This window comes from Chenopodium album, chromosome 5 (assembly GCF_948465745.1).
Source record: "Chenopodium album chromosome 5, dcCheAlbu1.1, whole genome shotgun sequence".
NCBI lineage: Eukaryota > Viridiplantae > Streptophyta > Magnoliopsida > Caryophyllales > Amaranthaceae > Chenopodium > Chenopodium album.
Genome location: NC_137838.1, coordinates 23,184,194 through 23,256,282, shown reverse-complemented (window position 1 = coordinate 23,256,282; position 72,089 = coordinate 23,184,194). Strand labels below are relative to the sequence as shown.

General features: G+C 35.2%; 2 protein-coding genes, 1 long non-coding RNA gene and 1 other non-coding gene across 9 annotated transcripts; 1 reads left to right on the top strand and 3 right to left on the bottom strand.

The window, feature by feature from the left end:
* Positions 1-1,120: 1,120 nt before the first annotated feature.
* Positions 1,121-4,647, bottom strand: LOC145632749 (uncharacterized). Its single transcript, XM_081685087.1, has 5 exons — positions 4,341-4,647; positions 3,317-4,157; positions 1,883-2,540; positions 1,493-1,522; positions 1,121-1,444 (listed from the first exon to the last, which is right to left on the bottom strand). The coding sequence occupies exons 1-5, from the start codon at positions 4,645-4,647 to the stop codon at positions 1,121-1,123; spliced, it is 2,160 nt and encodes a 719-aa protein (XP_081541213.1).
* A 12,668-nt stretch (positions 4,648-17,315) lies between these two features.
* LOC145630597 (uncharacterized) lies at positions 17,316-31,371 on the bottom strand. Of its 5 annotated transcripts, XR_014112114.1 has the most exons (6): positions 31,222-31,371; positions 30,855-30,946; positions 19,744-19,849; positions 19,310-19,547; positions 18,226-18,308; positions 17,316-17,931 (listed from the first exon to the last, which is right to left on the bottom strand). It is a non-coding gene; the product is annotated as an uncharacterized LOC145630597 (long non-coding RNA). The 5 variants fall into 5 exon arrangements; XR_014112113.1 differs by lacking the exon at positions 31,222-31,371 and having other exon boundaries at positions 17,322-17,931; positions 30,855-31,129; XR_014112111.1 differs by lacking the exon at positions 30,855-30,946 and having other exon boundaries at positions 17,323-17,953; positions 31,222-31,368.
* Positions 22,669-22,775, bottom strand: LOC145633432 (small nucleolar RNA R71). Its single transcript, XR_014112757.1, has one exon. It is a non-coding gene; the product is annotated as a small nucleolar RNA R71 (small nucleolar RNA).
* Positions 31,372-38,758: 7,387 nt separating the features above from the next.
* Positions 38,759-67,467, top strand: LOC145630595 (uncharacterized). Of its 2 annotated transcripts, XM_081682831.1 has the most exons (9): positions 38,759-39,091; positions 49,194-49,288; positions 49,985-50,049; positions 51,258-51,301; positions 52,356-52,433; positions 53,232-53,385; positions 54,842-55,015; positions 67,010-67,069; positions 67,161-67,466. In XM_081682831.1, exons 1-9 carry the CDS (start codon positions 38,967-38,969, stop codon positions 67,272-67,274), a joined length of 909 nt encoding a protein of 302 aa, XP_081538957.1. In that variant the 5' UTR covers positions 38,759-38,966; the 3' UTR covers positions 67,275-67,466. The 2 variants fall into 2 exon arrangements, with proteins under 2 accessions (XP_081538957.1, XP_081538958.1); XM_081682832.1 differs by lacking the exon at positions 67,010-67,069 and having other exon boundaries at positions 67,161-67,467.
* Positions 67,468-72,089: the final 4,622 nt, after the last annotated feature.

Below are 72,089 nucleotides of genomic sequence, written 5' to 3'. Positions count from 1 at the left end.
AACCCCAAGAAACTAAGCATGGTCCAAGAAATTGAGTCATAACTGATGTGCTTTTTCTATTCACTAAATCACCTGCATAGTCAACATCTGTGTATCCAACTAAATCGATTGATTCATTTCTTTGATAGTAGAGACATAAATCATCAATTCCTTTGAGGTACCTAAGTATCCTCTAGACTGCCTTAAGATGAGATTCCTTTGGATTGGCTTGGAACCTCGCACATAAGCCTACACTGAATGATATGTCAGGTCTACTAGCAGTTAGATATAATATGGAACCTATAATACCTCTATACATCTTCTGATCTATACAAGTTCCAGCTGTGTCTTCATTCAGTCTGATGTTAGTTTCCATAGGTGTTCTTATAGTTTTGGAACTTTCCATCTTGTATTTCTTTATGAGTTCCTTCACATAATTTTGCTGGTGAATCATTATTCCTTTCTCAGTTTGCTTAATTTGCAATCCAAGAAAGAAGTTTAGCTCACCCATCATGCTCATTTCGAACTCACTACTCATAAGGTCAGCAAAATACTTCACTAAAGATTCGTTAGTTACACCAAAAATAATATCATCTACATATATTTGTACAACTAAAATGTCAGTTCCTTTAGATTTCAAAAACAATGTTTTGTCTATTTTTCCTCTTTTAAAATCATTATCTAATAGGAACTTGGACAATCTCTCATACCATGCCCTTGGTGCTTGTTTCAACCCATAGAGAGCTTTATCAAGTTTATAGACATGATTTGAGAATTCTGGATCTTCAAATCCAGGAGGTTGTTCCACATAGACGTCCTCTTTTAATAAACCATTTAAGAAGGCACATTTGACGTCCATTTGGAACAACTTAATATCCATAAAAGCTGCAAAAGCAATAAAAATGCGTATAACTTCTAACCTGGCAACTGGTGCAAATGTCTCATCAAAGTCTATGCCTTCTTGTTGATTGTACCCCTTGACAACCAGCCTAGCCTTATTTCTCACAATGATTCCATGTTCATCAAGCTTGTTTCTGTACACCCACTTTAGTCCAATAACTTTCTAGTGTCCCGGTCTAGGAACTAGGTGCCAGACTTTGTTTCTTTCAAACTCACTTAATTTAGCTTGCATTTCTATAATCTAGTCTGCATCTTGTAAGGCTTCATCACAGTTCTTTGGTTCCATGGTAGATAGGAATGAGTAAAATGCACAGAAGTTCCTTAGTTGGGACCGAGTCTGAGTTCCTTTGGTTATGTCACTCATAATCATGTCCACTGGGTGAGACTTTTGATGTTTCCAACGTTTAGGGGTAAAGTCTTTGATTGGATACAATCTTTCTGGTTCAGCACCATTGTCTTCTGTCTCTTGATTCAGTGGTTCTGGATTCTCAGGCTCTAGGTGTTCCTCTTGAGGAACTTCTGTTTCAGTTGATGTTTGATTTTCAGCTATAGTATTCTTGTCTTGCTACTTCATGGATACAGTTGATTCCTCATCAGGGTCATGTCTTCTTACCAACCTTATTTCGAAATCATCATCATCATCCTGTACATCAATCACATAGTCAGTTTCATCAAAAATTATATGTACAGACTCTTCAACACACGTTGTTCTTTTATTGTAAACTCTATAAGCTTTACTATTTGAGGCATATCCTAAGAATACAGCCTCATCACTCCTTTCATAAAATTTTCCCAAGTTTCTCTTTCCATTATTGTGTACAAAGCACCTGCAACCAAACGATCTAAAATAAGAGATATTTGGTTTTCTTCCTTTCATTAGCTCATAAGGTGTTTTGTTGGTTATTGCTTGAATGGAAACTCTATTTAATATGTAACATGCTGTATTTACTGCTTCTGCCCAGAAGTTCCTAGGCAGTCCACTGGAAATCAGCATTGTTCTTGCCATGTCTTCTAAGCTTCTATTTTTCCGTTCAACAACTCCATTTTGTTGTGGAGTCCTGGGGGCTGAGAAGTTGTGGTTCATTCCATGTTCATCACAAAACTCATCAAATTTTGAGTTTTCGAACTCAGTTCCATGATCTGACCTCAGGTGGACTAATTGGCAACCTGTTCTTCTCTGTTCTTTCCTAACAAAAGCAACAAACTGATCAAATGTATCATCCTTGCTTACAAGAAAGAAAACCCAGGTATATCTGGAAAAATCATCTACATTAACCATTACATACCTTTTGCCACTTCTGCTTTGTATCCTCATAGGACCACACAAATCCATATGGATAAGTTCCAATGGTTTTGTGGTGCTTACCATATTCTTAGATTTAAAAGATATTCGCGTCTGCTTACCTTTAACACATGCACTGCAGAGTTTATCTTTTAGGAACTTGATGGATGGAAGTCCTTCCACAAGTTCTTTTGACCTAAGTTTATCAAGCAAAGAGAAACTAGCATGGCCAAATTGTTTGTGCCATAATAGGGGATCATTCTTAATGACACTAAGACAAGTCAAACTACTACTTGGAACTTCATTGAGATCCACAATATATGTGTTCCCTTTTCTGGTTCCTTCAAGAATAATATTGTTAGTGTCATTTTTAATGATTCTACAAAGATTAGAGGTAAAGCTAACTGAGTTACCTTTATCATAAAATTGAGAAATACTTAACAAGTTGTGTTTAAGACCCTCGACTAAAAAAACATTTTCTATAGCATGGGAACTTGACCTTCCTACTTTACCAATAGCAATAATTTCACCTTTTTTATTATCACCAAAGGTCACAGTTCCTCCATAGTAGGCATCCGGTGAGAGAAATTTAGATTTGTCTCCAGTCATGTGCTTAGAACAACCACTGTCGAGGTACCAAGTGTTGTTCCCCCTCACTGGAACCTGCATGAAAACTAAGCGTTAGTTTCTGGAACCCAGGTTTCCTTGGGTTCCACTGTTTTGGAAGAAGAGTCAGATTTCTTCATCCAGACCTGTTCAGCATGCTCAGTATTCTTAAGAGTATCTTTAATTCTTTTAGGACATGCAGCTTGAAGATGTCCTGTACCACCACAGTAATAACATAATTTTTGACTGGGTAGATCTACGTACTTTTTATTTCTCCTAGACTTCTTCTTATATCCTAGTCCTTCTTTATGTTTGTTTTGAACATTAGCTATCCAAGAAGGAATTCCATTATTAATCACTTCTTTGCCTTTCCTGGCTCTGGCAAGTTCCTCCTCCAAGGTTTGATTTTTTATTTTAACTTCTTCCAAATCTGATTTTAATTTTTCAAAATTTGGAAGTTGGCTTGTAATAGGAACTTCTGAGTCAGAAAAGTAAATTCCAAGTTTTAGATGAGCTAGCTCTACATTTAACAAAATATTATCATGTTACAGTTTTTCAACTTGTTCTTTTAGAAGGACATTTTTATCATATAGATCAAAGAATTTAGTCTGAACATCAGTTTTCATATTATCAACCCATTCACTATGTTCTTTGTGGATTTTTAGAGCTTGATCAGTTTGGAACTTCAACCTGTTTAGTTCTTTACAGTCATCTTGAAGTTCCAGAATAATGTCCATAAGATTTTCTTTGTTTAAATGTTTGAGTTGTCGATAGTCATACCATACCTCGGATTCAAGTTCTTTCAGACGAGCTTCTTCATCAGTTTTGGCCATCAAACACAAGTTTGCTGTTTCTTCTACGGACTCTCCTTCTCTTTTATCTTTTGAATCAGAGTTTCCCCATGCAGCCATCATGGCTTTTCCGAAATCTTCCTTGGAGAATGATGATTTGTAATACTTGTTCTGCTCCTTGCCTTCGTACTTGGATTTCTCATCCTCCTTAGGATTAAGGCAATCTCTGAGAAGATGATCCTTGGAACCGCATCCGTAGCACTTGAACTCTTTGGAACTCACCTGTCCTCGTTTGTTCTTTTCTCCTCTTTTTCCCAACATTCTCCTGAACCTCCGTACAAGCATGGCTGTCTCCATATCATCATCTTCAGAGTCGCTTGATTCATAAGCCTTTAGAGCAAGGATTTTATTCTTGGAACTTTCAGAGTTTTCTCCAAGATGAAGTTCATGAGTAAGCAAGGAACCATTGAGCAGTTCAAGGTTGAACTTGGTGAAGTCCTTGGATTCCTGTAAAGTAGTGACCTTGGATCTCCACCTCTCGTCTTGAGGAAGACTTCTAAGAACTTTTCTTACCTGTTCATCAATGGGTATAAACCTGCCTAAAGATTCTAACTCATTTACAATGTTAGTAAATCTAGTGAACATATCCTGAATGGATTCTTTGTGTAGCATTTCAAATCTTTCATATTTTGACATCAGTAAGTCAATTTTGGAACGTTTAACTTCATTTGTTCCCTCATGTGTTATTTGCAATAAATCCCAAATCTTCTTTGCGGACTTACAACCCATGATTCTATTGTGCTCATGAGGTCCTAGTCCACAATGCAAGATTTTCACTGCTTGAGCATTTAACTCGTATTTTTCATAATCTTCTTTATCAAATTCAACTTTTGGTTTAGGGATTACCTCTTTGTTTGCATTGGTTTTTGTTACCTCAAAGTCACCGCTTTCAATGACTCTCCATACTTGATAATTTTCAGGTTTGATGAATATCTCCATTCTATTCTTCCAGTATGAATAAAACTTGCCATTGAACATCGGTGGTCGTTGGGTAGAATACCCTTCTTCAAGTTTCTCGTGCGCATTCATCTCTTCACGAACTTTGCTCTACAAGGTTGCTTGTAAATTCGTGAGAACCTGCTCTGATACCAATTGTTAGTTTAGATGAACTACTACAAGAGGGGGGGTGAATGGTTGTAGAGTCCAATCGCGGAACTTATGCGGAATATTAAAAACAAAATGTAAAGGAATTTAAAGCACACAGCAAGTTTTACGAGGAAACCATCCAGTGCCTAGCTGGAAGTAAAACCTCGGTCCTATTGGGACTTATAAACAAATTCCACTATCATAGGCAACTCTCCTAGTACAACCTATTACACCGACCTTTGCTTCGCAAGTTCCTCCTCGGACACTTGCTAATTGATAAGAACTTATTCTATCAGACCCAAGACACACTCAGGCACCTTTTTCGACCCAAGACACACTCAGGTTCCTTTTTCGACCTAAGACACACTCATGTTCCTTTTTCTCACTGTGCAAACCAAGACACACTCGGGGTGACTAACTACCACTCGAATTTTAGAGAATTCAAACTCATACACTTAAACATGAATTTAAGAGAATTCACAATCTCACCCCAAAATCAATTACAACACAAAGACACACTCTAACACACAAATGGAAAGCTACACATGAAACCCGAAATCAAAATGATAAAGCTTAAACCTTTGGCAAACTTACTTTTCACGCTTAAAACTCTCATTTTGCTTTGCTGAATTGCTTCTATATTTATAGAGGTTCCTTAGCTCACAAAATAAGATTTTCATAAATAAGATAAGTTAAACAGAATTCTAATCTTATCTTTTTAAAACTGAAACCAAAACAAATTTAATTTCGTTTTATTTTAAAACCAAATTTTATCAAATTCGTTTAGTTAAAGATAGAATTTTATGAAAAAGATAAAACCGAGTTAAATCAGATTTTTAGGATTAAATCAAATAAATACTTTTTAACAATTATATTTTACGAATTGATTAGTTTGCCAAGCCTTATCTGATTTCTAATAAGTTCCATGCATAACAGCCATTAATGAGTTTACATCAACCTACAAAACAAACTTATCTTTTATACAACTATAAGTTATGAAGTCCATCTTTTTCGGTTGATATCTCGATCTTTGCACTGATCCTTGGTTGTTGAGGCTTGCCCCAGCATTACACCGGAACCAGGTCGTTACAACCCGTTTTGAAGTTCCTGTTAAGAAACTTCGGGAAGTTTCATTGCTGGAACTCTTCTTTTGTCTTTACTTGCCCTCATGGATCTTCTAAAGTTCCTTTGTCTCAGTTCCTACTTCAGCTCCCAACGCTTACTGAACTTGCAAACATCACAACACTAGAAAATCTTGATTAAAAGGAAGTTTGCTCAATTCTTAACATCATCATCAAAACCTCATAAGGGTCAACAAATATCATGTATGTTTCTATGATGCTTCCTATTCTTTCCTTCTATCATGTTAGTATCATGCTAGTGTTAAACCTTTGATCTTTATTATTTAGTGACATGCTAGGATTTTTTATTAATCTTGTTAGTATCATACCCAGGACTTGCTATCATTATTATGCTTTGAGATTGAGAATACTATTATTTTGATGATGATTGTTGCTTGATATTTATTATTATTATTATTGCTTGATCACGCCTTTTATATATGTTTAAAGGGAATTTGTACTTGCAATCACGCTTAATAAGATAATTAATAATCTTGTTTAGGCTAATATCATTATAATTCAAGTGATCGCCAATAATAGATTAGTTGTGCATTAATATTCAACCAGCATAGATTAAACAGGTTTAGGGTTAATCTATTGATTGTATGTTAGTCAGAAAGCGCACATGAATACGAGAAGAATAAAGTAGAGGTCTATTATTAGGGAAGGTTCAATCTCTTTTAGGTTGGATTTGTACCTTAATCCCTGAATATCCAGTCATGGTACCAGACCTATGGAGTTAGCGATCTCATGGATCTATAAGGGGTGTAAACTTCACCCTGTGAACGGTTACAAGTTCCTAAAACTTGTTGGCGACTCTTTTACTCTAGCTTCCTTCCCTTTGGACGCCACCATGCTTAAGTGTATGATCATAGTGGGGCTCAAGTGTGGGATGCTTGAAATATTCCCTACATTAGGGTCTGACACACTTTTCTAGGATCCTATAAATAAGGATATTTCCCCATTTATTGGAGCACTTCTTACTCATTACATCATTTATTGCTCTCGAAAACAGAGAACACCTAATCTTGGAATCCGAGAAGATATTTACTTTTCGCACGTTTTACTCCGAATCGTACTAACTTAACCTTCGGAGGCGGACCTCCGAACATCCGGAGCTTCGTTGTTTTATAGGTACAGGTGGCTTCGTTGGATCCAGTCTTCGAGTCGTAATATAACTCTCCCAAGGGACACAAAACACCCGAAATAGCTAATACTACTACTACTGCAACTGCTACTACTACTGCTACTATTGCTACTACTATTGCTGCTACTATTGCTACTACTACTGCTACTGTTACTGCTACTACTGCTACTGCTACTAATACTACTGCTGCTACTACTGCTCCGAATCCAGTCTTCGTGGCCGTTTTGGGGAAGGAGGGTTTTTGGGGGCGAAACTGTAATACTCCGTATTTTTATGTATTTTATAAAGTATTTAAGTATTTATAAAATATATTTTTAAGGGATCAAGTATTTTAATTAAATATTGTAAAGGGTTAAATAATATTTTGGGTCAAATTCTTATCAATTATTTGGGCTCATTTAAAATATCGTATGTAAACTGGTCCTACATACTCTTATTAGAATAACTCATTTCATTTAAATAAGTTCAACCTTTTATTTGAACCCCAGTGGGTAAAATATTACATAACTTAAGCCCAGTTATTTATTGAGCCCAAACTTAAACCCTATTCTCTACTCTATAAATATCCCACAAAACCCCAAAAATTTTCCCACACAAAGAGGTTTGAAAATAAGATTTTTGGGGTAAGTGTTATTTTCTTTCTTTCTCTTAACTTTTTTTATATTTCTCTTTCTTTTCTTTTCTTTGTTCTTTTCTTATACTTTCTTTTTCTTTTTTCTTTTTCCCACTAATGATGTTCATGTGTGAACATCATTCACCCAAAACAAGCGGCCACCTCATGCCACCCTCGCTGCCACTTTACGCCCAGCCACCACCGGTCGGCGACCTCACTTGCCGGCCAGTCACGGCCAACACTGTGAGCCACCATCTCCTCTCTCTTATATATATATATATATATATATATATATATATATATATATATATATATATATATATATATATATATACACGTTAAGATTTAGGGTCAAATGAGAAGTTCCTTAAAATAAGAAGAATGAGAAGGATTTTTTGTGCATAATTTTTGTACTAAATGTGAATATTTTTTGAACTAAATGTGCAAAAAAAAAATTCGACTCAAATTTGATGTGCATATTTTTTGAACAACTGTACATAATTTTCGTTTTTCCAAAAAAATAAAAAATTTTATCAGTTTGAAACACAATTATGCACATTCAATATAAAAAAAATGCACATTTAGTAAAAAATATATGCACATTTGATCTTTCTCATCCTTCTCATTTTAAGGTCTTTCTCATTTTAAGGTCTTTCTCATTGGATCTCAACCCATAACTAGAAAAGGTTTTCTTTGATTTTAATATAATTTTCAGATTTATTTGAGGGGTTTAGACCTTAAAAAGTATGCTAGAATTTTTATATAACTATAATTATATTTTTACTTTGGGGTTTTAATTGCCCACTTAAAGAAAGAGTTTTAAAGGTTTTAACCCAAAATTTAAGCTTGTTAGAGAGGTTTTAAAGTGTTTAAAAGTTGCTGGAAATTTGTATAATCAAGGGATTAATTGAATTATATTTGGTATTGTAGGAGATTTTAAGTTGAGTAATTTCTAGCATTTTGGCTAGTTGGAAAGACGAATTGAGGTACGTACGTGTACTCGGAAATTTATTAAGCGTGTAGAAACATGCTAGGATTTACTTAATTGATTCCAAGTTGGTGTCATGCTAGGAATTGATTGGAATGGTTTAATTGAAATGAGATTGGTTATTTGAATTGGATTGATCGAATTGAGAATGGTTTAGGTGAATTATTTGTGAAGCATGATTGGTTGAATTAAATTATTTATTGGAATTGGTGATATTGGAATATTGTCATTGAACCATATTTATATTATTGGCATGTTGGAAGGTTTGTTTAACTAAACTAAATGTTTAATTTGGTTTGGAATATTGAAAAGGAATTTTATTATGGTTCATATAATTTTTATTGCTGCTATAAGCATGAGGAATGAGCTATTTAAGTGTCTTTGTACACAAGGAATAAATTATATTTTGGTGTCTTAATGCACTTATGGCCTGTTTGGTATTGTGGATTTCATTTTAAATGATGGAATTGGGCCAAATATGTTGTTTGGCTATATTAAGAATTTGGATTTATAATTGGGCCAAATCCAAGGTATGCAAGAAATATGGCCACTTTTAGGAATTTGAAATCCATTATCAATTCATGTCATTTCAAATCCAATTTCACTCTTTCTCTCTCCACGATATTTTCTAAGAAATTTTTTCCCTAAATCCTTGCTCTCTCTCCTACCTCTCTCTCTCTCTCTCTCTCTCCTGTGCCGCCATTAGAGAAGCTGAGGTCAAGCTTTTTCTCTATCTCCAATCTCTGTCCTCAGGTATGCTCTATCTCTCTTTGCCATTTGTAATTGTTGTTCATTAGCTAGTTGCAATTCTTAACCCTAATTTCTGTAATTTGATGAGATTTGTCAATTTAATCAACCCTAATTTTTGCAATTTGATGATAAATAGCACTGATGGCTGCGATTGTATTATTTTTATTATCTTTGATTGTGGCTTTTTGCTAACGATTTTACAGCAGCTTGGTATGAATTGATTTGCATGAATTTTTTTTCGTGATTTGTGTTGATAGTTTGATTAAATAGGAGCTGTCTTTCAGTTTGATTTTTTTCGCTCTTTTTTTTGTTCATTTTTACTATAAATTTAATTGATTTGTGTAGTAAAACGCTAGTATTTCAACGCACTCTAGGTGTTCGATGAAATGTTAAAGTGAGAAATTGTTTACAAAATAGTATCTTTGCTCTCTGAATGTTGGAAATTTGAGTGTTCTTATTTGAAATGCTATGATCAATTGATTTTCATGTTGTTCTATTGGAGAGCTTGAGTAGAGTAACTTGGCCAAGGATTACTGCCTGAGGGGTATAATAATGGAGTGTATGGCTTAGGCGGTAGTAGCTTGGCCAAGATTACTTATTTCATGAAACTCATTTCTTGTACAGTCACTTTCATGTTCTGCTTCTTGCTTGTTTAGGCTTCCATTCCCTAGGATTTTTGTGCATTTCTGAGTAGTTATATTTAAATCAGGGACCATTCTTACCAACTGAAAGGAACTCTCAAACATTTGTCAAAAAGTCAGTTTTTCTGATCTTCTTAAGAGTTGTTGTGATGCTGATTATACAAAATACAGAGTTGTTGTTCAAAAAATAGAACTTCCTAAGCCGCTGCATATCAGAACAAATTATTGCTGACTATATGTTAAATTATTGTTGTTTTTCTAATTATAGTTTGCCTTACATTGATGTTGATTATTGCTAATGTAGGAAACTACCCAAGCCGCTGCACATCAGAATAAATTCATTGAGAATTGGGATGATATTTGTACTTTGTTTGCTTCGGATAGAGCAACTGGAGAGGGAGCTGAGCATCATGATGAGGCTGCTGATGCAATGGACACCGAAATTGAAGGGGTCAGTACCTCCGAGACTCCTTCTGGAGGATCAAACAAGAGGCTCAAGAGAGATTGTCTAGCAGATGCAGTGAGTTATTTTGCAGAGTCATTCAAGGACTATGTGAGCAGAACGCAAGGGCCACCGAAGCCAAGTTCACAAGAGATCTACGAGGTAGTCTTGAGTGTACTTGGGATCTCGCGTCACCAAGTCCTACAAGCTGTGAAAAGGTTCATGAATGTGACAGATGAGAATGTTAAATAATCTATCGGAGGGGGAAAAATTGGATTGGGTTTTATTATGTATTAATGATTAGTATCTTTATTTAGATGTTTGTGAACTAAAACTACTAGCTCGATCTTGATATGTTGTCTTTTTGTTTACAGTTTGTTACAAAATGTACCTTGGTTTAAAATTCAGAATTTGAAATTCCTTGTATTTCCAAAAAGCTAATTAGAATTTGATATTCAGGATTTGAAATTCATTGTATTGCCAAACAACTTTTAGAATTTGAAATTCAAAAGTGTAAATTCTTAACTTTCCCAAACATAGGACTTGGAATTGAAATTTTAGAATTGAATTCAACTATTTAAAATGAAATAAGTGTATCCAAACGCAGCCTTAAGGTGTTTCCAATACCGAGGGATTGGAATTGTAGCGCATTATGCGTTTAAGGTGTTTTTGACATCGAGGTAGATTAAAAAGGGTTCAATATTAAATATTATGTGGTCACTAATTATCAAGAGGAATGTTTAATTGTTCGAATAATTATTGTGATTGTTTGATTATGGTTTGAGAGTCATCACCAAATTAAATAATATGTAAATAACGTAAAGTGAAAGAGATTACGCACCAAACTCTTGGAACGTATATACCTTGAGTATGAACATATGGGGGGAGTTATGGGGTTTTATATTTAACCATAACTTCTACTGGGGGTCTAGGATGTTGTACTTTCCATTTTATTATGCGCAGGAATTTCGCCACTTACGAGTGGTTCTTTTATACTGGCATGGTTAGCTCCCGTGTTAGTACCCCTTTATTGGGGCAGGTTAGGGGGGAAACCTGTTCAATGCGTAATCAAGTTAAATATATAAATTAGTTATTTATTGGATGGTCATGTTGTATGTTTGTAAACAGGTGCAACAAGGTAATTTGTGTGATGATAGGGTGAACGCATGTTGTAGGAAATAATTTCAAGCCTTAATCCCACTAGCTTGAACCCCACTGTGGTCATACACTAAAGTACGGTGGCGTCCAAAAGGGAAGAAGATAGAGCAAAAGAGTCGCCAACAAGTTTTTTTTTAGGAACCTGTAAACCGTTCATAGGATGAAGGTTACACCCCTTAACGATCCAAGAGATCGTCAACTCCATAAGGTCATGAACCAAATAAGGGTTCGGGGATGATGGTACAAATTCAACCTAAAAGAGATTGAACCTGCCCTAATAATAGGCCTCTACTTTATTCTGATCGTATTCATTTGCGCTTTTTAATTAACATGCAATCAATAGGATTAACCCTAAACCTGTTTATCTATGTTGGTTGAATATTAATGCACAAATAAACTATTATTGGCGATCACTTGAATTATAATCACAATTAACCCTAACAAGATTATTAATTATCTTATTAAGCATGATTACAAGTACAAATTCCCTTTAAACTTGCATATAAAGGCGTGATCAAGCAATAAAAATAAATATCAAGCAACAATAATAAATAATCAATATCATGAATAATAATCATAATAATAACCATAATCATCATTGTAAAATTATAATCATCATCAAAATAATAATAATCATAAATAAAATAATCATCATCAAAATAATAATAATAATATTCATGTTAATATTAAAGCATAATAAAAGCAAGATCCTAGGCATGATACTAACAAGATTAATAACAAACCCTAGCATGTCACTAAGCAATAAAAATCAAATCTTTAACCCTAACACGATACTAACAATCATAAATATAAGGAAGAGAATAAAAGGCATCATAGCAATCATATTTAATATTAAAATTACCCTAGACATGATACTAGGAATCAAAATCAATCTAAGCATGATTTCTATATCATAATATCAATTAAAACCATTAAAGCACTTACTTTGATGCCTCGTACCTCTTTCTAATAACAAAATACACACGTTAGTAACTTCAAGGAAAATAATAAACAAAACAATCAAATTAAATAATTGAAATAGAGATTTGGGACCAAACCCTCAGAAATTAAACCTTTCACGTCTATAGCGAAGGCAACTTCGAATATGGCTAGGTGTTTCTAGGTCTTGCGAATACGGAATTTTGTATGAAAACACAAAGTAAGAAGAACGATGAATGAAGAATGCTAATTAAAACTAATTGTAGAACTTGTGAATGATGAGAATTGGATGATTAGAGAGAATGGGTGATGAATGAATGAATGTAGATGAGAATTGATGATGAATGGTGAATGAAAACAGAGTTTTTAATACGATATTTATAGAGAAAATCAGCCAAAAAGATAAATTAAACAAAACAGAGTCTGACGCTCAGAAAACAGAGCTGGCGCCAACCTTGGCTAGCTGGCGCCAGGCACCAACACTAGCGCCAGGCCTGGGGTCAGACGCCAAGCTTAAATTTAACGCGTTTTCGAAAATCCGATAAGTTTACCGTACTAGAGGATAAAATCATATAATTTCTTCGAAAATGCTACTTGATTTTAATTAAAACTCTGAAAAGTCAACAAAAGTCAATTTATCAATGCTAATTGAATTAGGAATGAAAAGAACCTTCTAGAAGATTCTAGAAGACTAAAACCATTCCTAATTGCATTAGGAATGATAAATCATATTAGGCCCTCCCCTAGATCATTGGGCCGCATATAAAGCTCAAACCGGGCCCAGTTTAGTAAATTGGCCATAACTTCCTCCATATTCATCGGAATTGGGCTTATAATATATCGTTGGAAAGCTCTTGTCAAGCCCCATCCAAATACACTACTATTGGACCCATATCATGGACCAACCAAACTGGATTGGCTGTTTTCTTAAAATAAGTTTTCAAAAACATGGAGAAGAGAAAAGAATTAAAACTATCCGCAACGCTAGACTTTCCACACTTTCACTTCATTCGATTTTGATTCGACGCGAAAGGTACTCATCACCGGGTTTGGTTTTGGGGAGACACAAACGGGTGTCTATACATGTTAGTGTGTTTTAGTTACGCTTATGTACTCAGCATTGATGATTGTGTGTTTTTATGTTTATTTGGCCTTGTCTTTGCTTTGGCCCTACGACGACCCATTTCTAATGGCGAGTAGTGGGGACAAGTAGAGAGGAGCTTTTCAGGTGATGAAGCATATTCATGATGGGCATGAGTGAAGAGCGAAGCATGCTTAGTTTCCATAAGACTATGATGTGATTCATTGTTTTATTTATTATGTTATATTATGCTTGTGAGATTAACGCAAAAGTTTTAAGTTTGTTTGGTTTTAATAAGGGCCTACAATGGTTCCAAGTTGTAAGTTGACTTCGTTTGACTTTACTTTCGTTTTGGTTGACTTTATAGTTGACTTGTTTTGAATGTTTTTAAAGATAGTCTTTCGATGTGTGCCTTTGATAATTGCCTTAGCTGTTTTCACAGTGGCGGTTATGTCTTAAATTTTCCTATTTTTAGTTTTAGAAGAGCAAAACAGGTATTTTAAAGAAAAGGAATTTCTAAGGTGTTACAAAATGGTTGCGGGAAAGGGAGGGAGAGGGTTCAGGTGGGTTGGGGTGCAGATGCATCGCCGATCGTGGGTTCGGGGAGGGTAGTGGTGGGATGTGGTGGGGCGGTGGTGACGCTGGGGTGGCTGCTGGGGTGGATTTATGGCCCACTAAACGGATTCCTAAATGGAATCAGTTAAGTGGTGGCAAAATTCATTTTCTTAAAATTTGTCTGGTGTTAAAATATTTTTATTTATGAGGGTTTTAAAAACCAATTTCTTTTTTTTTTTTTTTTTTTTTTTTTTTTTGTTAAAATCTAAAACTGATAAGGGCTCCTTTTTTTTTTTTTTTTTGCCAATTAAGACTTAAAATTGAATATCTGAACTTAGCAACTTTATGGGCTTGTTTGGTTGCACAAAGAAAATGGGGAAAGTGGAAAATCATGGGAATTTGCAAATGAGTAAGTTATTTGGTTGACAATAAAGTGTAAATGGGGGGATTGCAAATTCAAGGGAATTGTGACTTCCCACAAAACATGGAAGATAATTACGTACCTAACCCCCTAGGTAAATCAAATTGCCATGATTTGCAACTTATTTCATCCTAACCAAACAAGTTTAGACAATTCCTAGGAATTAGATATAAGTATTTAATTCCCATGAAATACATATTCCTATGAGAATTAAATTCCGAGATGCTACACATAAACCAAGTTTATGTGGGGTAGACATAAACTCCCAATAAAAGAAACGCTATGTCACTGCAAGCCAATAAAGAGGGGGAAAATTGCCCTGATACATTTTCGGTGCCATGGAGCTAGACCAGTGAGCTATTCCGCTTTCTTCAAAGGATGGCTGCTTCCAAGCCCACCTCCTGGTTGTCATCGCTCGATCACTTCCTTTTCCACTAAGTGATTGCTTAGGGACCTTAGCGTACGATCTGGGCTGTTTCCCTCTCGACTTTGGAAATTGGAGGGGGGGAAACATTTGGCTTTAGGCGCCTTAAGTCATTGTTGGGCGGGAGAAAATGCTTAGCACCAAACCCCATTTATTGCTCACAATCCCACCAACTTTTATATATAACTAGTCGTTGGAGCACGCGCGATGCGCGTGCTCCCCCGACGGTAAGATAAGTAGAATTCGTGGTTGTCTTCATTTTTGTGATATTATCGTGGTTGTTATTCGGGTTTTGTAATAGCAAGGATGAATGAATTAAGTACTAACAAGGAGTAGTGATAAAGTTTTTATTGCGAAATAGCTATGGGAAAACAATTGTTATAAGTGAAGTTATCTAGAATTTGTTATAAGTGAAAGATTTAAAAAAAAATTATACTATTGTTTTAGATATTATTTTAGAACACACTCGTTCTCTTATTGAGTACCTAATTAATTTTAAAATAGATTCATTTTAAAATGATTTTGATAATAAGAAGTAATAATAAGGAAATGCAAAGTTATGTAAAATGGATTAAATGTAAAATATATGATAGAATTGTATATTAGTTTATTACACTTTTTGAAGTAGATTATTTTCAAGTGGTTCTTCTACTGAAAAATACAGTAGTTAGAATTTGTAATCAATACGGAAAGTATAAAATTAATGAGAAATATTATTTGTGTATGCCTTAAAGTTTATTTGCCGGTCATTTAAAAATTATTATATGTTGAGAGGGAATAGCTTTACACTTTTTATATTTAAGATTATAGTCGTTGGAGCACACACGTAGACACTACGTGTGTGCCTCCCCAATGTTATGATATGTAAGATTCGTGGTTAAGATCGCATTTCATAGTTTGGGGTGTTATCACTACAAAAAAAAAAATGAGAATATGCAACACTTAAGATTGCAACACTTACATAAATAATACTCTTAATAATCTAACGCAACAATACTTATTTGTTACCTTGAACTAAAGTAACAGAAAAAAAAAAAGTGTTGCTCTAGACTATATAAGGCAATAGTCACTTAAAGTGTTACCTTTTTCTTGTCTAATACAACAAATATAATAATTGTTGCATGAAAAGATAACAATAACAAAAATATTGTTTGAAAAATGTAACATTAATATCTATGTTGCCATCTATAGCAACATTTATATTAAAATGACACCACATATATATATATATATATATATATATATATATATATATATATATATATATATATATATATATATATGTGTGTGTGTGTGTGTGTGTGTGTGTGTGTGTGTGTGTGTGTGTGTGTGTGTGTGTGAGCAAGTTTGGTAGAGTTGGTGGGGAACTCACCTTGTGACTCTGAGGTCACAAGTTCAAGCCCTACCAACTACTAAATGCTTGGGAGTGACAACATTTTTTAATTATCTTCTTATATGGCAACATTTTTCATTTGTTGTCTTTGTTAAAGTGTTGCCTTATGTATCATTTTACCTAAGCTTTCAAAATTGTTGCCTTTGAATAACAATGTGTTGCCTTATGAATAGACAACGGGGGCATAAATTACGCCTCATATGTGTTGTCTTAGCTACAAGACAACACTTTTTTTATATTAGGCAATGATTTTGCATTGTTACCTTTGCTTTATTTTGTTGTAGTGTATTAACATGATAAATTGATGTTTACGGGATCTTATTTGTGTGGTAGTCACTAACTTGATTTTAAGTTCTTCCTATCTTTTCTTCCTTCATATATACCATCTCTTATATTTCTTCCTCGTCTTATCTCATTTTCCTTTTCTATTCATCCTTGCTTTCTTTTGACCTTCTTGTTCCTTTTTTTCTCCAACCTATCCCCTCTCTTGTGTAGTTGGAATTGTTTAGTAAGCCTCTCTCTCTCTCTCTCTTATTCTCACCTGACCCTTCTCACTTTCCCGACTCATCTCTCTCTTTATCACTCTATCTCATTTCTCTTTTCTATTTATCCTTGTATTCTTTCACTTTCTTGTTCCTTTTTTCTCCAACCTATCCACTCTTCTAGTATAGCTCAAACGGTTTACTAAGCCTCCCTCTCTCTCTTATTCTCTCCCGATCCTTCTCTTTTTCCCGACTCATTCCCCTCTTTATCACTTTATCTCTCTCTCCCTGCCCCTCAGTCTCTTATTTGCTCTATTTCTTTCTCTTCTAACCCTTATCTCTCTCTTTTTCTCCCAGACACTCTCTTTCTCTCCCTCCTCCTGGCTCATCTCTCTTTCTTTCACCTTTAAAAGCTTAATGTACAGCTATTGAAAAAAAAAAACCCAGAGCATAATGTACAACCAATTAACAAGTTAACATGCAACTTCCACTCCAAATTATCCAAAACAAAACAAATTGATTATATTCATAGATTATACATGTATCCAAAAGAACATATTAACACAACGAGTTGGACAAGAATCAAACCAAGCTATATAGAGCACATGATAAGAAGATAATTTACAAAGAATATAGAATTCCGGGCCTAGAAAATTCTCGACATAAAAAATGAATCTCAAAATGTGTAAAAGAACAAGCCAAAAAGCTACGAAGCTCAATATTATTACTCTGTACTACATATCAGTGAACTCTTTTGAAGCACACATTTTGTTTTGCCTGGACGACAAGATAAAGAAAAGCAACCTGTTGCATTTGAAGTCATAATTGTCATCGTTATATGCTTGATGCAATGAGCTGCAGTTGCTACTTTAGAGTATTAACCTGAAAGAGTCAGACCAGAACTCCAATTAACCAAAACCAAATATTTTAGTTGAAAAGGAATTCTTGATATCACACTTGTAGTGTCATCATATAACTTCTTCCACAAAGTTAATACGGAATAGTATGTTACAAGCTTAGATCAATGCTGAGATAGTTTTCTTGTTTTTCCAAGCATACCTCATTGTTTTATCTGTAAACACACTTATTAATCCCTAATCAAAAGCATAAAGTGTAATAATAGTATAATACAGGATTTCAAGTTAACAATTACATAAACTACAGAAGAAATTATACGGATCGTTGAGCACTCTGCTAATAATTTATAATAAAGTAATACATGGCTGTCCATTTTGGATCAAGAGTGTGTTATAAACGTTTAATCATTGAAGATAATTCAAAACAATTAGTTCAATTTTGAAATCATACAATCTTTTAATTAAAAAAAAATATTAGAGTCATCTTTTTTTTTTAAATGAAAATTTACCGAAAAGCAACAGTTCCAAGATGGTTACGCGAGGGTTCTTGAGTCTTGACTCCTCTGCTTGTTAGAGCAAATTATCTAGCAACCTTCATTAAGAAAATAATCACTTAGAAATTTAACGATCTTAATCAAAAAAATAAATAAGGCCCTAACTTTAGAATGCTGAGAAATCAAATCTCTATTTTTTACATATACATTAATCCTCATCATTTTGGCAAATTATCAATTAGTCATTATCCAAATAGTCATTAATCAAAATTGGCCACATGTTAACTTTATAACTAATGTGTAAATAAATGGAAGAAGGGAAGATAAAATAAATAAGAGAAGCCCAAGCATTCATTTTAGCACCCCAACCAACTCAACACAACAACACCACATAGGCATCAAATGAGCAATAACAACCCGCTGCGATAGAACTAGGGTTGCAGACCGCAGTAAATTCTAGAAGGCATAGCTCCTAGCACACAACTCCAAATCGAGAAATTCTTAAGCCTAGATTGAATAACTTTTCAAGATCTAAAACATTGATGAAGAGACTATGAGCTAAAAACAACTTCAGGTCGATGATTTTTGGATGAACAGAACAGCAGTAACAGGGCAGCACCAAAACCACAGCGGCAACAGCGTGAAATAACAGCTACCCTCTGTAGTCACCCACAACAACAATATCTAACTTGAAAACATAAATTTTGGCAGCAAAGACCATATGCATATAAGCAAATTAAAGAGAGAAAGTATTGGGAGAAAATGGAAAGATAGGGAAAAAATCACAAGTAAGCTATTCATATTAAAGGTTAGATGAAAATTGAACCAATTAGGACAAGAAAGAGAAAGGGGCGATAGAATAATTGTACCTGTAGATCAACAATTCTATTACATATCAGACAATAATGCTACTAACAATATAAAAAAATCAACCCAAAAAAACGATACATCACTCAAATTCAACCAAAAAAAACTGCCACACCTCTTAACTGAAGCAAGCAACACTGCCCAATTGCAAGCTCGTTTTTTGAAACCACCCCCAACCCAACATGTGATCCAGAGACCAAATTATTAGCGTCCACATTTAACATGATTATACCTTTAGGGGGGATCCAACCTGATGCAGAAGGGTAGTCATGAGCTGCAGTTCTAACGAAAACTTTGTGTGAACTATGTTCAGTGTTATGTTTTCAAAGATGAATTTGTTCCTGCAGAACCAAATAGCACACATCATAAAAAGTATAGTTGCGAGTCAAGAAGTATTATCACAGCAAGGATAAGAGGAGTTTTCCCTGAAGCAGTAGCACGGTTTGGAGCCACATCCTTCCTTTTATCCCCTGCCATAAGAAAATTTCGGAAGATTTCAAGCCTTCAAGGCATAGAGCATATAAGTCTTATGATCTAGTACTTTGAAAGTGTAAGAATCAACACGTGACAGCAATCATCATGATACTTGCACAGAAGCTAAACAGATAATACAAGAATATGTTTCAAACTGATAATACAAAAATAAATGCATAACAAAAGACATACCATCATTGTGAACACAATGCAAAATTTTGGCATTCTCACAACTTCGCCAGTGATGCCTTTATTGTGAACTCAAATTTCAATGTCACCCTTAACATAAATTGAAGAGCTGCAACAATCCCAACAACATATACAATGGAGTAAATTATACACCTAAAGTTACACAAACATACTTTTCCACAAGTTGCTAAACAGCATAGGCACCAAGCATTTCATTATGGACAACGACACGATGCCATTGGGCTGGCATTGTGTGAGACTATGATCAATGTATGACCATCACTATGTGAATTTACGTACAATTAATCCAAATATTCCTATTAAATTTACTCAAATATCCAAAATACGTCCAAACCCTTATTAAATGCCAGAATCTTAGTATACATAAAAATACTCCTATAAAACTGTAGGAATTTTCTTAATTATACAAAATACATCAAATATATGCATATTCAAGTATCAAATCTCAGTCATTCGACCAATATACTATGTTCAGTAACTTAATTAACAAACAGCATTAAGCACCTGTTTAGCGATTGTTAGCTCGTGATATGTCTATTTTATATAGTGTTTTACCCCCGTCCCTTGGTCATAATTAGTAGTGTTTTTGGCCCTTTAGGGCCACTTTTATTACTAATATGTGTTTTCTAGTGTTTTCGTAGTTTTGGTTGAGTTTTGCAGGGAATTGCACCTTTGGAGCATTTTCTCGGGATTTTTATGAAGCGACTACGAGCATTGGAAGAACACGACCACTTATGGAGCCCAAGGCCGGTTAGAGCCATCGAGCCGGTGATTAAGGGCTCGGTTATTTGGATCGCGAGGCAATTGGACCATGTATTCGAGACCCGAGAGGAAATATGGATTGGGCCGAGAAATCTAGCCCAATCAAAGTCCAAAGCCTTGAAGATAAAGACCGGGCCCGATCGGGCGGATGCGTGGGATTGCCATCAAGGGAAGGCGCGCCCGATCGGGTGAGCTGCTAGCTTGATCGAGCGCGGCAACTTAGAAGGAGCACTGGCAAAAAGGCGCGCCCGATCGGGCGGCCTCTAGCCCGATCGGGCGCGTGTTTCTGGAGAAGTGTTTTTTTGACGAGCAATTAGTTTCTAATTAGGAGTTGTTTTTAGTTTAGTTTAAATACGTTTTTGTACGGATTAATTAGATCCTTCTTGAACTACTTCTTCTTCTCTTAATCCTTTCTCTTAGTTTTTCTCTCTCTACTTAGACTTCTTTCTCTAAAACTCTCTCTCTAAACCTTTGTTATTATTTCTTTGATTAATTTCAGATTTATTTTGGTAACGATTTCTTTTCCCTTAATCTTAGTTATTTATTTTATTCCTTTGATCATGATTTATTTTATTTCTTTGCTTAGTTTATATTTAATAATGTGTGAGTAGTTTAGTTTCTAGGGTTCTTGTGGATCTAATAAATAATATGAAGGGGTAAATTATTGTTGATGATTATCAATGCTAGATTAATTTCCTATTGATTGATTTAATGCTCTGTGACTAGATTAGGCCTATCTTTTATGCATGAGTTTGACAATATTGATTCAAGAATCGAGAGATGAGAATTAATGTTTAGGTCTAGTTTCAATAGGCGAGTTAATTTATAAATGGTTAAGTCAAGAATCGAGAGATGAGATTTAATACCGATAAATTAATTGTGTGATTGTAATAAGTAGCGAGAGCCCTTTACAATTAGGTTAATTGATGCATTGATGATTGACTATTATTGATTGTTGGTATTGCATGATGATTTCTTATTGGATTGTTTTAATGTTTTACAATTGCGGCTTGTAAAAGTATAGCAATATTAAATTGATGAATCGAGCAGATGTTAATTTGATATTAAAGGCTATTTTCAATAAGAACTTAGATCTAGTAAATTGCGAGAGCCTGTTAGATCTATGTTGATTAATAAGTTGCGAGAGCCTGTTAATCATGTTATCTATGCCATGTCAATGATTGATTACCCTATTTTACCCCGGAATATTATTTATTGGTGAACCTAAGCCCTAGATCCTTTATATATTATTTTCTCCCTTTTTCTACTCTTTTTAGTTTAGTTTCCTATTCAACTTTAATATTGGTTACTTAAATAATTTAGATTATAATATTTAATTAGGAGTAAAAAGACTTGTTTCCCTGTGGAGATCGACCCTACTTCCCTATCTACTTTAGTTAGAGAATTTAGGAATTATTTTTGATTAGGGGATACGACTTTACCCTGTCAAAATTTGGCGCCGTTGCCGGGGAAACGGTTTTATTTTTACTTCTGATTGTTTTTGTAGTCTAGATTATTTCTCTTTTGTCTCAGAGAGCGTTAGTTCTCTGAGACAAATCTCATATTTGCTTCTAGTTTTTGTTTATGCCCAGGTGTTCTAGATCAGGTTATATCCCATTCGATCCTGAGATCGAACGTTCCTTCCATAGACAGAAAAATTTCTACAAGCAAATCCTGGCGGATTCTGGTGATACTAATAATAATCACCGCAATCCGCCAACTGATTCTAGCGATTTAGAGGTATCATCAGACACAGAATCAGAGATGGCGGCTCCGAAGAAGCTTAGTGATTATTCACAACCAAAGCTTGCGGATTTTCCACATCTCACCCTTATTCCGGCTCTTGATGGGGTTCAATTTGAAATTAAACCTCAATTTATAACGATGATAGAGAGGAAGCAATTCAGTGGAGCCAAGGGTGAAGACCCGAATCTTCACATTGCCGACTATTGTCAATATTGCAACACCATCAGGCAAGCCGGGGTCACTCAAGACCAAATCAGGGAGATTCTTTTTCCCTTCTCTTTAACTGGAAAAGCTAAATTGTGGTTTAATGGCTTGAATAGAATTACACTTGGTATAACTGACTGGGAAACTCTTGTTTTGAATTTCTATATCAAGTATTATCCTGCAGAGAGAACAGCAGTACTACGAAGTGCGATTCAGAACTTTGCCCAAGAAGCCGATGAGTCTTTATATGAGGCTTGGAAGAGGTTTAAGGACTTACAAAGAGAATGCCCTCACCATAATTTAGCACAATGGCAGTTAACCAAGCCTTCTATAACGGCATTGGAAATTCTTCTAGAATAATTTTAGACTCTGCAGCTAGTGGGAGATTTATGAATCTTAATGTTGATGATGCAGGTCAGGTTATTGAAGATATGGCGATACACAATTCCCAATATGGGAATCCCAGAGGATTTGCTAACAAGGGGAAACATAGTGTCGACTCTGTATCCTTTTTGCAAGCTCAACTGACCTCTATTTGTCAAAAATTAGATAATCTGAGCACTGCTAGGGTAGCTAATGTTTCTGCAATTAATAACAATTCTAATGAGGCTTTCTGTGAAAATTATGGTATTGTAGGTCATTGGGAACAGGATTGCAGGAGTTCCGTGGAGCAAGTTAATGCCTTCCAAGCTTATAGGCAGAATAACCCATACTCCAACACTTACAATCCTAGGTATCGGAATCATCCATACCTTTCCTACCGGAGCACTAATGTTCAAAATCCACCACCACAAGAACCACAGGCGCCACAGCAACAGCAGCAGAAATATTATCATCCCAATGCTAGTCAGAAGAATCAACCACAACAACTCCCCTCATCTTCCGACCCTTCTTTAGGGGAAATTAGAGCAATGTTGGTCAATATGCAAAAGCACATGGAGAGCAGAGATGCGACAATTGATCAAATTTTAGTGCGTAACAAAATTGTAGATAATCAAATTGTGCAACTCTCCGCTACTCTACAAGCACGCCAACAGGGAGCCCTGCCGGCACAGCCGACTAGGCCTACGGATCAAGCATTTGCAATTACTCTAAGGAGTGGTTCAAACTATGAAGGGCCCTCTATGCCCAGAGTTGATGAACCTATTTTATTAAATAATGCTAATCTTGATTCCATTAAACCAAACAATGTAGTTGCTAGCCCTGCAGGGCTAGAGGATAATACTAACACATCTAATTCTACATTGCAGGGTAAAACTCCGGAGAAGGTGGCTACCCCAGACAAAGAGAAGAATTCTCAAAAGCCAATTATCAAACTCCCTTTCCCCAATCGTCAATTGAAGACAAACTTGGATAAGCAGTTTGGTAAGTTCCTAGAGGTGGTTAAAGATTTGAAGGTAACAGTTCCCTTTACTGAATTGATCACGCAAATCCCCTCATATGCAAAATTTATGAAGAAAATTTTGACGAGAAAAAGGTCTATTAGTGAGGTAGAGACAGTAGCTTTCACTGCAGAGTGTAGTACCGTACTTCAAAATAAGTCTCCACCTAAATTAAAAGATCCGGGTAGTTTTTCTATCCCTTGTCATATTGGTAATATTCTGATTGATAATGCATTATGTGATTTGGGTGCTAGTGTTAGCGTCATGCCATTATCTGTGTGTTCTAAGTTGAATATGGGTAAACTAAAAGCTACCAATATAACTCTGCAAATGGCCGACCGTTCTTTCAAATACCCCCTAGGTGTTTTAGAGGATGTTCCCGTTAGAGTAGGTAAATTTTATATACCTGTAGATTTTGTTGTTCTTGATATGGCTGAGGATATGCAAACCCCAATTATTCTGGGTAGACCATTCCTTAACACTGCAGGAGCAATCATAGATGTTAGAAGTGGTAAGTTAACACTATCAGTAGGGGACGATAAAGTGGTTTTTAATCTGAATAATACCCCCAAAAGCTCCATGACTGAGGAGAAATGTTTCAGTGTTAACGTGGTTATCAATTATTCTAACAAGCCCCAAGCTCTTGAAAAAGATCCCTTGGAGGCGGTATCTTGTATTGCATCCTTTTCAGATGAGATAGACAAATGACAGAAGGAAGTCGATGCAATAGAAAGAGCACTCTACAATGTTGGTCTTGGTTTCGAGGATGAACAAGTGGAACCGATCGAGCATGTTGTGCGAGTCGAGCCTTCGGTAAGTGTTCCGCCAAATCGAGTTGCAAGTGTTGAACGCAATGACAAGTTGAAGCAACATTCGATCGAAGAAGGGTTTTTAGTGCGTAGCATTGAAGATCCCCCATCCCAAGTCAAGGAGGATCCACCAGATAAGGCAACTTGGCGTCCCACAGGTTATGTCAGGAAGCCGCATCGCAGCCTAAACATCGCTAGACCGGGTGAGAAACCACCCGATAAAGCGTTAGGTAAAGGGTCCTAGGAATTATACTTGGTAAGACGGTCGTGCGGGACCTATATAAACCAGCGCTTTGCGGGAGGCAACCCGTATTTTATGCTTTCTAGATTAGTTTTCCTTTTCTCTTATTTTATTTTTATTTTAGAAAGGTGAGGAGAGTGATATTTTACTATTTTTAAGTGTTGTTATACAGGTATGAATTTAACAGGTATAAAGACTTAGACAAATCTTGAAGAAGAAACGAAATCGGAGAAACTCCAGTACTTGGTACGTGCCCGATCGGGCTAGGCTCGCCCGATCGGGCGCGCAAGTGAGGCAAAAATCGGAGCAAAATTCGCCCGATCGGGCGAATATGCCCGATCGGGCGCGCAAGCAACCCAGAATTCAGCTTTTTATTCGCCCGATCGGGCGCGGCTGCCCGATCGGGCGCGAGAAGAGACCTGGAAACAAGGTCTATTTTCGCCCGATCGGGCGAGGTCGCCCGATCGGGCGCTCATCGAGTAAGAAGAAAAGAAATATCGGGCGAGCAAAGGGCGAAAATTATGTTCGCGTTCGCGCCCGATCGGGCTGAGCTCGCCCGATCGGGCGCGCCTTCAGGTCGTACCCCTTTATTTTCTTTTCTCCTCTTTCTTTCCTCATTTTCTCCTTACTTCATCTTCTTCATTCACTTTCTCTCTCTAAAAACCTCCATTTTCAAACCCTCAACTCACACTTCAATCCAAGATCTCTTCCAATTCTTCCATCCAAACTTAAAAATTCTTACATTCTCCAACTCCTCTCATCTTCCTCTACAATCTACACTAAATTTTCAACACTTTCTCTCAATTTCTTCTCAAACCCTAAGAGAGAGAAAGCTTCAATTCCTATTTTCTTTTACACAAAAATGGCTTTCAAGAGATCTAGGACTGTTAGGGGTGAAGGATCGAGGCAACAAGCACCTACAATCGACCCGGAGTTGCAAATTCCGGGGTGGGAGAGGGTGGTCATCACCACCCAAGAGCAAAGGCAGAGGATGCTCAACCTCGTCACGCGGCAGGTAATTCCTACCCGTTTTATTCATCATCCTACGCTTTCTAGACTAGGAATTGATAAATATGTTGAAAAACTGTTCAAGGGAATTGGCATGAGTGGTTTGTTCCAATTACATTATGATACATATGATTATTTGACTTTAGAATTCATTTCTAGCTTTAACGTCATAAAATCAAATGCTCTAATCTCTCATGTTCAATTTTGTTTGTTTAATAAAGATATTAGATTGTCTTTGAAGGACTTTGGTAAATTGTTTGAATTGAAAGCCGATAGACCAATTGAACCACCCCAAGACAACATTACTTTTGTCTACCGTGCTTTAACAGGGAATCCAAACTTAAACCTCCAGCATGCCAAGGGCACGTGGATTCAACATCCCGTGCCAAAACTTTGGCAACGGTTTGTTGGCCTCACCATCTTTGGGAGGCACGAACCGGCTAATGTGAGGAGAGATGAACTAGAATTATTAGGATCATACATGATTCCTAAGAGTGACAAGCTTAACATAGTTCATAGGATGGCCCAACACTTTCAGAGGGTGGCCAATGCAGCCGAATCGGGTAGGTCTAGGGTCCCAATTTACTTTGGTGGGTTAGTAACCCACATTGCGGTCAAATACCTTAGTTGGACCCCTAATGATGAGGGTAAGGTAGCCGGACCAACCCTAATGGACGCACCCTACTTAGGAGGCCTTAACTGGATAAATGTGATAGGGGGTGAGACTTGGTGGGTAATTCATAGGGAGTCGGGTAGGAAAGATAACGCCTTCGCCTTGCCTAACCCGGCCTTGACCAAATTCGAGAAGGGTCTTCCCTCCTATACCTTTGATTTAGGAGACCAAGGGGAGGCCCAAGCACACCACCAAGCATCTCTCTTACCACAACAACATTTCCACCAACCATCACCCCAACACTACACACATAACATCCCCACTTCCTCAACCAACTACAACATCGACCCTAACGCTCCATATGACTTTTCGGCTTTTAGAAGCCAATTAGATCGGATAGAGAGTGGGCAAGGGAGGATGGAGGGTATGGTTAGGAATTTGGACTCTAGGGTAGGAGCCCTAGATGCTAGGGTTGGGGTTGTGGAGAGGAACCTAGGGCGGGGTTTATACCCCATGTATGATGATTATGCCCGTCGGGGGGCTATTCCCCCCGATTCACTTGCCCCCGATTGGTTCCAATACCCCCAAGGGGGTTACACGGACCCAAGTGCCTTCGGTACTTATGTGGACTATTCATCGGTCCATGGATATGGGACCGATGCTCCTTTTGGTGGGTTTGGGGGGAATGTAGACCCTAACTACTATGCTGGTGGTTCGGGGTATGGTGGTGGTGGCTCTAGCCATGGAGGAGCTGGCTCTAGCCGCGGTGAGGGGTACTCTAGGATGGATGAGGATGAGGAGTAGGCTACTCTCCCAAGTCAATGAGGGCATTGCTTGATTTGGCTTAGGGGGGTGTTCTTTCACTTGGAAATTCTCTTCCTTCTCTATTTGCTTTCTAGCATAGTTTTTATTTGCTTTCCTAGTGTAGTTTTTATTGCTTTCTTTATATATAAAAATACAAAAAAAATTTAAAAAAATAAAAATCAAAAATACGTTCCAATGAATTGTAAATCATGCTTCCCTGTGCCCCATACTTAAGAAGATTTGTTTTGATTCTTGGTATTTGATGATGAATATTGTGGATTTGTTGGTCATGATTTGAAGTCTAATTGTTTAGATTCCTTAACATGCGTCAATTTTGCCTAACTACTTGTGAATATAGTGCTTGACTAGTTGATTTGGTTAGGAAATGTGTGATAGTTCCATAATTCCTGGTATGTCAATGAATTTGAGTATTGATTAATAACTATGAGTAGTGTTTCATGACTTTTTATTATGCACATGAGGAGGACGAAGGCGTTCATTCTTTTAGGTAGCCTTCAGAGTATTAGATACATTTGTTCCCTTCTTGTCACCCATGTTGTTGCTTGTGCCCTTTTATTGTTTATAGCCACATTACAAGCCTAAATTGCCCCATTGGTTACTAGTCCCAAGCTTGGCTTGGGGGAGCTATTAGTGAGTGAGGTGAAGGAGTTTGTAGTGTGCTTATTATTTGCACAATTTGGGTGGGGTTTGAGAAGTTGTTTTGTTGTTATTCATGTTTATTTTTGATGAGTATGAGAGTTAAATTTTCTTGAAAAAAAATAAAGCATGATATTATGAAAAAAAAGAAGTTCAAAAAAAAAAAAAAACAAATGTGAAAAAAATAAGTGAGCTTCAAAAGAAAAAAAATGTTCAAATGTTCTAGTTGGAGGTTTGTAAAGAATAATTTTGAGCCTCGATGAAAAAAAATACAAGTTTGGAAAATAAAGTTTGTTTATTCACTCCACTTCATTATTATATTCTTATGAGTGAAATTGTAAGTGTTGGGTTTATTTATTATGATTGGAGTATATTTGGTTGATGTTAGAGTTGGTTATGTAGGAGAGATGTTGATCATTATTTATTTTTGATCATGGGTTTTATTAGGGTTGGCTCCTTTAAGCATAGCTTTTTTCTCATTTATTTCCAAATTTATCCTACCCTTTACCCTAGCCTTACATTACAAGCTTAAAAGACCTTCCGACCTTGTGCATAGAATTGTATGAATGTGAAAGTGTTGTTTATCAATGCAAGTTATGATTTGACATATTTCGAGTCGACTAGTAGGTTGAGCGTTCATTGTTTTATACACACGAGAGTGTGAGTTGGGAGGGCATTGTTCACATAAAGGGGTTGGATGGAGAGCGATCGAGTACATCTTTTACTCGCCACAAAAATGAGAGTCGAGTGTGTGAGCACTAGTCTTGAATTCTATATGCTCTTGTGGTTTGCTCTATTTGACAATTGTTAGGGAAGAAAGGTAATTGGATGGATTTGATTGGTTGACTTTGAAGCATGTTTATTAGATTTACCTTGGATCGTTTGTGCTTGATATTTACTTATTGGGGTGAAGCATATTTATTAATTCATTGATGAGATCTTTGCTTAGGGACAAGCAAAGGTTTGGCTTGGGGGAGTTTGATATGTCTATTTTATATAGTGTTTTACCCTCGTCCCTTGGTCATAACTAGTAGTGTTTTTGGCCCTTTAGGGCCACTTTTATTACTAATATGTGTTTTCTAGTGTTTTCGTAGTTTTGGTTGAGTTTTGCAGGGAATTGCACCTTTGGAGCATTTTCCCGGGATTTTTATGAAGCGACTACGAGCATTGGAAGAACACGACCACTTATGGAGCCCAAGGCCGGTTAGAGCCATCGAGCCAGTGATTAAGGGCTCGGTTATTTGGATCGCGAGGCAATTGGACCATGTATTCGAGACCCGAGAGGAAATATGGATTGGGCCGAGAAATCTAGCCCAATCAAAGTCCAAAGCCTTGAAGATAAAGACCGGGCCCGATTGGGCAAGCAATCGCCCGATCGGGCGGATGCGTGGGAGTGCCATCAAGGGAAGGCGCGCCCGATCGGGTGAGCTGCTAGCTCGATCGGGCGCGGCAACTTAGAAGGAGCACTGGCAAACAGGCGCGCCCGATCGGGCGGCCTCTAGCCCGATCGGGCGCGTGTTTCTGGAGAAGTGTTTTTTTGACGAGCAATTAGTTTCTAATTAGGAGTTGTTTTTAGTTTAGTTTAAATACGTTTTTGTACGGATTAATTAGATCCTTCTTGAACTACTTCTTCTTCTCTTAATCCTTTCTCTTAGTTTTTCTCTCTCTACTTAGACTTCTTTCTCTAAAACTCTCTCTCTAAACCTTTGTTATTATTTCTTTGATTAATTTCAGATTTATTTTGGTAACGATTTCTTTTCCCTTAATCTTAGTTATTTATTTTATTCCTTTGATCATGATTTATTTTATTTCTTTGCTTAGTTTATATTTAATAATGTGTGAGTAGTTTAATTTCTAGGGTTCTTGTGGATCTAATAAATAATATGAAGGGGTAAATTATTGTTGATGATTATCAATGCTAGATTAATTTCCTATTGATTGATTTAATGCTCTGTGACTAGATTAGGCCTATCTTTTATGCATGAGTTTGACAATATTGATTCAAGAATCGAGAGATGAGAATTAATGTTTAGGTCTAGTTTCAATAGGCGAGTTAATTTATAAATGGTTAAGTCAAGAATCGAGAGATGAGATTTAATACCGATAAATTAATTGTGTGATTGTAATAAGTAGCGAGAGCCCTTTACAATTAGGTTAATTGATGCATTGATGATTGACTATTATTGATTGTTGGTATTGCATGATGATTTCTTATTGGATTGTTTTAATGTTTTACAATTGCGGCTTGTAAAAGTATAGCAATATTAAATTGATGAATCGAGCAGATGTTAATTTGATATTAAAGGCTATTTTCAATAAGAACTTAGATCTAGTAAATTGCGAGAGCCTGTTAGATCTATGTTGATTAATAAGTTGCGAGAGCCTGTTAATCATGTTATCTATGCCATGTCAATGATTGATTACCCTATTTTACCCCGGAATATTATTTATTGGTGAACCTAAGCCCTAGATCCTTTATATATTATTTTCTCCCTTTTTCTACTCTTTTTAGTTTAGTTTCCTATTCAACTTTAATATTGGTTACTTAAATAATTTAGATTATAATATTTAATTAGGAGTAAAAAGACTTGTTTCCCTGTGGAGATCGACCCTACTTCCCTATCTACTTTAGTTAGAGAATTTAGGAATTATTTTTGATTAGGGGATACGACTTTACCCTGTCAGCTCGAATCTCAGTTATTCTTCCATATCTCAATATATAGAGCAGCAAAATCAGAGAATAAATTCAAAATAACAAATACAAATCAAATTAAATCTTTTATTTAGACAGATTTCCGCAAAATTGAACATCTAAACCCTAAAAACCAGAAAAAAAAAAAAAAAAAAATTAAAGAAAACACACAAACCTGAGTAGCTTTGTAAGCATTCAAAGTATCTTCAGCAGCAGTTTTCCTTTCATTGGCAGATTAAAACTAAGCCAGTTCTCTCCTCTTTTTTCCTTTCTTAGGTCAATATCAAAAGGGTGAAATCACCACTTCTTCATCAAGAATTAGTTCGATTTTTCAATCGAAATTCAGAAAATTAATTAAGAAGAATTACCTTCGATTTTTCAATCGAAATTCAGATTATTAATTAAGAAGAATTACCAAAAAAAAAAAAAAAAAAAAAAAAAACATAGGACAAAAAAGGATTAATGGACTTCTATAAAATTATAGCTATACCCTAGATTGTTAAATTGATATTAGATGCTTATAAAAAGGATAAAGATCTTACCCCAATGAAGAACTGAAGCCCCATAATCATCATCAAATGGATGATCGGTGATTGCTGAAGGTGTCAAAGGTTTCTCTCCCTAGGTTTCTGAGAGAGAGCGAATGAAATCGGTGAAAGGAGAATTGAGGAAATGAGAAAGAGTAGCCAAGCATCAACCTACCTTAGCTGGCAGTCAAAGGAAGGCCTGAAGAACAGCTGTATTCTCCACAGATGGCAAGCAAATGCACAAAGCTAAGCAAGGGCAAATCCGGCAATTCATTAAATGTAGGGGTGTCTTTGTAATAGCACCAACAATTACTATTCATAAGCTACAATAGCTACTTTTGCATTTTTATAATGGTTATGGATTATGGATTCATTTGCAGTAGATTTTATATAATTCATTTGTCAATAGATATTATAATTCATTTGAATACGGTATATGTTACAAAAGCATATATCCCCAATATCAATTTATATATTATTGTTACTAGAAAATGTTTTATCTAATATCATATGTAAAGGCATCACCAAGAGGTACAAATTTACTAGCTTGTACATAACAACCAACATGGGAATAACAATGACCGATATTTACAAACTAAAATTTAGGTATTGAATACTATTTAAATATAAGTTGTTAGAAAAGTAAATTCAAACCTAAAGTTGTTTCTAACTATTTTTACAAAGATAAATACTTACAAAGTAAGAATAACTCTTCAAATGCTAAATGTTTGCTTCAAACACCCAATATTAATGACAAGACTTGAGTTGAATTATTAAACGACTAAAGTAGTGAATGGTTAGAATCAAATAGTGGAGGGGTTTAAAAAAAATTCATTTGCAATACAATAAGGAAAATTTGCCAATTACTACCGCAAGTTAATACTACTTTGTAAACTACTACCGCAAATTTAAAAAGTTGTGAATTACTACCACAAAAAATTTTAAAATGTTGCGATTACTACCAAACCTCCATTAAACCCAACTATGACGTCATTATATCACTTTAACCCATGGTTAAAGCCCTTAACCATGACATCATTATATCCCTAATCAATTTTCTTTTTTTTTTTTTTTTGGGGGGGGGGGGCTGGTTAAAGCCCTTAACCATGGTCAAACACGGGTTAAAGGGATATAATGACGTCATAGTTGGGTTTAATGGGGGTTTGGTAGTAATCGCAACATCTTAAAAAATTTTGCGGTAGTAATTCACAACTTTTTAAATTTGCGGTAGTAATTTACAAAGTGGTATTAACTTGCGGTAGTAATTGACAAATTATCCATACAATAATTAGTTATATATGAAAATTAAATAAATTTTTTGAGATATATTGATAATAAAACCTATACTTTTGGAATCTTTGTTTATATCTTGTAAGTTGATTTCTAACTACTCATTATTGTTTTATTAATTATTTTTTTTCTACATGTTCATTAGCATTACTAGTATTGTCACATTCTTTAATACTACTTCCGTTTCATTTTTTGCAATGATTTGACATAAAGTAGAGAGGAAAAACATCTAATCGTTGCAAATAATATGAAATGGAGATAGTATTAATTTAAACATAAGATTTCACGTGAGAAAATTATTTTTAAATGGAGGATATATAATATTAACTCATTATCAGTTGTGAAATTTTTATAAAACCGAAATTATGCTTCTTAGTATTTGTAATACCCCTTATGATTGATTTAAAACTATTTAATATACTACTCATACAAACAAGATGCATCTTTCATTTAGGGAGCTCATATTATGCTAATTTAAGATACTTCTAAGTTAAGTGTGTTTGGCTGAGAGTAGTCTTGAATCTTGATAAAATATTTTATACTACCTCCGTTATAGGTTATGTGCAACGATTTGACATAAAGCAGAGAGGGAAAATATATAATCATTGCACATAACCTGTAACGGAGGTAGTAGATAGATTATATTTCCTCCATTTCTTTATAGTTGCAATACTTTCCTAAAATGGAAATGTCATAATAATTGTAAAACACTGTAGTTGGAAAGTATTTTATGTCAAAAGTTGTACTATTACCCTTATTATAATCTCATGGCCCACTAAATTATACTCTTAACATTCTCTCTCCTCCATTTTAATTGTTTTAAACCACATGAGATCCACTTTCTTAAATACCGTGAAAAATAGTGTGTTGCAACTATTAAAAAACGGAGGAAGTATATATATTACGTAAAAATAAAAATCTCAATTTTTACTAGGAAATTTTGTCAATAACTACCAATTAAGGGTTCGTTTGACATTGTTGTGGTTTTCTGTTTTTTGGTTTTTTGTTCTCTAAAAGTATATGATATGAGTCCCATAATGAATCAAATATTATATAAACTTATTAAAATTATGATAATTATGAAAACTGACAACAGAAAAGTGGAAACTCCTTTTTCTTGTTTCCTGTTTTTGGTTTTTGATTTTCAAAAAAACAGGAAACTAAAAACCAAAACTGATGCCAAACAAGCCCTAAATCACGTGTTTTGAAAACAACTACCTATTAAAAAAGTTTTTTAAAAGAACTACCATAAAGTTGTAAAAAGTTTAAGTAACACTACCACTCTAACAATTTTGACTAGAATATCTGGTATTTGAGTCTCATTTTTTATCACTTTTTACCTTTATGAAGGGTAATTTAGTCAATTTAGATGATGATTTTATGAGGTAAAGGTAAAAAGTGGAACCTACATGCCAAATATTCTACTTGGAATTATCAGAGTGGTAGTGCTACTTAAACTTTTTACAACTTTGTGGTAGTTCTTTTAAAAATTTTTTTTAATAGGTAGTTGTTTTCAAAACACGCGCTTTAATTGGTAGTTCTTGACAAAATTTCCTTTTTACTACAACCACCCAATTTAATTAAATTGGAGGGATTAAATGAATTAGTGAAGGGTTAAAATCAAATAGTGGGAGGTTGAAATAAATAACATTTGGAATACATAAAATAGTTATCGGTTACTAATATATATAGCGTTATGTGAAACAAAAGTTTCAAATAACATATTTATACTACCCCCGTTACATATTAGTTGTAACTTTGAAACTATTAATTTTTCACCAATGATACCCCAAATCTATGTTTAATTATCCTTTTACCATGTAAGAAGATCTACCTAATCTATGTTTTATTATCCTTTAATCATCAATTTATACGGAGATTAGTTACCATATTAAAAAATAAAAAAATCATTGATTTAATATTGTTTGCAATACTAATATGATCTTATTCCTTAATATTAGATAATCGATCAGTTACTCCAAGGCACAAAAATTTTTAAACTTGTTGTGTACACATAATAATTCTCGATCACTTGTTATTTTTAAAGTGAAACGATACTCCTTTATAATAATATAACGAACTATTAAATCCCGATCAATTGTGTTACCAAAGAGTGAATTACGCTACTTAATATTAATATTGGATAATAATTGATAATTAAAATGCTTAACGATTATTAATATTGTAATATACAAAAACTAACATTCCATACATTGTTTAAGCAAATAGTGAGATTATGCAAAAATAGTCATTTACGAAATATAATAGTGAAGGGTTAAAATAAAATGGTTGAGGGTTATAATAAAGTAAATTTGGTTTACAAATAATAGTTATCAATTACTAAAAAAATATCTAATTTTGTGAAAAAGGGTTTTAATTAAAATGCAAAATAAGTAAAAGTTTTAAAACATATTAATAATAATACTTTAAATTTCCCAAACTTTGTTTACATCTTATAAAGACATTTTCAACTACCATTGCTAGTTATGTTTTCATTGTTTAAAATTTATATTATTATAAGATAACTAATTATTATAAGGCACACCATTCATTAATCTTGTAGTAAAATAGAAACTCTCGATCAATTCTTGTTTTTTAGAAGGGAAATTATATATGCTCCTTAATATTGAGATATTTTACAACTAAATCTCAATAACATGTATTTATCAAAAAATAAAATTATGCTCCATAATATTTATATTAGATGATTATTATAAGGTGTTTTTTTTTTTAAAAAAAATTATATGGACAAATAACACATCTTGATCAATTGTTAATTTTTAAAAGGTGAAATTTTGCTCTTTAATATTAATAGTACTACAATCATGTTTTAAACTTTAAAATTGTTAATTGCATCAATTACCCAATACGCAAAATATTCACCATGTTAACATCTTTATACTTTATATTTCTGTATAGTATACAACTGCCATTGTTTGAAAACTATAATATAAGTTTTAAATAATAATTAAATAATTATTGTTACTGTAATATAATTAATGAATACTATTTAAATAAATATTGTTACTAAACAAATTAGAAATTTACAATCATTACAACCCGTTTTATTTTTTAAGATATCATGTTTTTTTTCCTTTTTTTTTTAATTTCAATTTTAATTATCAATTTATTGACTCCAAGCATTTCATGAATAGGAAAGCTTGATGTTTAGTGCTAAAAAAATGACTATTAAATTCTTATTAATACATCATCGTGATAATTCAAGGAGTTCAATTCATTGTGAATAATCCAATGCCTAACATCTATTACTGGTTAATAATCTAACATGAAAATTGTTCTTAGAACACTGAAAATAACGGATTTCAATTCACATAATATAATATCATTTAGTTGACACAACTACATGATTGGGGCGAAAATATAACATTATTTATCTTCAAACCAATTTAATAATTTGAAAGATCAATATCACAAAGCTAATTATACACAAAAAAAAAAAAAAAGATCTAGATTTTGTATGAATGTTATGTTTCAAAAAAAAAAAAAAAAAAAAAAAAAAAAAAGAGCATCCCTTTTTTTTTCAATTTTGAACATAACATTCATACAAGTCAAAAAAATTTCACATACTTGATCCGTAACACAAAGATAAATAAAAAATAATTAAAAATTATTGTATAACAAAACATTGTATGACTTTATTGGAAAAACAAATAAATTTTTAATCAAAAAATGATTTTTTTTTTTTTTTTTTAGAAAATCTACAAGAATATGAAAAATATAAGAAGAGATAGAATTTAGCAAATCGATATTCAAACCTCAAAATTTTTGTAGCCAAAAATAATTAGTGGAGAATTAGTCGTAAGACATGATAAACATTATATAAAAAAGAGTGCTTTCCCTTAATATTGTTGGGAAGAATTGCAATTCCATATATACAACTATTTTTTTTTTTTTATAATTCCCAATATACTATCCACCTCAGCCATTTAATGAATTTTTTTTTTATTTTTTCTAGTTTTTTTTGGTGAAACCGCTATTTGAGATGGCGGTTTAAGTAGGAACATCGCAATATGAAGTAGCGGTTTCCACTCACTAGTCACTATCAAAATTTCATCCTCATCTCTCTACTCTTTCATTCTCAAAGTAATCACTTTTTCGATAAAACCAAAGTCCCCAATTCTCCATTGCCCATTATCCATTATACCTCACTCAAATTTCAGATCTCATCACTCTACTTCTCTCATTAATTCTTTATATTTTCTTTCTCAATTGCCTAGGATCCTCAAATAAAATTTGTTTGGGGATTTCTCAATTCTCCGTCCGTTATGCGCCGCTGCCTTTGCTGACTTCACCACAAATATCATTGTCTTCGTCCTCACATTAGGTGCAACAAGGTTTATAAAACTTTTAATTTTAGTAATTATGTAGTTTAGATCTAACCATGAGATTGTTTTAGTTTTCCTCATTGTAATATTTTACATAATAATGAAATATATGACAACTTCTCTCTTGTTCTTGCACTTCTCTCTCTAAAATAGGAGTACTCTTCTTTTTTTTTTTTTTTACTAACAAAATTAAGATTTGATTTTGTTTTTATTTGATTTGGAGTAGTGTAATTAATTTTACAGGATCTCGTTTCCCTTCTATTTTTCATATGAATTCTTCCTTGGATTATTGTAGAATTTTTTTAGAGATTTTTTTAGAGATTTTTTTTTTACATGAAAAGGAAACCGCCACTTGAGTTGGCGGTGTTCCCCCAATTGAAAACCGCAAATTCCGAGGGCTTGTTTGGCATCAGTTTTTGTTTTTAGTTTCCTGTTTTTTTTTTTAAACCAAAAACCAAAAACAGGAAACAAGAAAAAGATGTTTCCATTTTTCTGTTGTCAGTTTTCAAAATTATCATAATTTTAATAAGTTTATATAATTTTTGATTCATTATGGGACTCATATCATATACTTTTAGAAAACAAAAAACCAAAAAACAGAAAACCACAACAATGCCAAACGAACCCTCAAGTGGCGGTTTTGTGTTAAACCATTAAAAAAAATAGGTTTAATTCTTAAATGGTGACGTGGACAATAGATTGAGAAATTATAATAGTTTAGCTGTATTTATGGAATTGAAAATAATTGGAGCATTATTCAAGGAAAAGGACTCAAAAAAAGTTGTAGAAAAAATCAGGGAAAAAAAATTAAATTGAAAACATGAAGAACAAGAAGAATGCTAGAAGAGAGAGAAGAGAGGAAAATTAGATAAAATAAAATTAGCCAAAAAAAAAAAAAAAACTGAGAAGAGAGAGAATGAGATAGTTGGGAAGTGGGTGCATTAATCATGTATAGAAAATACCAATCATATTTGCATTTTGATTTGAAAATTTAGTTTGAATTTTGAATCAATAAACCTATAATAAAGGCGAAACCAGGAATGACACTTATTATTTCCTGGTTAAGAATTTTCCCGCCTTTTTTTCCTTTCTTTTTTAGTTTTTTGACAACATATTTAATCCAATTATATTTAATTAAATTTTTTACATTTATTTAATTTATTAGGAAACTTTTAGTTACAAAAATAATTGATTGAAAATAATGTATTGGAATATATTCTTTTCCAAAATTTATTATCAATATCAATTTTTTTTTTCTCCAATTTTATCATTTGATAATAAAATTTATTTTGATTAAAAAAGAAAAATAATTTTGGTAGCATACTTTGTATTAATCTTAAAATTATACGTAACATTTAAAAGAACAAAATAAGTTTGTTATAGTATACTTCGTACACAAACACATATTGAAAAATTATTTAATTATTGTAAACATTTATGTGATTATTACTAAAGATATATTTAAAAAGTTGATTATTGAATACAAATTATCCTAAAGTAAAATGAACTCAATTAAAATTTCATACTATGTCGATCAAAGTGACAAATGTATATGAATTCGTATATGGGTACTAACCTAAGCTAATATTTTAATTTTCTTATATAAAACCTTATAGCTTCTAAGTTTCTATTACTATGTTTATTTATTTATTTATATAATCCAATTCAATAACCTTTACGTATTTAGTATTAGTATAAATTATTAAAATTCAAGTTGTTTTGTTATAATTAATTTTTTTTGGATAAATTACATGACACGGGACTTAACTTAGTGATTTATTAAAATATACTTCGTAATATTTTTGGGCCCAATATATAGTCTTTACCTTATCAAACAAACAACACCTATTTTGAAGTATCTAAATTTAAATATCAAATTATTGACATTGATATCATTTATAAAAAGTACATACTATCTCTCTCTTGAAAATGGTTGTCTAATAAGTCCACATTTTATAAAAGTTTTTGATTTATTTAATTTTTTTTTTCAATTTAAACTTGTACTCTGTATTTTTTGATTGATTGTATCTTTGGTTGTTTTTAAAAACAAGCCATTTGTAGAATCTTTGCTCTCACTGTCGCGTACGATCGCTCCTGCCACTATACAAGCTCAGGGCGACGAAAATGGAGGTTTTACCGACGATCATGGTAACCAACGACGATGGTATCGACGCCCCTGGCTTGCGAGCATTAGTGCGCGTCCTCGTCTCCTCCAATCTTTACCATGTTCGAGTTTGTGCACCTGATTCGTATGTTTTTCACTTTTTTTGTCTTCAATTTCCTATTAATTCTCTGCAATTTTAATACATTATCTTCATAATTGAAATTGCTGTTACGTTATTTCTACTGCTGGATGCTGTTTTGATAATTGCGTTTCTGAATTTGAGCAATAGAAAAGGAATTTTGTGATTGAAATAGAATATTAATTGAATTCTGAAGAAATTCTTTGTATTTTAGTTTAGGGATGTCGTTACATCTTATTGTTAGAAGGGAAAAAATGGATAATTTGCCGATTACTACCGCAAGTTAATACCACTTTGTAAATTACTACCGCAAATTAAAAAAGTTGTGAATTACTACCTCAAATTTTTTTAAGATGTTGCGATTACTACCAAACCCCATTAAACCCAATTATGACGTCATTATATCCCTTTAATCCGTGTTTGACCAATGGTTAAGGAACCAGCCCCCCCCCTCCCCCAAAAAAAAAATGGATTAGGGATATAATGACGTCATGGTTAAGGGCTTTAACCGTGGGTTAAAGTGATATAGTTGGGTTTAATGGGAGTTTGATAGTAATTGCAACATCTTAAAATTTTTTGCGGTAGTAATTCACAACTTTTTTAATTTGAGGTAGTAATTTACAAAGTAGTATTAACTTGCTATAGTAATTGACAAATTTTCCGGAAAAAAAAAAAAAAAAATTTGTCACCTTTTATATTGTATAACTGTTGAATTAAAATTGTACTCTGACGATTTACTAACTTACAAAATAAAATTACATGTATATAAAAATCGAATATATGATAATTTATTATTTTATTTTGGTGTTAGAGATTGATGAAGCATTGTTCTTGTCGGATTAGTTTTTGTAGTGGTCTGCAGTCGTCAATCTACCTAAGCTTTTAATTTGGTTGGTCTTGCATGTTACTTATGGTATTAAGATAGTCAATCAATCAAAGTCTTAATCCTATAAGTGATCGGCTACATGAACCAAAAGTGATTATTACTTATAGTCATCTACTAAAATTTACCCCCTTCATTCCTTACGATCAAATGCCTAATTCTCATGTAAAGCCATATGCTTCATATCCTTTCTAACTCCTTCCAACCAAGTCATTTTTGGCCTTTCTCTTTCTCTCTATGGTCACACTCTTCCACTCTTCGCATCAGTGCACCCTCGAGACTTCATATTAAATGCTTGAACCAACACATGCGATTTTCCCTTACGACATCCATTTTCTTTTCTAGCAAACAACCTCATTTCTGATTCTATCTCTTAGAATGTTCCTACACATCCATCTTAACATGTGCATTTTTGATAACCTCCATCTTTTTATTGTAATTCTTCTTAGAAGCCCAACATTCTTTATCATTCCTTACCATTGAGCAACACTGGTCTTATGGCAGTCCCATAGAATTTCCCTTCAACTATAAAAGAATGCTTCGGTCACGTAACACTCACGTGGCCGCTATCCATTTGCTATAAAGATCAAAAGGTTTAAAATCATAGCCATTAGTTTAATGTGAGACTTCCTTCCCATCATCAAGCTATATAGCCTAAACTACATAAACCAACTTCTATTCTTCTAATGCGGGACTTATTTCCCCCGTTATTAAATATCACCTATTAAGAAGACTAATTTAACGATCCTCCACTTGCACACATATTGTAGCACCCGAATCATACCACCTATCATCACTTATAGTGAGCATTGCAATTCTTGAATCATGCCAATGTTTAATTTATAAATCATGGCAACAATATCATTGGTGTTATTCTATACAACATTTGCGTCACCACCTTCCTTCTTGTTATTTTTTAGTATTCTTAGGATTCTTACAATATTTCTTATTGTGCCCTCTTCACCACATTTGTAACAAACAATATTAGATAAATTCATTTTAGGCTTCTTGCTAAAATAATTCTGCTTATTTTAAGTTGTAGCCTTTTGTGTTTCTATTGTTAGAGTAGTCTGCATAATATGTGTTATTTTAATGATGGGAAATAAGTATCACATCATATAGTTTATGGAAGGAAGTCACACATTAGTAGAATGAAAGAAGTTAGCTTATTCTATTTAACTTGATCTTGGGAAGGAAGTCCCAAATTGGTGAAATAGAAGAATTATAGCTTAGAGTAAGTGTATAAGTTTGAATATTTGGAGCATGAACAATTTATCGAAAGTGAAAGACTTTGACCACGGGCCGGATTGGGCATGCAACATATTTAGAAAACATATAGGTTAAGCGCCTAATAGGGTTACATTAGTCTAATTGAGCAGAAACCCAAACTTGTTTTCTAATTGTTGTAAAGCCCTTTTGTTTGTTAATTTGCCTGATTGGCCAATCACGTGAGTAGTCTAATTGCACTCCTTCAGTTTAATCGCTCGATTAGGTGAGTGTGCAATTGGTAGTGTCCTATGAATAATTAAGGAGAATAATCATGTCCAGTCATTAGAAAATCAGATTATCTTAATTAATTTAGGGAGTGGTGACTTTTGACTAAAACAAGTTCAAACTTTCATAGTCTCCTATTATAATTTCAGTTGAAATTTTCTTTCTATCTTTCTTATTTTATCCTTAGTGTTCTTAAGTGCTTTGAGGGAGTTTCAATTATGTTGCTATAGTTGATCTCATTACTTGGGGAAATCCTCAAAGCATATTAATTAAAAACCCATAACATTTGTAGTGGGGTTAAATTTTCTTTAAGGATAATGTCAACACGTCCGTAATTCTTCATTCCCAATAGGTCTTTTTCAAACAATCTTAAAGCAAATTTTCATGTTTCTATCACCGTGAATGTTGTGAAGAATGTTGGTGATGCTAGAAAACTTGATGTGTTTGATGGTTCCAATTTTACTCTATGGAAAAAGGCCATGAAGTTCTTTCTAATGACTATGAAGTTATTCATGTTGATCTTAAGCCCAATTCTCAATCGAAGGAAGACGAAATTGATGTTGTGAAGGCTAAACGCAAAAAGCCTAAGGATGAGGCAGAGGGTAGATTGCTTGTATGATATCTACATACTGATGAAGAATCTAAAAGGAAATTTGGGACTCTTTGGAAACAAAGTACAATTCAAAAAAGCAAGGGGTAGATAAGTTTATTACTATGCAATTTTTTGAATTTACCATGATTGATTCTTCTTCAATATTAAACTAAGTGCATGAGTATCTTATCTTAGCCTCTAAATTTAAGGGATCTTGATATAACCATTTCGGAAAAACTACTTGTGGGGGGAATGACTGCAAAATTAGCTTCTAGTTGGAATGATTATAAGAAGAAAGTTTTGTGTACTTCTGGGTATTTTACTTTGGAACAATTTAAAAAATTTACGAATTGAAGACGAAACTCGAAACCGTGATAAGATACTTGATGGTGGTTCTAGTTCTAAAGTAAATTATGTAAGTAATGATTAGTAGGGGGAAGGCAAGAAAAGAAAGGCTAATAGAATGGAAAATATTTACACAATTTTTAATATTTCAACACAACATAAATTTGACTTAGAAACTAATTGCGACCCATTGACCCATCTTGCGTCCCCTATTTATCATTTTTCTTTATTCATTTAATAACTGATCTCTTATGAAGGTCTTGCACTCTTTCCTAATCCAATGTATTGTATGCTCTACTCTTAAATTTTGTGAAAGACTTTTCTCTAAGAAATGTCTTTAAATTGGAATATAGTTGAAGAAGCATTAAGTTTGTGTTTTCTGATCTTGATTGATATGTGGCTGTGGAAAGTTGTTATTAAGGTATACAATTCACTATGTATGTGTCCTTTGTTGTTACATTAAACATAGTGCTTGGTAGTTTATTTATTTAGGAAATCACTCGGTTTTTTTAGTTTTTTCCTACTTAAAGCTTTTCTTGTAGTCTTTATGTTGCATCCTTGATTTGGAAGTTCATGGTTTCACTATTGAAGATTATTGTACTATACCATAAACCATCAATTTAGTAGTATTCTATGCAGTATGCATTTATGCACTATTAACCTATAAAGGAACTAAACCAGTTTTTAAGAGTTTGTCCATAGAAGGTTATTGTGCTCATCATTTGCATTCTACCTTTTGTTTATGATCCTAATGACTTGTTGGTCATGGCTTTGAACTATTAATAGGTTGTTAACTAGATAGATTAAAAATTAATTCTGTGAAGTACAATTTACTTTAGGCAAATTGGCTTTAAATAATGCCAACTATAAGCGTGTGTGCAAGATATATTTTTTTTTTCACACTAGTTTGAATCCGCTTCAGCAACGCAACATGCTCCTTCTCTAAATCCCCAAGCGAAGAAAAGGAGAAGGGAATGAAACCATATCCAATCGCCAGACAACGAGCTTCATACTTAACCCGCTTTCGATGAGCCGCATCAGCCACAACCCGTCCCGGAACAAAGTCAGATAGCCCTGTGCGTGTCAAAGGAGAAGTCGACACATACATCACGACCACGATCCCATGAATAAAGTAACACATCGGCAGGTCTGAGGGCCTCGTCATTCCCTCCAGACAATCCTATGTCAACCTCCTTTCTTGCTGAAATCCCAGATGTGTAGCAAATATCAACAAATGTATCCCGAACAACATTGTGCCGATGTTTAATACCTACAATGCCAGCGCACGACACTGCATGGTCACCGAATACATCCTTAGTAAAAACCCGCGAGCAAGCAGAGCACGGTGTCGAGATAGAGAACAATGGAACACCCATCCGATAACACAGCACACATCGGTATGTCTTAGCGTTCATCGTCTGACCCAATCCAGAAATAGGGACTGCCCGAAGCCAAGCAGAGGTGTGATCACCCTGCTGCGACTTCCACAATGCCAACTGTCGAGGAGACAAAGAAAAGGTGGCTTCCGCAGAAGCGGTAACCTTTGTGAAATATATATCTGCCAATTTCTTCATGGGTTTAGGGGCAGCGACCTCACAAGGATTACATAAAATGTCAGACTCAACCGTTCCAGTAAACAAACTCAACGAATCCTCAAAAGGTTGACCAAGACCCACAATACCAGTACGACGCAGAAGCTGCGTCTGCAACCGAGAAGCAAGAAAAGCATAATGACGAACATCACCTGCGGAATAAACACCAAGCCCTCCAAACGCAAATGGTAAGGTGGCAAGCCGCCACTGCCAATCACCAAACCCGGGCCCCGAAGCAGTAACAATACGCTCCAAGGAAGATCGAAGAGCCTCATCGAAAACGCGCTGAGCCGCCTCGAATGCACCTGGAGGACAAGTACGCAAGGAAAAGTAGAGTTTAGAAACTCCAGTACATGCCCTAAGTAACAACAGCTCATATGAGGATCATCCAGCAAAGCAACCTTATCCATAAGCGCAATGGTCTTGGTCAACCTCTGCATCACAAGCTCGCCACTAAACCTGGAATCAGAACTAACAGGACTACCAAGCAACTTAACACCATGCAATGGTTGAGCAATAGAAGGGGGAAAAACACCCACAAGCCTGCTTCGAGGGTCTTCTGTAGGCCAGAAAACTTCAGTTTTTTCCACATTGAGATGCAACCCAAAACGAGGTCCTTCCTCCATACTCAACTGTAGAACCTTCCCTACCACCAAAGTGTCTCTAATAATAGTGCCGTCATCTAAATACCACGCCTGAAGACATACCTCAAAATCATCTTTGATTTTACACACAAGAGGTTGTAAAACCAAAGAAAAAAGGAGAGGACCAAGGAAATCACCCTACTGCACCCTGAGACGATCATAGGGTGTGGTCCCCATAATACAGTCTAGCTGGATTAGAGTAGCAGAACTCAACTCACCGCGAAATAGATTGAAGGCATTTTGAAAATCCACCAACAACATAGAAAGACCAACGTCAGAACCACGCTCCTCAATCAACCGATTCACAGCATGATGAATAGCCTCACCCCCCTAAGAAACCCCAACGCCAAATTGAAGACCATCAAAGTAACTGCCCAAAGATTGGCCAACCATAACAGCACCGACCTTCGAAACCAAACGTCGCCAAACAGTACCCACAGCTATAGGACGTATACCACCACCGATAAGTAGATTGAAGGCATTATTATTATTGTTATTGTTATTGTTATTGTTGTTATTGTTATTATTGTTATTATTATTTTTTTTCCTTAACATGAAACTTGTTTATAAAATTTCTTAACTGTGATTTATTTAACCTCTAATTTTCCTTATTTCTTCTACTTACTCTCTAACTCTCAATTAATTATTTAATTAATTTGTAAGTTAAAAAAAACAAAGACCACCACCTACTCGGCCATCCATTCCCTTTCCCCTCCCGTGGCAGTCAATGATGCAAGGGTACGCCAACCTCTTTCCCGTACCGGGGATGTATCGGGGACGGGTACGATACGGGTACAGCCAACCTCTTTCCCGTACCGGGGATGTATCGGGGACGGGTACAGCCCGGATACGTCCCCAAGGCGTACCCTTGAAAAGTGGTACGTGAAGAAAATTTGGGGACGGCAGGGAGCACCTTTGGAAACGTTTCGAGGACGGATCATGTCCTTTTCCGACATCCCCAATAGAAGCCCAACCCACTTTTTTTTAAAAAAAACCCCAATTTTACTTCTTTGATTTTGATTTCTCGAAAACCCTAAAAATTGAAGAAGTCACCTACAACATTGCAACCCTTGGAGGCGACCACCTGCAAGCAACACTAGCGGCTAGTGATCTCCAGGCAGCCATTACTGAACCTTTCGAGATAGGAGAGAAAGAAGATGGTTTTTAAAATAAAAAAACTAAGGGCTTGTTTGGCATTGTTTTTTGTTTTCAGTTTTCAGTTTTTTTGAAAACAAAAAGGAAAATTTTCCATGAATAATACCACCTTTACGCGGTCTTCCCAAAATAGAACGACCTTTTGATTATTTCAAAATGGAACGACCTTTAACATACATTTGCTATAAATGGAACATGACCTGCTAGTAACTTGTTTAATAGGTCACCTATGACACGTGTCACAATATCATTGGCCAATTTATATTTTAATAATTTTGTTTAAAAAAAAAAAAAACTTAAAAATTAAATTAAAAAAAACTAACCCCCCCCTTCCCCTTCCCTTTCATCGGTTTCCACCAGCCCAAAACCCTATTCCAAACCCCTTCCCTTTCCCGTCCCCATTAATCCCGGCACCACCCCTTCCCCTCCGCAATTTCGGACCTCTCTCCTTACCGAAAACAACCCCGCAACCCTTCCCAGAAATGACCTCAAAACCATTTTCCTTCTTCCGCTCCTATTGCCGCACAACCACCTTATCGAAACCCATTTCCCCGAAACCCTAACCTCTCGGGAAAGGATAGAGGTTGCGCAAATTGAGGACGAGGTAGAAGTTGGGCCGCGGTTGAGGACAAGAAAGGGAGGAGGGCCGAAATCGCAGAGAGGGTGGGAATGGGGTGTTACAATCAAGGATGGGAAAGGGAGGGGTGGTCGGAAACGGAAATGGGAAGGGGATGGGGGGGGGGTCGGAAACAATGGCGACAAGGGGAGGGGGAACCAAAAACTGGGAAGGAAAGGGGAATGGGGTTTCCGGGGAGAAGGTTGGTGGAGGGAGCAGGTGTATTCTGGTGAAAGGGGGAGGGGGCTGGGTAAAGGGATTTTTTATTTTTTTTTATTTTAGTTTTAAGGTTTTCTTTTTAATTAAACCATTAATATTTAAAAAATGTTAAAAAATATAAAATATTAACAAATGATGACGCAACACGTGGCAAATGTAACCTGTAAAAAAGGTTACCGGTTTTTTGTTCCATTTATGGAAGATGTGTGTCAAAGGTCGTTCCATTTTGAAATAATCTAAAGGTTGTACTATTTTTGGAAGACCGATGAAAGGTGGGGTTATTCTTGGCAAATTTTCCAAACAAAAAACCAAAAACAGGAAACAAGAAAAAAGAAAAAAGTGTTTTCACTTTTTTGTTGCCAGTTTTCAAAATTAGCATGATTTTAATAAGTTTGACTAATTTTTTATTCATTATATGACATATATCATACACTTCTGAAATACAAAAAACCAAAAAACTGAAAACCGCAACAATGCCAAACGAACCCAAATTATTTAATTATCTAACATTTCAATTGGTAAAAGGTAAAGTAGCTGTAATAATTAAAAAAAAAGGTAATTAGCTGTAATTCTGTAGCTTTTTTTACTCTCCTTTTATTTTTTTTATAATTTTTTTAGTCTTACTTTTCTATTACTCTGATTTGTACTCACTAGAATTTAGGAGTATTTGTCTTTTTATAAACATTGCATGGATTTCCTAAAAAAAAATAAAATAAAAATAAATTGTATGTTTTTTTTTTCTTTCCTGAATTTTAATTTTTTTTGCCGTACTTGTTTTTGGAATTTTTATTTTGCCGTTTTTCGTCCCCGTACCTGTTTTTGTACCCGTATCCGTTTCTGTGCAACCTAGGTGGCATTAGCCCTCCTCCCCTATCCGAGCCGTTGTCTAGAACCCTTCACAACTGTGACCTACCTCCACCGCCGAGCCCAACCCCTCCCTTTCCCCTGTACCCTCGCCTCGACCACCCTCCTAAACCCTAACCCGAAAATCCCACCCCTTCCCACCACCACGAAACAACCCCCTTCCTTTTCCCACACCTCAAAGGTCGAAACAACCCTCTCCCTTCCCTTTGTCGTTTCGGGAAGTGGAAAAAAGATGGGGGCTGTTTCGTGGAGGTTGAAGGGAGGAGGGAGGGTTGTCGGGGTTAGAATTTAGAGAGGGGTGCGTGATTGCAACGGGGGTAAGGGGAAAAGGGAGGGAATTAGACGGTGAAGGTTGGTCGCCAAGAGTGGGGGGTTTCTAGGTGACGGCTCGTAGGGGTGAGGGGGATGGGAAGGGGTGGCTAGTGGTGGTGGGTTTTTTTTTTTTTTTTTTTTTTTTTTTTTTTTTTTTTGTTTTTTCTCTTTTTACAAAAAAATTTATGCATTAATTTAATTATTAAGTAGTTAAGTGAGAGTTAGTAGGTATTTAGAAGAAGTAAGGGAGATTAGAGGTTAATTAAGTGTATTAGAGGTTTGTGTTTCAAAAAAAAAAAAAAAAAAAAAAAAAGTGTATTAGAGGTTCATGGTTATCTTCAACAAAATTTTTTTTATAAACAAGTTTCATGTGGCCAATAAATTTTTAAAAGGTTTTCCCGAACAAAAAAAATTGCTAAAGGTTTTTTTAGACATATTATCCTAAATTGTACTCCCTTTGTTTCCATATGATAATCCCATATGGAATCAATCACATAAAATAAGAAAAGAAAAACGTTTGCATTCTAACATTAAAGTGCAAGCACAGTTTATAATTAGTTTTTTCCTTATTTAATTTTTTTTTTACTTTTTTTTGTTTTGGAAATCATCAACCATAGCATAATTCAAGGGAGAGATTCCCTTACTTAGAGCCATTGCATCAATCAACAATCAATTAATTTAACCAATCAAAATTTAATATGTATAAAATAGGAAAGAAAAACTAAGTTAAAAATAAAATATATTCAATATGGGTAGATTTTTTTTGAAACGCCTAAAATAGTATATAGGACTAACATTATGAAACAGAGGGAGTTACATAATTCGTCTGTTTACATATTCTAATTCTTCAAATAGCATGTCAAGAAGGTTATTGCAAGTATAAAAAACAGAGGAAGTATAGTGTTAATATTGGTTTTAAAACAATTTTTGAAACTAATTATATCAATATAATAGTGCATTTAAACACCCTATTTACTTTTTCTTTTTTTCTTAACATAACTTAATTACTAGCCTAATAAAGCGGTGGAGCATTATTAATTTGTGTAGGAGGAAGTTATTAGCATTAAATGTATTTCGAAAAAAAAGTTATTTCATATTAAAAAATAAAAATAAAAATAATATAATAATGATTATGGATAACATATTCCTTAAGATGCCTTCCCCTGTGGCCGGCGTACCATTTTGCACATGTAGTACAAAAAATTACTGCTTATAGCGAATAGTCGAGATTGTATTATTTTGCACGCATTGTTAATAGTTGTGATTATTTTAAGCCATTTTTTCTTTACTTTATGATATAAATTCCATTGCTTTTCACTGTCATTCAAACATATTGCTAATTAGACTATTGTTTTCAACTGCTTCATACTAGTAACACACTGGTGCTTACAGGGAAAAATCAGCTGTTAGCCATGGGATCACTTGGCGTCATCCTATTGCTGCCAAGAAAGTGGAGATTGAGGGTGCCACAGCTTTTGCAGTTGCAGGTTCCATTTTGCTCTTAAGATAGTTCTGCTTTATTTATTACTTATTAGTTAATTAGTTGGTTTCCGACCTTTCTGTCTTTCCTTTACTCCGATATGACCCCTCACTGAGCCATTAAAAGTCGCATCTGTTGAAGCTTTGTTTTAAATGCTTTGTTGACTGTATTTATGTGGAATCAACTATCAATTATATTTATGTATTTAGGTAAAATAACAAGTATTGGGTTTCCTTATCAGAGGTATCGACTTAAACAAATTCTGATACAAAGGTCAACTAAAGAGAGATAATAGCATTAGATAACAGTATAAGAGCTACTACAGGGTAAATGTATCTAGAGTCTTATGTAAGCCCTCATCTACTGAAATTGGTCAGCTTAGAAAATGATCTAATTACTTATGGATGCACACTACAAAATGTTCATGCATTTTGTAAACTGGTAAATATGTTGTTGTTTAGTAGAATGCCAGTTTATGGGTAAATGAGGCAATCAGGATCAATAAGTATCTGGTTAAATTTTGTTGATAGGGCAGAGTTTGCTCCACTTGCTGTTTTATTTGGTGCTAAAAATGACCGGTTGATGCTTGCATAAGCATTCATACTATAATTTCATGCTTACCAAACATAATATTTGCTATGTAATTGTAATCTTTCGTAAAGACCACTCATGGACTCATGGTAATGATGTTTACTTCTTGCAGGCACGCCAGCAGATTGTTCTTCTTTGGGAATCTCAGATGCTCTGTTTCCATCAGTTCCGGATCTGGTAGAATTTAAAATCTCTTTCTAAATACTTTTTACACATGAACTTTCCTTTCAAAATCAAAGGAAAAATGTCGATATCTAAAATCCTTTTATGAGTTTCAATAATTATCCTCAGTAAATCAACCAAAGTATGTATCCTCATCAAACTAATTAAACAATGGAAAAGTAGGTAAATTGTTCATTCTTCAGTAGTTTTGCTCAAACAATCATACAAGTGAAAACAAGTAATTTCTACAGTTGCTTTTCTACATGTTTCTATAAATTTACTTTTCCATATAATTTCTACTACCTAAAGTCCAAAATAAAATTGTTATTGATTGGTGCGTTGGTTGTGTTGGAAGCAGAGGCCAAGTTTGCACCTTTGAGTTTTTTGTATTTTAGATATTAGAAGGCATGATTGATTTACAATTTGCATTTTTTTTCTTCTCTATCTCACATAGTAATTTCTCAATTTTTGAAAATCAGTGTTTTGACATGCCAATAGCATTTCAAGTTAAGGGCAAAGTAAAAAGGTTTTAGACAAATATGGTATTAGGACAACACCATGAATTGACTAAACAAATACAAAATCTTTTTTTTTTCTAATTGGATTTCCTTTTGGGATGTCCCAGATTAGGTGAATATCTACTGTTAAACTTAAGCTATAGTTGGGGTCCTGGCCGCCAAAGGCCCACACAGCCACCCGTACCCACCATCTCAATCTTTACCTCTACTTTCTCCTTAATCTTTGTGCAAAAATTAGATGTTACCTTGAATATGGAATGAAGGTAGTACTTTTTATGTATTTCTTGGAACCGGCCTTGGCAACGATGATGAGATCATTCAAAACAAAATCTGTTATAATGTGGAAATTGTTCTCATCCATTTCATATATAGATTAAAACACTTTTTATCAAGTGGTTGTGGTAAAGAGAAATACAGTAGAATTTTTGAACCATTTTGAATCTTCTTGCAAGTTGGCAATATTATTCTATTTACCTGCTTGTACCCCCGTTTTTTTTTTTTTTTTTATTTTTTTTTATTTTTTTTTATTTTTATTATTATTATTTTTTTTAAGAGAGAGAACTCCCAAATGATTTTTGGCCAGTGCTTCCCTCCTCCCCCAGAAGACCTTTATTATCTCAATTCTTGGATGTTGATAAGTTGGCTCTTTAATTGCATTAGTCATTCATCTCAGATTCGGCCAACTCTTTTTATGTTTGCCTGCAGGTACTTAGTGGCATAAATATGGGAAGTAACTGTGGTTATCATATGTAAGTGACTATGCAGCTTTTTTTTCTATTAAGCTTGTTATGCTGTATGAATTGGTGGCAGAAAACTGGTCCGACATTTATTTTTCGTAAGAAGATAAGATGATGCCTTTGATGATCTAGATTGGATGTTGATGCTTGAAATTGGTGTCAGATTTGATGCTTAAACATGTTGCCCTTCCTGGTGTCTTAGTCTCATCACTATTTGTGGATCTAAGAAGGTAGCGAGGGGGGAGGTGACTGATCTTGGAGATACTTGGTGCAGTTTATTTGTCAGAGGCAAGAGCTTCAATTTGGTGAACCTATCTGATGAAGATTTGGTGTGTTGCACTAGTGCACATCATAGACCATTGGATTATTTTGAGTTAATTAGGGTACCGTATATAGTTCCTAGTCACTATTTTGTAGCTCTGTTAGTCTCTCAGAAACTGTAAGTTTGTTCATGATGGTCGTTTAGGGATGCCCTATCTTGGCTGTGGAGGATGTGAGATAGAATCTTAGTCATTCTGCATTGGGTGATTAATTTTTCTTCTTGATTAGAAAAACTGTATGATACAATAACATCTTAACAAGGCTAAAAACCGTATTCTATCCATCGGGTTCTTGTATCCTGCACTTCTATCCAGCAAAAGCCAATTATTCTTCTGCAGCCTCAAAACCTATATACCTTTCAGGCATGTCAATCACTTTAGAAGCTTTCCCCCTTTCTTTAAATTTAATTTTTATCATTATTACTCAAGCATAATATAAGAGATTAATGGTTGAAATTATGTATTGGTAAACTTGAAAAAACAGAAATGTTGCAAGTTAAAAAAAAAAAAAAACGGAGGAAGTATATGTTTATGGTTGCAACCCTAGTGTTTATTGCCCCTATGGGTGATGCAATCTATAGTTGAAAAGTATGCTTACAAGGCCTTTTGAGTTGGATTTTAGGAAAATGAATTGTACATTGTCCAATTCTTGTTTGTGTATGCAATCTATAGTCATGGTTTCCAATACTTATGTTATGCTGTTTGATTCTGTGGTAATGCATTTTTTTCTTTCATCATTTACTCAGTGTTTACTCTGGGACTGTAGCCGGGGCTCGAGAAGCATTCTTCAACAATATACCAGCAATATCTCTGTCATATGATTGGTATGTATCTGAAATTTTATTATCTTATAGTTTTTGGTTAATGAAAATCTTTTAAATGCCAAAATCAATGGGTTTTATCAACAGTATATGGCAATATCTTATGCTTTAATATTCCACTTTTAACATGCACATGTATGCTGATTACATTATTTGTCAAGTATTCTGTATTCTAGATTAATAAATTCCTGTTGATTACGTGCCTAAGACATCTTACGCTACCTCAGTTTGCTGAGATAGAAGTGTAAAACTGCATGTAAACTACAGTATGAGGACACACCAATAAATAAAGTCCTAAAAAATCCTGACAATAACTCAATTTCAGTCCTACTGATATTTTGTTCGTAAAAAACTTGAATCTGTCCTTAAGGAAAAGAAGTGCGGGGGAGAAGCTTTCATATACTCTGCTCTGTGAGTTAAACAATAAATTGCTGCCATCCAGATACCGTTTGTACTTTGTAGACAATTAGGGACACCTTTGTTTTGGTCACTTGAAAATAAACCCAAATTATCTTGTGATCATGGACAATGAGAATATTTTCTTTAACATCCTTTGTTTAAATTGGCTGCACTGGTTATCGGTTTCTTCTTCTTTACACTGAAATGAGTCACTTATCTACTGTGATTACAAGCAGCTAACATTTTTTGAGAAAGCATACTCGGAGAAGGTCCTAGTAGGATATAATGTGTAGGGTGCACATTATCATTTCTTGATGTTACATGCACGCATCATTAGATAAGGATGTAGCAAACTAGTTATGTGCTGAGCTGACGGTGTTGATTGCTATTCTATTTCTCTAGGGTTGGAGGTGTGAGCAATATTGATGACTATGCTTTAGCTGCTGAAGCATGTCTACCCATCATAAATGCAGTGCTAGCTGAGATTAAAAATAAAGCCTATCCACAAAGATGCTTTTTAAATATAGACCTGCCAACAAATATTCGGAGTCACAAGGTACTTCCTGCATCTTATTAGGCTATCTGACACAACATTGTTTAGGAGAAATAGATGTCCTACTTATAGAATGTCTTCATATCTTGTTTTCCATTTATTATAATTCCTAGAATATCTGATCAATTATTTCATCAACTTTTTATGGGTAATCTAAACTCTGGTGAAAAGAGAGGATGACTATATAGGACTTTCCAAATGTTTTTCATGCATATATTTTTTTTGCCTCTGATTAGCTGTTGCATTTAACTTCTCTTAAGGCTGTGCATGCTTTTACAGAGGGTCACAATTTCTTCCTTGTATGTTAGTGTGCAATATCAGAAGAAATGGATCATTTTTTCTGTTTGTATTATGAATGATTTACTCTACATCTGGGTCAAATCTCAGAGGTTCTTTCCCTGTATTGTAGCTATACCAATTATCAAACTATTACCATTTTTTTCCTTGATTCAGAAATTTTTAATTCAGAAATCACTTGACTTTTTACAATTCTCCTACCTCCCCCCTGCCCGACCATGTTTTGGGGAATCATCATGTTTATTTTTGCTGATTTGCGTGAAACTGATTAGTGAGCATATCCTACTTCTAGTGGGTTGAAAAACCTGTCTGCCTTATTTCTCTCTCTCTCTCTCTCTCTCTTTTATTTTTTATTTTTTATTTTTATTTTTTTTTTCTTTTTTCTTGGTTAATTTAGTAGTGCCATCTGCTTTGAAGTACTTTCCATATTATCATCACTTACTTTCTGAAAAGTGGTTACACTGGGATTTCTGAAACAATTCTTAAGTCTGTAACTTTTGGGGTGATCCTGCAATTCTGTTCTTCAGTATTTGTAAATGTTAGGGATCAGTATTGGTCATAGACTCATAGCCATTGTTGCATTAGCTTGATAGTGGCTTGTCAGTCATTCCTATAAACTTCTGCCATCCTATATCTATATATGTGTACTTATATATTAAAAAACGTTCTTAAAATAGAATATGTGCCACGTGACACCCTTCACATGTATGCCACATCACCTTTCTCATGTATTGTAGGCCACACCATCCATTATAATATAAACATGTTTCAATGGCGATAAAAATAATCACAAGGTTCGAACACATGACCTATAAGAAGGAATTAATGTTCTTACCATCTTAGCTATCTTTTGATTATGTTTCATATCAATTTTAATGTACTAAATACTTTGTATGAAGCATTGATTTGAGAGCACTTATTTAGTTTCATAGTTATTATTGTTCTCTCTCTCTCTTTTTTTTTTATACATATAATTTATATCTAATAGTTCAAATGATATTTATTGATATTCAAAGTAAAACCCGATGCATTCTCCAGGCCACACACTAGTTTGATGTCAAATGTCATTCATTAGTAATTTCATGATTCAGAAACTCATTTTTGAGGATATGAACTTGCCTATTAAGTTTGATAATAAAATATATTGTCATTGATGTGGCAGGGTTACAGATTGACAACCCAAGGTAAAAGTATCTTCAAAATGGGATGGAAGCAAATTACATCCACTGCCCAAGGAAAAATGTTGTCAACAATGGAAATGGATATGGACTCATCAAAGTCACTGGATGTCAAGTCATCAACAGTGTCTCAAGGCCAACAATTTTTTAGGAGAGTGGTATGTTTATCTTCCTTTATTATCTTCAATGAGAAGACCTTTACCTTATTTTTGGTTCACACATAAGAGGACTGGGGTTTGAATTTAAAGCATCAACTATATCTGAGAGACTGCCATTTGCTAAAAGTGAAGAAAAAATGGTTCTCTTAATGTAAGTTGTAACCACTAAATACATCATGCAATCTACTTCCTCGTTCATTTTGGTGATTAATGTTAGATGAACTCGTTGGCCTTATTGAGTCGGTAAGAATGGATATGTATATTAATTCAGTGTTCGAAGATGTGGTATCAATCGCATTCCATTAATGGTCACAATGTTGTGGAAACAGAAATTATATGCTAATATCTTCTTAGGTCACATTTGACGTGGTTCAACTTTGTTTATAAAATCTATTTAGGTGTTTTTTCACTATATAGTTTCATGATCTCATCTTTTGGTTAACTAGAAATAGTATCAACTTATGGTTGCTTTTGCTATATAGTTCACATGAGAACTATGCTTACCACATAAGGTACATGCAATAAAACTAAAATATACATTTTTTTTTAATTTTTTTTTCTTAGTGTGATGTACCTTACAATTTTTAAGGCATATACAAAGAACTTTTATCTTACAAGTATGTACCTTATAACTATATGACATATGCCTTAAAATTTTGTAAAATTAAATAAAAAGCTCTTAAAAAAAATTGGGAAATTTTCTTGGGTAACACTTTGTTTTTTAATTTCTCTTTGGTGAATTGTAAAAAAACTTATTATCTTTGGTAATAATAAACTACTTATACAACTCATGACATTAGTACAAATTATTATGTTAAAATCTAACTACATCTATTTTTTATTTATTTATTATTTTTTTTACAATTAAATTATTTATAAAATAAATTTTTTTTTTTTAAAAAAAATAAAATAAATTAAACCCATCCCCTCCCATGCCGACAACCCCTCCCATATACCTTAGCCAACCACCGACACCCCCAACCCTTCTCTTTTCCCCACCTCGACTCCCCACCCCAAATTCAGCCAAAAAACAAATAACTCCTCCCTCTTACACCAATTTCTTACCCCATATTCAACCCTTATTATCACCGATAATGATTCCATCACCGCAGAAGTCGTCGAAAACCTAGTCGAAGACCATGCTAGCTTCTTCGATAAGCTTGTGGATCTAATTTCGGTGAAGTTTTGGCATATGAAAACGATGAAAACTTGGAAAGCCATGGTTTCGAAGGTTATTGAAATCAGCGAAAGCAAAAGTGAAGCTTAAATCGATCGAGAACATGAATATATTAAGACATGATCGATTAGACCGTGAGAAATCGTCTAAATCAACCCTAGATTTATTGGAGGAGTCAATTTGAGTGTAAGAAATCTGTGAAGAAAAGGATTATGATAGTGGTGAAAAGTTGAATTTAAGGTGGGATGTCAGGGTGGGGAAAGGGAGGGATTGGGGGTGTCGACAGCTACTTGGAATTTCAGGGTGAGGTTATTGGTGGGGCAAGGGGGGGGGGGGGGGCTTCCGACAAGAGGATGGAGGCAGGGTGGAAAGGGGTGGCTAGCTAACAGTGGAGGGTGTGGTTTAATTTTAAAAAAAAATTATTTTAAATGTTAAAAACCTAACCATGGTTAAGGATCTTAATTGAAATAGTAATTATCTTTGGTAATCAATAATACAAGATTACCAAAGATGATATATTTTTTTCTATTTACCTAAGAGAAATTAAAAATTGGATGTTAAAAAGAATTTCCTAAGAAAACTTTGGGTTTATTTTATTATATTTTACTTAATGTGATGTACCTATAATTTTAAGGCATACACCTTATACACGTACCTTAAAATTTGGTTAAAAAAAAAAAAAACAATCACCAATTTTCTTAGAATTTTTTATTTTTTATTTTTTTAACTAAAAAAAAAAAATGGTTATGTGCTTTATTCATTTAGGGTATGTACTTTATACCTTCAGGCATGTACCTTATACTTGTAAGACATGTACCTTATATGTATAAGACTTGCACCTTAATATTTCAATAAAAGAAATGAATTTTAATTTGAAATTGAATTATTTTATTTATTTTTATCTTTTACCTTATATCTACGACTCTACGTACCATGTACCTTATGTGGTTTATGTCATAAAACCTCCTTTTTCTCTCCTTATACAATTAGGGTATGCGATCATGTAAACCAGAGCGTATGGTTGTGCTATCTAGATTTGGCTAAGCAAGTTTGATTATTCTCATAATTGCACTTGTGCAAAATTGCCAATAGGAATGTTCATGATTGTAGGATTTTTGAATTTCCCATAGGATCTTTAGGATTGTCTATGATCAATAAAATCCCATCAACAATAAACCTAAACTCAAAAAAATCATTCAACTTCCATCGTTGTTCATCGTTCACAACTCCGGCAACCACCATCGTCGACGTCACCGGCCACCACCACCTTCAAGACTCCCGACTCTGTCACCGGCCACCACCAACATCCTCTCTCGCGCGCTATCTCTCTCTCTAGCGCCGCTCTCGCTCTCGCTCTCTCTCTCTCTATCTCTTTCTTCTTCTCTTAATTAAATCTTTGGATTTGATGGTTTAGGGGTTGGCTGGGCTTGTGTTGGGTGTTTTGGAAGGTTTCGAGTGCTTAAGGGGGTTTTCGGGGTGGTTTGACGATGGTTATAGCTGGTTGTGGGTGGTTCTGGGCTAGTTCGAGTTGAGGCGGTGAGTGGTGGCGGTGGTATTGGGATAGTTCAAGTAGATCGAACCGATTTTAGGTGGTTTTGGACTGGTTGGAGTAGATCAGGTTTAGTAGATTAGGCTGGTTCTAGGCTAGTTCAGGTGTGGGTGGTGGTGTCGACGGGTTAGTTTTGCGGTGATTCAGGGTGGTTTATAGTGAGTTAGGTGGTTTTATGGTGGTGCCGACATTCGACGAGTTGGTTTGCTGCGGTTAGACGATGGTGGAAGCCTATCTTGGTGACTGTTGTTGGTAGTGGTGGTTAATTATTTCCATTCTCTCTCCTACCCTTAATTACATACTCTTGAATCCATTAAATCACAATTATGAAATTTTGTATTGGGTTTCTTGAGAGCTCCAAAGTTGCATCTAATATGTTTCGGAGGTAGTATATAGTACATACTTGCTTATCTTTTACCGACTTAATCTTATTTAGTTTTCCATTCTTAAATTTAATCAAACCCACCCCATTCCTAATAACTCCACCTCTCCTTTTCACCTCAATTATACCCAACTCCAAAACCACCATGTCCAGGACCCATCACCACTTAACCTCATTACCTAACCGCGTCACACTCAGAAAAACCACCACCTAATCTCATCACCTTCACTAAAGCCACCTTTATTGACCTTCACCGAAATACCACCACCTACATTCACCACCACGCATCCTCCCTAACTCCCCACCCTCAATCTCACGTTAACTACCCACCATTACCACTCTCACCAAAACTACCAAGGAGCCCTAGCAGACTCATTAAAGCCGCCGCTTATTAGCAGACGAAATGGCCTATGGACTATGGTCATTAGATTTGGTCAAAGGTTCCACATTTAACACCGCCATGGCCAAATCTAACCATTATGATGTCCATCTTGTGAAAGACTGAAAGGATGACCGAAGACTAGTAGATTAGGATTGCGAAAATTTCACTATGATGTTTATAAAGCCACCACATATTAGCGGATGAAATGGCTTACGGACTATAGTCATTGGATTTGGTCAAAGGTTCCACATTTAAAACCGCCATGGCCAAATCTAACCATTATGATGTCCATCATGTGAAAGGAAGACTGAAGACTAGTGTAACAAACTGCTACAGCTACACAAGCAACAACTAGGGACTGATTTCAGAGAAGAAGGCAACAATTTTCGTTAATTAAAGGAGCAGTCTTTCTTACAAGGAGGCTTTAGGCCACCACTCTCACTTAGTGACTTGAGGTCACTACTCTCCACCCTCAAATGACTACTAATATCTGGGTACCTAGCACACTCCTCCCTCCCCTTTCTTATATATACATAAGCAACCAAAATAAGGTAATGACAAAAGACAAAAAGTGTGTTGTTGTCATCATATGATATGATAGCAGCCCTGCCTTGACTGCTCGCTGATTTTCATGCTGCTGCGCCACTATTCCTACTCTTGGCCGCTCTCCCTATCCTCTCCTGCTCCTCCTTGTGTATGTGATCCACTGCTTGCTGGATGCCTTTGATGCATTCGTTACATTTCCTTCCCCTAGAAACGCTACCTTGTCCTCAAGGTGCAGAGAAGGAAAACGGTCTTGGATCATTGCTGCTTCCTCCCAGGTTGCCTCCAATGGTGGTAACCCCTGCCATTTAATCAGTACCTCAAGCACTTCCTGCCTATACTTAGATGCTCTGGTTTCTAGCACACTCTCGGGTTTGACTTCCATCTCAAGTTCCACCGATGATAATTGACTAAGGATGTTTGGGTAAGCTGTGTGATTACTAAGTGCTCTCTTAAGTGCTCTTTTAAGCTGAGACACATGGAAAATAGAGTGAAAGCGGCAAGTGTCGAGTAATTCTAATTTATAAGCCACCTTTCTGATGCATTGGATCACCTTGAAGGGCCCATAGAAGCGCGGAGCTAGTTTCTCATTCAGCCTTTTTACCCACGATTTTTGTCTGTATGGTTGTAGCTTCAAATACATACAATCTCCTAGCTGGAATTCTTCTTCTCTCCTCTTCATATCAGCATTAAACTTCATCCTTTGCTGGCTTGAATTAGGTTCATATGCAAATCTTCAAGCACCCAGCCATTCTATTCTTCCAAGCTGTCAACCTTGATCTCATCCGTACAACGCCTTAAAAGGTATGAACCCAGTAGAAGCATGTTGTGAGGTATTGTAAGCATACTCTCCGGGCAACCACTTACTCCACGACTTAGGCCATTCACAAAGCATCACAAATATGTCTCGAGTGTCTTGTTCACATTTTCTGTTTTCCTATCCGTTTGAGGATGGTATGCAGTACTTCTCTTGAGGTCTATGTCCTGCAGCCTAAATAAATCTCTCCAAAACAGAGTCATGAAGACGCGATCACGGTCCGATACTATCGATGTTGGGAACCCATGCAGCCGCACAATCAATCTCCACAATCAATCAATCTCTTGAAATACCCCTTAATGAACTTCTTGTAGTAGCCTGTGAGTCCTAAGAAGCCACGTCATGGAAAAAAAACGCAGTCGCGGTCGCGTTTGCAGAAACAGTCGCGTTGTCGCGGGAACGGCTTGTAACGGTTAAATAGAACGGATCGCGGGTTTCGCGGCGTGAATTTTTTTTAAAAAAATCACATAAGCAGATTTTTTAGTTCGTAGACCCATATTCTTTGTCTTTATACCATATTATAGCCAAAACTATACTCCATAATAAATACTAAAGACATTATGATGCAGACCATGAAGTAGCAATACTATCTACAGTAATATTCTAATCTAAAGATGTACTGCTTAGTTCAATACTTAAAATACTTGTACGTGTACTATTAAAATTATTAAATGATTTTTTTTAAAAAAAGGGATAATGGAGGGTGGGTCCAAAAATATTAAAAATAAAAAGAAAAGTTGATTGAATGTGGGGTCCAAGTGTCTAATATTTCAGCCACTCATTTTTTATTTCTCTCTCCTCTCTCCTCTATATTTTTGTCTGTTGTCTGCTGAACCAGTTTGAGAGTTTGACCGTGAGGTCCGTGACCCATCTTCAGCCTCCATCTCCGCCATTAATGAAACTCCAAAAGCTTGAAGCCGTGAATTCGCAAAAGCATAAAAGGATAGTATGAATTACTAAAATTAAACGGCCGCTAAATGCCTATAACGGTTCCAGAACGCCGTTCCACCGTTATGGAACGGGAGATGCGCCGCGTTGGGTGTGATTTTTGACTCACCGTTATATACCGGGGTTTTTCGGTTCAGTCTCTCTGAAACCCGTTACAAAGAGCCCGTTCCATAACCGAACGACCGAGTTTTGATTCCATGAGCCACGTAGGTCCTTCAAACTCCTCGGAATAGGCCACTCCACCATCGCCCTTACTTTCTCCATGTCCGCCGCAACACCCTCCTAGGATACGTGGACCAGATAGGCCACCTTAGGCTGTCGAAAGTCACATTTCTTGAAATTAGCATCTAGTTTGTGCTCTTTCAGCTTTGACAGCATGTGCTCTCTGTGACTCTCCTGGTTGAGGCTGTAAACGAGAACGTCGTCGAAGAAAACCAGCACGAACTTCCTTAAGTACGGGCGAAACACATTGTTCATGAGAGCTTGAAAAGTTGCGGGAGCGTTAGTCAAGCCCAAAGGCATTACAAGAAACTCGTAATGTCCTTCGTGGGTTTAGAAGGAGGTCTTATGGGTGTTTTCCTCCTGAACCAATATTTGGTGGTAACCCGACTTAAGGTCGAGTTTAGAGAAAATGGTTGCCCCATGAAGCTCATCCAAGAGTTCCTCGATGATGGGAATTGGGTATTTGTCTAGGATGGTCTTGCGGTTTAAAGTTCTATAATTGACGCAAAAACGCCATGAGCTATCCTTTTTAATAATGCCTGCTTCCAGCATTTCACGAATCAGCTTTTCGATCTTATTTTTCTAGAATTGTGGGTACCTGTAAGGTCTTACACTTACCCTCTTTCAACACTATCGAATGTTCGTGGCCTCACTTGGGTGGTAGCCCCTTGGGAACATCAAATACCTATGAAAATTGCCCCATCACATCCTCCAGCCAGGCACTATTGTAGCCACTTCCCCTGTCTTGCTACGCACCCTTTCCACCTCAACTTTGTTAATCTCTAGCCAAATACCTCCTCCTTCATGCCATAATGTTCTGAGCTTCGAATGCTCTAGTGAAGGATTGCCTACCAATGTGGTGGTCTGACCATTCACTTCAAAACTCATTATGTGAGTTTTCTAGTTAGTGGCGACAGAGCCCAACTTCACTAACCATTGACTACCTAGAATTAAGTCGACATTCCCTAGTCGAAGTGGTAAGAAGTTATCCACCACCATGAAGCCGCCCTTGAGCAACACTCGCACTCCCCTACACACACCCTTTTCCCAAATTGATTCACCATTTCCCAGGAAAACTCCTAATTCTCTGTCACCTTCCACCGGCACGCCTACTTCAGCAACCAGGACGTTTGAAATGAAGTTGTGAGTTGCCCTTGGATCTATCATTACAACCACTAATTTCGGGCCCACCTTCCAGGGAAACTTCCATCGGAACATCCTCCTCGGTAGGTGTCTCAAGTGGCCCCGATGAGCTTTCTCCAGACTCTTCTTCCTCCCCCATCAATAACACACTCAGCTCCTTGTTTTTTCACCGGTGTCCAACGCTCCACCTCTCATTACACCTAAAGAATAGTTCTTTCGCCTTTCTATCTTGATGTCCAACTTCCGTTAACCGTCGTAGCTCGCTGGATTTCATTGAAGTGAAGGGCATCAATATTGAATTGTTCACCGATCCTTGCGATTCAGTGGGTGGTTTTGGCCATCCCTTAAAGCTTGAAGCTTGCTGGGTGGGTGTTCTATAAGTGCTTACTAAGCCCGGCCCAATTAAAGGTTTACTTGTATTCCCACTTATTATGGACTTGCTAGATCCAATTACAAGGGGTCGTTTTTTTATACCTACTAACCTGCTACTTCCATGGCTTGTTCTAGATTATAGAGGTTTATCAGTCTAACCTCAGCCTTGATTTCCTCCTTAAGGCCATTAATGAAGTGGCCTAACATTATAGTTTCAGGTATGTCCATATGTCTTCTAATGGAGCAGAAAGTTCGATGAACTTCTTGCGATACTCGAGATCTGTGGTCTCTTGTTTCGCTGCTAGCCATTGTCCGTGAAGGCTTTCCGGCGTGGGTCGGCCGAAATTGGCACAGAACCCTAACCTTCAAGCTTTCCCATCCTTCTACCGGTCTCCTACGGTTTTCCCATTGAAACCACCGTAAAGCATCGCCTTCCATGGCCATAACGGCTGCTTGTAATTTCTGGTCCTCCGTGAGTTGGTAGTGCTGAAAGTACTTCTCCCCTCGAAGTATCCAACCGTCGGGATCGGTACCCTCGAAAACGGGCATCTCTAGCTTCCTGGGTTTTTAACAGTGACCACCCCCGCCGCCGCCTTCTCGGTCTTGCCAGCCTCGCATTCTGTTATTGAGCTGTTGGCCCTACTGTTCGTGGTTCCTCTAGGCCACTAGGTTGCGGAGCTCCTCGAAGAATTGAGCCTAAGTTGTGTTGTTCATTGTCATCTGTGCGTCTTGGTGTTGGCGGAACAGCTCGAATCGACCGTCGAGTCTCGGAATGGCCTCATCCTGTGATATCTCGAGGGATTCTTCTTGAGTCTTCATCGTTGCTTCTATCGTTTCGAGTTAATCATGTACTCCGGTCATTTGGTCTTCCAGAGCATCGCACCTCTATGTTGCACAAAGAACCATTTTTTTTTTTTTAAAAAAAAAAAAATCGGAATTTGTGGTGGTTTTCGGCGTCAGCATTCGCAGAAGCGCCGCTCTGATACCACTTGTAACGAACTGCTACAACTACACAATATTCCTACACACACAAGCAACATCTAGGGACTGATTTTAGAGAAGAAGACAACTATTTTCATTAATTAAAGGAGCAATCTTTCTTACAAGGAGGCTTTAGGCCACCACTCTTACTTAGTGACTTGAGGTCACTACTCTCCACCCTCAAATGAATGAATATCTGGGTACCTAGCACACTCCTCCCTCCCATTTCTTATATAGACATTAGCAACCAAAACAAGGTAATGACAAAAGACAAAAAGTGTTCAGCTGCTATCATATGATAGCAGCCCTACCTTGATAGCAGCCCTGCCTTGATTGCTCACTGCTGCTCCACTATTCCTACTCCTGACTGCTCTCCCTCCTGACTGCTCTCCCCGTCCTCCCCTGCTCCTTGTGTATGTGATCCATTGCTTGCTGGATGCCCTTGATGCATTGGTTACAACTAGCAGATTAGGACAGTGAAAATTTCACTATGATCTTTATAGAAGGTTAGGATGAGGGGTTGTAGGATGAAGGTTAGGGTAGGGCTCCCCTTTGGCCCATTCATTTCTATCTTTATATTTAAATTGCCGAGCTTTATTTATTTGTATGTTTTTATTCTTTCTCTATCTTTAAGTGGTTGTGGTGGGTTAAGGTGGTGTTAGTATAGGAAACGGAGGAGTGGGGAGGTGATGTAGATGGAAGATAAGTATCGGGTTTGTTGAGGAGAGAAATCAAGAGTGTTTGCATTGGGGTTGAGGTTGGGTGTTATGGGAGCTAGTTATGTATTAGGTAAGAGGTGACGTTGTGACGGTGGTTAAATTGGTACAAATCATCATGGGTGTTGTCGTTTTGACAGTGTAGTGATGGAGGGTTTTAATTTAAGGTGGTGATTGTAATAACACCTTGGTAAGAAGGTGAAGGGTAGGAGCTAAATGGGGTGGGGAGGTGGCTATTAGGTTGATTAATTAAGTGGGTTTGTATTGTTTTCTTAAAGTCAGTGCCTTAGGCCTGTTATGGTACGTTTATTTTCAGTTCACTTCGCTTCAGCTCTACTCTAATCTAATAAGTTAAGTTCAGTTAAGTTCAACTCTTAATTTCCTTCTCTTATAAAATATTTATTTCAGTTCAGTTCAGCTCTAATAAGTTCAGTTTAGCTCTAATAAGTTCAGCTCAGCTCACCTCAGTTCAGTCAATGAGAACAGGCTGTCACGGTCCGAGTATTTTGATACCAGAGTTGTGCGGCACAGTCTTAGCCACGGGAGACGAAGGTGCAAGCGCCAAGTGTTTGGAATGGCTTGTGGGCTTGTGGCACAAAGTAACATAGGTAGGATAGGCGGTTGATAGACACTCTTGCCTATTGGTGGCAAGGGTCGTTCGATATAAAGAGCCGTAAGTGGATCCAGTGACAAGTTGTATTGTTTTAAGGGTCTCTAGGGGGGTTGCTTTGATATTTGTGAGGAACTAGTACAAAAAGCCTTAAATTAACACACAAGATTTAAAGCAAATGGTAGGAACCTTAGATTTTATTAAACACCCGGTCCTTGAACAACATTGTTTTGCAAGTATAGTACTTACCGGAGACGTTGGATTGACAAAACACAATGATTGTTTAATAACGCCTAGCATATTCATAGGAAACTCCTTGAAAGCATCACATAAGGGAATTACATAGAAAAGAATTTTGTCAGAAGTGCTCTCTTATTGTTAGCAAGCTCTATGGATGATTATTGACTCAATATTTCACTGTTTACATTGCTTCAATAACTTTGTGGGTTTTTGAAGAATGTCACTAGTAGATGACATACAATTATAGCAATTTGGTGGTTGACAACCTTAAATTCATACGGAGAAAATCACGTGTAGAATATTAAAGAAGAAACTTGTAATGAACTGATGTGGGGGGATGGTCATATTAGGAGCATACTATAAATAAGAGAATATTAGGAAGGGGATCAATGTGTTGAATATTTATGGAGTATTTTGGGTTATCTTATTGAGCTAAATTGGGGGAGAATCCAAATTTCAAAAGTGAAACCATCTTTTACATTGGCCATAATCATCTTCGTCTTCCTATTTTTTGCTGATAATGAATGAAGCTAAAGTTTTTTTTTATTTTTATTTATTTATTTATTTATTTGGAAAATGATGCTCAATTTAAGTTTACTCTTTGCAAATGTTGTTAGAAAATAGGAGTGACAATCAAAATCTTATTTCTTAGGTTTTCAAGTGACAATCAAAACTTTATTTCTTAGCTTTTCTACAAAAAAGGGAGATTCCTCATTTCCTGAGGATAAAACAGCTCAGCTGAAGACTAGAATACACATATCATCACAACATCCGGAAACAAGTAAAGATCTATAGCAAACATCATTTTCTAATCTGAATCCACAGATTGTAGAATACCTCAACAAAACACATATATAGTGTAGCTTTGCTGTTCTTCTTTCTAATGGCTTTCACTTCCAACTAACCTTTCTTAGGAATAATAAAAACTGGCTTAGAGCTCTTAAGCTGGTCCATTCTTCACCCTACTTCCATAGTTCCATTTGACAATTTGAGTACATACGCCTAAAAATGGTCCTCATGTGTTTCAGGAGCAGAGCCACACAACACACATGATGGATTTGTTAGATTATGTTGCTATAAAAGCCTAATCTTACTAGCAAGTCCAGATTGAACTGCTAACCAAGCTACAAAATGCTTTTAGGGCTAGCCATGCTGTTGCAAAACCAATCTTTTTCTGGGGACCTTATTTAAAGCTACCCATGGGTGACACTTTATCTTCAAAATAACTTTACTTATTTCCTGAAAAAGTATAGGGTGCAATGTTTTTTCTTGAAATTATGATTTATTTTGTATTAGAAATTAAGATAGTAGAAGGAAAGTTGGAGTTGTAGACGTTGAGGATAATATAAGGCAGAACCAATTGCGTTTGTTTGGGCATGTCTGGTGAAGATCAGAAGACATACCTCTAAGGAAAGTAGAGGGTTTCCCAAAAGAGTTGATAAAAAAAAGCATATAACATTGGACAAAATGGAATGGAAGGAGGTGATAATGGTTGGCAAGTACATGAGATAAAAGTTTGGTTCATGTAGCTAACCCCATAATTGGGATTAACGATTCGATTGTTGTTTTCGTCAAACACGAGATTTTTCAAAATTGTTTCCCCTATATCAATTATCTCTTAGGTTGTAGTGCAGAGATTTGTTGCTTGCATTTATCTTTTGTATTCATCACTTTTGTTGCCTTAAATCATCTATTAATATTTGGAGTTTTATTTTTCCATGCATACATCTTTGTATTTCTCACTTTGATTCCTTAAATCATCTATCGAGCATTTGGAGTATTAATTGTCCATGCATACATCTTTGTATTCATCACTTAAATTGCCATTCTCACCAAAAAAGAAGAAAGAAAAAAAATCACTTCTATTGCCATAAAATCATCTATTGAACATTTGGAGTTTATATACTCACAGGCAATAGAACACTCAATTCAAGATACTGATATTGATATCCGATCTCTCCAAGAAGGATATGTAAGCAATTCCTCCAATGTTCTATTATTATTTTCGTGTATAGCTGCGCCTGCATTGTCTAACACTAATGTATAATGCATGTATTATTCAGATATCAGTTACCCCTCTGGGTGGAATCTCGCCTGCTGAGGCAGATTGTCAGGAGTACTTCAGAGGTTGGCTTCCTGGTGTCATGGAGCGCGCTTTTTCAGCCTCAGCCTTGTGATTAGGGAGTTCCATATAACTTCTCAAATACTATTCATCCATTAATTTCATAAATATTCTTTACTCCAATTTATATCGAGTGATATATTATCTTGTTGAAATCTTGACTTTGACAGTAGATTGCTCTTAAGCTATATGAGTATATGATAGTGTCAGTGTCTAATAATGTTTTCATCATGTAGTTACCGTCAGAGTCAAAACCTCCAAAAATTTAATCATCACTTGATAAAATCGGGAGTATGAATTAAAAATAAATATCCCTGTTCTCTTCAGGTGGCTTCAATTTATATATTCTTCATCGACTTTAAGGACCGCTTAGATTAACTGAACTGCGCTGAATTGAACTGAACTTATTCGAGCTGAACTGAATTGAACTGAATATTTTATAAGAGAGGAAATTAAGAATTGAACTAAACATATTGGAGCTGAACTGAACTGAACTTATTGGAGCTGAACTGAACTGAACTTATTGGAGCTGAAATGAACAGGTCGTAAGTATCATATTTCGCTTGATTTTCATAAACAATATTTTTTTGAACTGTTTCAAAAACAATATAATTGTGTCCCTTTTAATGTAAATTCGCTATTTCCTATAATCACTTCAGCTTCCATTAAAATCACAACTCCTTGAATTGAAGAACGACTTTACTTTCATCCTTTAGTTAGTTGTTACACTTATCTGTTTTCACTTCTTTTCGTTAAATATGTGTACTTCATCCGTGTTTTAATAAGTGTTACAGTTTGACTTTTTCACTATTCACATAATGAGTTTGACTTGATTAATTTACTTACATATAAAAAATAATTGCAATTGTATAACAGGTTATTGGATTCGTTATAACGTAATACTTTTATAATATCAATTTTCCTATAATTTTATTGATATATGATTAGATAAATTAATGATTAAAGCCGTGTCTTGACATGTGTGTTTGGTTAAACTGTAACACTTATTAAAACACGGAGGGAGTAGAACTTTAGATTAGTTTAAATAAGGGCTAATATTAAGTTCTTATACAAGTTCAATTCACATTTATTTATGAATTAATACGATATTATTCTTGTAATTTATCCATTTGAAAAGCTACCAATCAACTTTAATTTAGTCATTTAATAATCTAATATATATATATTATTATATATATAAAGGAGAGTTTTTTCACGAGTTTTTAGAGAGCCACGTAGGATTTAATTTTTTCAGCGCGCCACGTAGGATAATAAATTTTAGTGGTAGCCAATTAAATACGAGATTATTAATTTCTTTTAGAATTAAATAATTTAACTGACACGTAAGCAAAATTAGCGAATGAGATTATCCAGTTTAAATTAATTAAATATAAAATATTATCTTTTAATATTAGGAATTTTATCTAAATATTTAACAATTTTTAGCACATAAATATGTATGTAAAAATATTATTTTAAAAAATTCAAACAAACCGTATATCGCACGGGCTTCATCTATGGAAGCGTTGTCTTTTGCACGTACCTCACGAGACTATCAATTTTTTTTCTTTAGAAAATCACGAGATTAATTTTAATTAAAGAATACTTTGCGTTTTCATTTCCCCAGCTTTAGCAGAGGGTGGACGGCTGATTTTTATTTTTTTAGTTTGTTTGATGCAAATAAGCAAATCATGAAGACAGTACAGGATGGTCATAGACGTCATAGTATATCGTAGGTATCGGCGTATAAGACGATTTCTTGACTTCTATAATCATTTGGAGATCTCTCAAACAAGTAACGGTATGTTCTCATCGACTGAAATGAGCTGAATTGCACTGAAATTATTAGAAATAAACTGAACTGAATTGAACTTATTAGAGATGAACTGAACTGAACTGAACTTATTAGAGATGAACTGAACTGAACTTATTAGAGATGAACTGAACTGAGCTGAACTTATTAGAGCAGAGCTGAACTGAACTGAACTTATTAGAGCAGAGCTATATGAAATGAATATTTTATAAGAGAAGAAAATTAGGAGCTGAACTGAACTTATTAGAGCTGAACCTGAGCTGAATTGAGCTTATTAGAGATGAGCTGAAATGAGTTGAACTGAATTGAATTTATTAGAGATGAGCTGAACTGAACTGCACTGAAGTAAATATAATCGTATGAGAACAGGCCATAAGTCAAGAAATATTCTTGGCTATGTCATTAACATGTCTTAAATTCAAAATTGATCCTATCTCACCGAACCCAATTCAAACATTCGAAATGACACCAACCATGCGCACGGTATAATTGTATTACAATCGAATTTCTCACAAGTCTCACTTTTATTTGTAATTTTATTTATTTCGTATTTTGTTTTCTAAAATAGAAATATTTCGTATTTTGTGTATTTATCTATCTATTTATTTATTTATACTTTCACTTAGAATAAAGTTATTGATTAACACAAATTCTTATATGTGACAGGCAACAAAGTGACTAGTCATGGGTGATACTTTGTTAGTGTTATAAGAGTTACCCGGTCAGTCTTACAAGGGTTACTTTGTCAGCGTTAAAGGGGTTACTCGTTCAATATTTTAGGGGTTACTCCATCATTATTATAAGTCTTTTATAAGCGTTCACTAATTGATGATTTCCTATTTATCAGTAGATGATTCGGAGTACTAATTATACTCACAAATTACTTTGAACATTCAAAAAAGAGTTTAAGCAAGACAAAAGTTTATTACGAAGTACTAGTATAACTTCATACTTCATTTGTGGTATTGGTTAGTTAATTCCATGCAGAAGAAGAAAATTTTGAGAATTAAGTTGAGACATTTGGAGCCGATTGATTTAATTCATAAAAATAATACAAAGTAAAGTTTAATATGCTAAGTAGTGTACCTCGTATTAGTTTTGAAAATTGTACAATTTTATACTTGGCATCATATATAGTGAAGGTTTATTAAAGAGAAGATTGGTTTATGGGTCATTGTCATCTAAGATTTGTGTAAAAGTACTATAAAACTTATAAGTTGTCCCATCCATTCCAAAGCAAATCTTATGTGACTTGAATAAAATCTTTTTAATGGCATTTTCAAAGAAACAAACTACCTATCCACCGTTGAAACCGACAAACTAACAACGTGAAAACCTAAAATTATAAGTTGGTCGCTTAAAAAATGTTCCTTCCCATCTATTGCAAATTGGACTTCTTTTTTGTTGTTGTTGTTGTAGGAAGGCAGAGAAGGGTTTCATTTTTTCTTCACGTCCGCATTGTAAGCTTGTATAATTATATATGCTTGTGATACGATTAAGAAGATAACATGCTACGGCGTGTTACACATTTACCTTAAAACTTGTCATCAAAACAACATTATATGTTGACCAATTAACTAAAAACTTATTATCAAAACAATATTATATATACTTTGACCACCTACATTGTTTTGTATAAGCACCTAGAACAAGCTTATCTCGTTTAAGCAGTTTATATACACTTAAAAATTATAAATAATATCTACATTGAACAAAAAATTGGTAAGTTATCTTTAATCACAGTATAAGTTAGATCGGATAAGATCTTCTTTATGCATAAAATGCACAACTTAATTAAATAAAAAGACATCCAAACTTTGGAGCATTTGATGGGAAAGTGTTTAATTTCAAAATTACGGAACTTCTTATTCAATCTAAGTTGATGTTCACACTGCAAACCGAAAAAGGGCTTACATTATATTATAATATGTACCAAAAACACATTAAATTATAATAAATAAAAAAAAAATAAAAAAAAAAAACTATGTACAAATGGAAACCCACCAAAATGATATGATTGTGTGTTATCCTCTCTCATTAACTTGTTTAGGAGGTGGGCATAGGAGCTTCGCTTGTGTAGATGGCAATAATGCTGCTGGTTTATGTGACGACGACGATTCCACTAGTATCGACCACAAAACATGTACATCTTCATATTGGCAAGACTTCACATCCTCATACAAAATGTATATCCCTCTTCCTATTTTACGATCAAGTCGAAAAATGTTAGTACAAAATGATAACATTAAGAGAACAAGTACATTAAATTTATGGTTATGCATGGTATGTCTAGAATCACTTAAAAAGACTAGTAACGTGGCAGCTGAATCAAGACAGAGATGTAATAGCATGTACATTATTAGAAAAAGATTGAGTTGTAGGATAGATGGACTTACTCTTGTTTTGAGCCGAATGAGTGCGAAGCCATAGTTTCTTCAAGGGAGAGAACAAGGATTGTAGCCACCCCATGTAGGAGAGAAATGGGTGTGGCACAAAATTAGGTGAGGCACTTCATGAGGATGGAAATAAAAGGGAAAGATAGAGGGATAGTTTGCTTAGACAAGGGTGAAGTATGAGAGAAAAATCACTATTCTCATTGAGTTTTATAGTATTTATTACTAAGAAATATTTATTATATGCTTTTCCCTTAAAAAATAATCATTAGAATTATTATATTTATCACATTTTTCTTGTAACTTTGGTGAAATGTCATCTTCTACGCCTTTTTCCCTTGTTAAAGAAGATGAATCCCAGCCAATGAGCCGAGTTTATGCACACTTTCACAGTTTTTCACAAAGTCTTTTTCATCCTTTGGTGTTTTTATGTCCGTTGCCTTCTATCTCAAGCTACTTCTTTTTGTTCTACGTGGCATGAACAAATCGGAAATTATATTAAAATATTTTTTTTTTTCTTATTCTTTATGAACTGTTACTCTTTTTAATTTGGATTATTTAATAGGTCAGTCTGGTTCGAGTTAGCAAGTTAATTATTTTGCAACTGGGGAATTGAAGAAGAATAAGCGGATCTACACCTTTAAAGTGGTCATACTCCCTTCGT

Bases quoted from the DNA above. Each gene is read 5' to 3' on its own strand.
- LOC145632749 (XM_081685087.1), bottom strand. From the start codon at position 4,647: ATGAATGCGCACGAGAAACTTGAAGAAGGGTATTCTACCCAACGACCA. The intron at 2,541-3,316 runs GTAACATGATAA...TAATCTTTGTAG, and splicing joins AAAGAACAAGTTGAAAAACT to AATCATTAAAAATGACACTA. The intron at 1,523-1,882 runs GCAAGAACAATG...ATTGATGTACAG, and splicing joins ATAGAAGCTTAGAAGACATG to GATGATGATGATGATTTCGA.
- LOC145630595 (XM_081682831.1), top strand. From the start codon at position 38,967: ATGGAGGTTTTACCGACGATCATGGTAACCAACGACGATGGTATCGAC. The intron at 52,434-53,231 runs GTATGTATCTGA...CTATTTCTCTAG, and splicing joins ATATCTCTGTCATATGATTG to GGTTGGAGGTGTGAGCAATA. The intron at 55,016-67,009 runs GTATGTTTATCT...ATATACTCACAG, and splicing joins AACAATTTTTTAGGAGAGTG to GCAATAGAACACTCAATTCA.